The sequence below is a fragment of the Melospiza georgiana genome, chromosome 12 (assembly GCF_028018845.1).
Source record: "Melospiza georgiana isolate bMelGeo1 chromosome 12, bMelGeo1.pri, whole genome shotgun sequence".
In the NCBI taxonomy this organism is placed as follows: domain Eukaryota; kingdom Metazoa; phylum Chordata; class Aves; order Passeriformes; family Passerellidae; genus Melospiza; species Melospiza georgiana.
In genome coordinates this window covers 13,299,036-13,371,124 of record NC_080441.1, presented here as the reverse complement: position 1 = coordinate 13,371,124, position 72,089 = coordinate 13,299,036, and the positions used below count along the sequence as shown (strand labels likewise).

The following is a 72,089-nucleotide window of genomic DNA, read 5'->3' as shown; positions in this document are numbered from 1 at the left end:
TTGTATGTAATATTAATATATAGATGCTTCTCATCTCAGTCTTTGTTCTTGATTTAACATTTGCATGAAAGCCCATTGCTAACTTATTTAGCATTTTGGCCTCATAAAGAAACTGTGTTTCTTATTAAAATGCTACTACATTTTCTTTCGAGCCTGATCATTCTCTGGTTTATTGTGCTCAGCCTCCTGTGATGAGTGTGTCCTCTTCAGCACAATGTGCAACCAGTAATTTTAATGTACAAAGATCACTTCAGCTGACTTATCCTTGGAATGAAAAAAGTTTTGTTCTTGTGCCTGGGAACTTTTTAAAATGCTTATGTGCATGTCTGAATTTTTCCAGTATCACAGCATCCTGGTTTTATGTTCCATGCAACAATTTTAATTGGAGTAGACTTTATGATCAATTCTAAAATTATGATGTTAGAGGATAATAACATCGACATTATCATTTCATTATCCAGCTTAATTTCTTAAAAATAATGAGTTTGAATTTTTGTAACAAATGAGTTCTGAGGCCTCACTTCTACGAACTGAGCAGATATGTTAGTCACAATTAACAAAAGGGAAACCATTAAAGAAAGTGAAGGAGGGATACTGTGCTAAAGCTACAGTCTTCCTGATATTTCAAATCCATTTCCATCACATTACTTAGTTCCTACTTCATGGACTCAATGCCAGCTGGTGACATTCACTGTAAATCCTAAATGGTGTCCCCTGGCTTGTTCCCATATACTCATTCATTGATGGAGAAAGAGAAAAGAAAAAAGACAAGATTTTCAGCCACTTCAAATGATTCCTTGTTGGAAGCCCCCGAGAGTTCACAGGAAGTCCCTGCAGCACAGTTAGTGCCATATAATAGAAAACATGGAAATCCATGTCAGCTAACCCAACACCATTTCCACAGACAAGCTATTCTTCATCTGAAGGCTTAAAAAAATAAAATATCTTCTCATGTCTGTGTGGCTCCTTGATTCCTATCAATAAGTAAAAACACTAATTATCTAGAGTGTCTAGACACCATGTTAAAAATCTAGCACTATGAGATCAGCATATGCTGAATAAAATTATTTTAGAGTTCATGGAAGTTTGCAGACAGCTCGAGCACCCTCAGACAGAAGATGGGAAAGAGATGGAGAGAGAGAAAGAGGATGGAAATTGTATTCTTGCCCACTGTGCATAGGACAAGAACAACGGAATTAGAAAGCTATGGAGAAAGTTTAAGTTGAACATAAAAATGTTGTAATGCTAAGAATATCAAGAATGGGACTGGACTGTAAGGTTAGAGCCTTGCCATCATCTTAGGTTTTTAAGAACAGCTTAGAATGATAAATTACTCTTGACAATTCTTTTGGTGTAGTTCATTCTGCCTAAGGGGGAAGAGATGGACTCAGTTATTTCTCAAGGTCTCTAGGAGAGTTTTGTGTCCATCATCCTCTCTGTGTGATTCCACAAAACTGGTACCACAAGGAACTTGAGCTGAACTGATGCATCTCACTACCAAATCTATCTCAGTCTGCCAGGTGCAGTCCCTCCAACAGATAGATTTGGGCAGAGCAGTCCTAAAACCAAAACAGACCCCTGGATTTTGACCTGTATCAGAGAGCTGCTAGTGAATCATTACTTTTGGTGTTAAATTGATGTTTATGAAAACATGCCTCTACCTTGGACCAGGAAACCCTGTCCTCAGTAATGCCCAGCTACCAATTTGGGATCTCTGAATAATACCCAAATACCACACAGCTGACCACATTTTCTTTTCAGGCTTTTATCAGAGGTCCCTAAACCATGAGCTCCAGCGCAGCTGGTTGGAAAGCACGGGAGTGTTACAGCTCCCAGAGTGTGAGTGTCTGCTGCCCCTCAGCAAGGAGAGGAGTGGGCTCAGTCCCAGCTCCTGCCTGGGAACAGGCACAGAGGGAGCCTGGCTGGCGCTGCAAACCATCCTCCCCCCATCAGCCTGCACTGCAGACCCTGCTCCAGAAACCAGCAGAGCCCAGAGCTGGGCCACTGAGGCTTTTTTGTGCAAGGGTTATTGCACAAAACCACAAGAGCAGTAAATTAGAGACAGGAATGGAGCAAGACATCAAGGCCCCCATGGCACAATCTTAAAAGAATTTAATATTCTGAGTTATTTCACTTTCTACTGTATCCACATGCCATTTATAACACAGACAAAGCAATATCCAGAAAACAAATTAGGTGTAATTTTCATGCTAATTATGCTACATTCATCTATCCTTTTGTCGTATTTATTTTTATATTGTGTCTTTAAAATATAAAAAGAAAATAATATTAAAACACAGAAATCAAATTTTAACATTGTTTTGCCTTCTGCATTCTTCCTATTTTGCATAATAATTCCCAGGTGACATTTTATCTTGTCTTCTCACTTATATTCACAGATGACAGTTATTTATTCCCTTGGCTGAAGCCTGGGGGAATCTTTTCAATCATTGCACAACAAAACCTTGAATGAGAGGTGCAGGTGTTTTGAGCAAGGGCAGGAGGAGACATTAGAAGGTCTAATATTCTTTCACTTGTGACTGTGCAAGCCAGGAGTAATGTAAATGAAGTTAAAGAATTCACCAGTTTTACAGTGATGTATGTGCCTGGGAAGAATTGGATTGATCACCAGCATTTATACAATATCATGTCACCAGTTGATCAACCAATTCTTTCTCATTGCTGTTACATTCTTCTGAGGCAAATTAAATTGTAGATTTAATCCATCAACCAGTCCTTGGGTCAGAATAGAGTTGCAGCTATTTACAGCTATTTTAAAAACATGTTTCATAAAGGGGCCCAGGTTGAAAATGTTGTAATTTATTTATCAATGTTCTTTAATATTTCAGGAAGTTCTGATGATAATTTTTATTTATTTATATATTTCAGGGTTTATTTAATATGCCCATCATCCTCTCTTGATTATTCTACAAAACTCATATCTCTAAGGAACTTGAGCTGAACTGATGTGTCTCAAACTAAAATCCCTCCTAATCTGTCCCAAGAATGCCATGTAGTGCCCTTGTGAAATCACAACATTCAGAACCTATCTGGGAGCAGGGAAATAAAATTTTATGTCTGAGAGCTCTCATGGATCTCTTACCCAGGACTCAAAAAACTTCAGTCTCTTGAATTACTTTTCCCAAAGGATCTTTCTAGCAGTGAAGAAGAGCAGGATGAGGAGATTCCTACTCTAGCTGGAACATTATATCATCTTGGACCTCTTAGGCTATGAAATAACACAGGTAATTAATTCCCATCCAAAATGACTCTGAAAAAGTGCTGAGCTTCAGACAGACACCCAGCTTATATCCTGCTTACATCTGAGAATAATCCTTGGCTTCACCTCATAAAGGACAAACATAATGCAAGGGTTTATGTCAGTATATTTGCTGTTTATCCCTTAATCTTTTATCTCCAAAAGTGAAATCAAATTGAGAATCTACCATTTTCTCTATTTAAAGAGACTGGCTCTGCATCTGCTCTCACAACTGCAAGTTTTGCTACTGTTTTCCCAAATATGGTTCTTTAGACACATGTGCTGAAAACTCAGTCACAGAAATTAGTCTAATTAGACTAGATTAAAATTACACTCCCAAAATTATTGCCGAGCCAAAGTTTGATGCAAATTTCTATTTGGTTTTTATAAGCCCCATCTCAGCATCATGCCAATTCTCACATCTGCTCATGCTAAGAAGGCAAGACTGGTAGTGATGCCTCAGGTTTGAGCTTTTCTATTTTCCAGATTATGTGCTGCTTTAGTGTGTGGGTCTGGGCTTCATATGAGGGGATGGTGAGCTCTGTGCACAGAGCTGGGAGACAAAACAATTCCTGCTCCAGCTGGGGACCAAGGACAAATTATCCCAATCTCAGGCCCAAGAGCATAAACAACGAGGGCTGAAGAGAGGAAAACAAGAAGGATGGGAAGGATAGTGTAAAGCTGTAATTGGACAATTAACTCCAATATGCAAATGGACCAGAACTTAGAAAAATGAGAGACCCCATGACTGATTGTCCATTTTGTGACCACTTTGGTTCATTTAGGGTGTAGGCCTGGCTGGGCTCTTTTGCTGCCCAAGGTGGATCCATTGAGGCCTTTTAATAAATCCCTACTTTATTCTTTAGCTCTGTCCAGTCCCTGTTCTCCCTGTTTCACAAGGCATTGGCAGCACATCCCTCCCTTATTCAGAAATCACCTGCCTGAGACACGGCCTGACCCACAGCAGACCCAGGGCAAGCCATGATGAGGAATTCCAGGCAATGTCAAAGGCTCAGCTGAGCAAAACCAAATGAGCAGAGCCCATGACACATCCTATATTACAGCTAACCTCATGTTTCATAGCAGTTTGAAGCAGCACAGAAGACAGCTGGCAGGGACTTGCTCATCTAACCAGCCAGCTACAGACAGATGTTGTGCATGAAACAGGAGCCATGGCCATTGACACATCTCACATGCCAGACAGTGGGGCAAAGTGACTCAACCTGACACAGAGAGGAAATTGCGTATGACATGTCCTTCACTTCAATGAGTAACATGTCACTTCTGGCCCAACTTTTCATCTGAAGCATCAAATGCTATGTGACAGGACTTACATGCAATTTCTGGGGTGCTAAAAGTTTGCTTATGTACATATAAACACACTAAATATAATAAAAAGCACACGACTATGCAACAGGAAAAGAGAATTTCTGCAGTTAATTGCGTTATTGGAACCCCTGATCAGGATTTTCAATTTTTTGATTTCCTAATCTGTTTTAATAATACACCTTATAACTGCTGTCCACAAGCATTAACAATCATTCTAGAGAGGTAATTGCCAACTATTAATTCCTTCTTACAAATCATTGGTTTGCTTCCAACAGTGATGTTTCTGGCTGACTGGACTGAAACATGATTCTACATGAATGGGAACATCAGAGATAATGAGAAACTCTGTGAGAAGTGAGACTGTGAAGTGGGCAGTATATGGCTGTGACAGCACAGATTAAGAAGTCTCCCCTGTCCTTTGTCAGGTGCTTCTGAACAGCAGTGCTTTCCCAACTACCTGATTACACCTTGAGATTTCTTTTCCAAAAGCAAGACTCCAAATTTGATAGGAAATTGGTATTTTATAGTGATGACAAAATCACAGAGCTCAGAGACAGATGGAAGCTCTTTCACAATATAATTTCTCCAAGTGAAGATTAGCCATGAGCAAAGTTATAAAGATGTGAATAAAAATAGAATCCCTGTGTAACTAGAGGTATAATCATTATATATATACATATATATACACAGAAGGGTCCATCCTAACCTGTGCACAGAGCATCTTTGGAAGAGATTCACCCATGAACACTTTCAAGCCAAAACAATTCTTATTTCCTGCAAGTTTTATGCAATATTCTAACCTCACATAAATCATAAAGGATTTAAACTCAGTGGCCTTGCTTGTGTAATAGATTTCTTTATTACATTCAGACTAATAAAGTCAGTACAGAAGGAGAAATTGCCCCAGAACCTCTGCCCAAACAGCCCTGGGTCAGAATTCCAGACATTCATCCAGCAAAGTACTGGATCATGTGCTGAAATTCAGACAATTAAGATCCCACTGGTGAGTTTGGCAATCCTTCTGTAGTCTACAAAAGCTTCGTGGACTTTGCTAGACTATATGTTAATTTTTTAAAAAAAAAAAGCTCTGAAAAAGGTGTACTTCCTCCCAGCTTCTCCAATTAGAGATTAGGAGAAAACAAAATTATTTCTGTACAAAAGGATGAGCATCTTGGCCAAGAGCAAGCTGCAAATTACCCACCCACCTCCTCATTGCTCACTTATAAAGGGCCTATAATAAACAGAGAAATCTGGGATAGGAGGTCTTGTGGCAGTGTAGCACCTCAAATAGTTTGTACTCAATAATCAACGTTTTTCCTTGATGCTCTGCATTACTAGATATTCCCAAAGCATATGCAGCAGAGAGCAAAACAGATTTACAACGCTAACAGGAATTTTATTAGTGGCAACATTGGCAGTGTGCACGCAGGCAGAAAGCCAGTGGGTAACAAAATTGGGTGAGGTTTTCTGTTGAATTAGTCATGCTCCAGTGTTAATCAAGCTTTTGTTTCTGATACTTGACTTTGCAAGACCTGGTCCAGCTGCCAGCATTCAGGGCTTTAGCTCAGGTATTAGAAAACTGTGGATAGTGACTGCAATAAACCCCAGAATTGATTCTGAAGCTCTTTATAGCTCTGCCAATACATTCAGTGCCTGCACCAACTCCTGAGTTTCAGTGTTCTGTGGATTACACCCACCCCAGAGGCTGCATCCCTGCAGGGGCAGGTGTTGCCCTGGCCCCACAGCTGCTCTGCCCATGCTCCTGCTGTAAGCTCCATCTCAGAGCTGAGATGTGGCTCCAGGACTGACCACCAGCCCCGTGGGGCTGCTGGGATCTCTGCTACCGAGGATTCCCAAATTCCAAATGTGGCCACTAGCAAAACCAGCAGGAAAACTGCCAGAAAGTTCAAGACAGATGAACTGTGTGTCCTTCTCAAAACACCTGCTGTCAGGGTTAAAAAAAAAATCTTTTGAAGATTTTCTGATTCATTGGGAGCTGAAAACACAGCATTGAGATCTTATCCACATCTAATCCCATAAAATGCAAATACCCAATGAGTCAGAAATAAAACCTATTTGATATCTCTCCAGTTTTGACTTGCTCAGTGTCAATTACAAATCCCAGAATTGGGATTTGTGGATAGCCACATTATTGCCTCCATTTCCTTCAGAAATAAGGACATAATGACCATGCAGACAGGTCATTAAGTCAGACAAGTCTTCTTTACTTCCTGTCTGTTATTTATTTACAAAACAAATATTTTAAAGAATGAGATGTGGTGTCATATGGACATACACTATCCTAACTCGATCACAGCTTTTTAGACACCATCACCAATGTTTGTTTTGAAATATTTCCATGCAATGGAGGCATTAGCAGCTGCTTATGTTGATTCTCTGCTGGCTAATAATAATCATCCTGCAGACTTTATCTTTGTTTGGTCACTTCTGTGACCCATCTGCTCTGTTTAGCCCTCTGCTCTGGCAGAACCAGTGGCATTATGATTACATGGACCTGTATCACTCTGACAAATATAGCTGAAATTTACTCATGGGTTAAAAATATCACTGTGAGGGAGAGGAAACACAAACAGATATACAGATGGTCTAATTGCTTAAGTCTTTCTTCCTCCTGAAGATAAGCTTTAGAACTGGTGATATAACAGACTGATGTCAACCAGTGTGCCATGGGAATGGGTCTCAGTGCTTGAAGCATGATAATGAACTCCTCTAAAACCTTACAAGTGCAGGCAATGTTCCAGAGCACCTTCCCAAATAGGAGAGCAGTTGGTGAAATATGTTAAGAACATGTGTCCCTTGAAATTCAACTGTAGCTTTTAAAAAGAGGGAATCTAGAATAATGAAGGGAAAATACAGTAAGGAGTACAGAGCAGGAACCATTTGCCAACTGGAAACAGCACAAAGGGAGCATCAGCCTATGCCAGGCTGCCTGGGTCACTGCTTCCTGCAGTGAAATACAGCAGCTATTCACAGCTGTCATCATTTTTAAAACATATTAAGCTACCAAATAGTCTTGAGGTAATGTAGGATTATGTTCCTCTCCTGTTACAATTGGCTTTGAACAGCTGTCATATAGTTATTAAAACATCCTATAAGCAACATATCAGAAAATAACCATGGACATAAATAACTGTGCAAGTTGAGAAACTATTTTTTTCTTTCTGAATTAGCAATTAAATTAGTAACAAAAACTTTTCACCAGTGTAACAGTTCAGGCTGGGATGGAGTTAATTTTCTTCATAGCAGCTTGTAGAGTACCATGGTTTGTAATTGTGACCAAAAGAGTGTTGATAACACACCAATGTTTTGGCTATTACTGAACAGCACGGAGGCCTCTTCTGTTATTTTCACCCACAAGTTTTCTCACTTTTCCCTTTCAGTTCTCTCCACCAGGCTGAAGGAGGGGAATGAGTGAGCAGCTGTGTGGGGCTGAGCTGTCTACTGGGTGGGTTAACACACTAGACACAGTTTTTATTCCATTCATCTTGCTAAACTGAGTCAACACTGACTCATGTTTTCAGGTGTCTTAGAAATGTTTGATAATGCTGAGCAAAAAAATGAGTATATAATCAAGGAGTGCCATGAAGGAGTCCTTGAAAGAAGCTGGACTGCTTCACCTAATTCCTGCTACATTTTAAGTCAGATCCATGAGAGATTCATAAACCATGCCACAAAGTGCCTTCAGTAAATGGCAGCTGATGCTTCTGTTTTGCTTATATTAATGAAATATCTCACAATGCTAAAAAATGCATCCAGTTGTTAAAATACACAATGAAACGTCCAAGATGGGTGAAAAGGTTCCTCTACCAGTATCTGATGGGCCATCAATAAGTGCTGCTCCTTAATGGAAGGGCAGAATGGAACATCAAGAAAGCAATATATGTGTTCAGCTGGAAAAGATCAAAGACTTCAAAATCACTTTTAACAGACAGGGGTTGATGTCACACTGGGTTCCCAAATTCTACTGAATCTTATAGATATCAAAAAAAGGTAAGGACATGAGTTGTGGTTTTTCTTTTTTTTAATGTGGCTTCCCTTAGAAAGCCTCCATTGGACAAGACTTCTAAGCCATGGAAGTAGAGCAGTGGCTGGTGAGTCCCACAGCTGCTCTGTGCAGTCTGAGAGCACTTGCAGGATGAGAGGCAGAATTGAAGGTAGCTCAGGGAACAAGAAAGCCATTCAGGAACTTAAAAAGAAAGGTTTGGGCTTTGCTTTCTCATCATTGGGACATCTCCATGTTTGATCTTCCAAGGGACAGTCCAGGGACACATCAGGAACAGCAGGGAACCTGGCTCCCTCTGGGTAATTTTGGAGTTTTGTTTGGGTTTTCTTATTTTGAACTGCAATTCCTTCTTCCTTAGCCTAATTTCAGTAAGAATGGAGGCTTTCACCCAGAACAGCACCCTATAGGAATGACATTCTCCTGGATGTAGAAGCTGCCACTGCAGACACCCTTAACCTGAGGAACCCCTGAGACAGCAGCCTCCCACCAAATGAACACATTCAGACAAACAGAACAAAATAATTGTCTACACAAAGTTCAGCCTTTGAGCTCTGGTGCAGCTCTAAATAGACATGGAAGCTAAATACAGACTTTCCCCTACATCTCCCTCTCTCTCTGACACTTTCTATCCCCTGAGATCTACTCCATCTGCTATGAAGCCCTGTGGGGAACAGCCTCCACCCCCAGGCTGGAGATGAGATTCAGCTAAATTAGCACTGTGACCTCCCCAGTGGAGCAGGGCACGCAGTGTGGGGAGGGCAGTGCTAAAAGGCACAAATGCCTTTTTGTTTGGGATCCAGATCACTGGGAAATAACACAGGCTCTGTAGAGAAATGTGGCAGAAGCCAGGCTGGAATCTGGTCAGCTCTGCTAGAATTCCTCCAGATCCTTTTCAGTCCTCCAGGCACACACCCTCCCTTCACTTAGAGGATCTGTTTATTCCCAAACAATTTATCCTTTCAGTTTTCTTTGGTCCCTCCCAACAGAAACACTTCCTAAACAGCATAGAAAATTGTCAGATTGCACTTAGCTAGAGAAGAGATGGGAGTGAAACTTTGCTGGATTGTCCCCTGACAGCAGAGCCACAGCATAGACTCAGTGATTCCATGTCCCTCCTGTCAGCTACTCAGGAGCAGCTCCTGCCACAGCACCTAAAGTAGTTTCAAGCTTATCTTTGGCAGAAGCCTTTTTTACAATTTTTGCCTTCTCCTTTATTTTTACTTGCCAAAACTCCTGTGATATTGTCACCAAGGCTCTGCAGCTGTCCCCAGGGGCAGAGGCTAACACAGCCATAGTCCTTCTGTGCTGGTTGAACTACCAATTGTTCAGACTGGAGGGTTTTTTAACCCTCACTAATAACAGCCAAAAGCATTTTAAAATAAGGAAAAAACACTTGAAAGCTTGTCATTTTCTGCCAAACACTTTACACAGAAAAATAGATTTTGTTAATACCAGTTTTCCCAAGTGTCTCAATTACCTGAAAACACTGCTTAGTTTAAATGCTACAAGCAAATATAAGAGAAAAATAAACACTGCAAGCTGTCAAATCTAAAATTGAGAAATCTTATTATAACTTATGTACAGCTCACCCATTCCCTAATGCTTCAGCCTGGGGAAGGAACATCTGGACACCAGGAACACTCATGCTACGCTTTCTCATGGCTTGTAGCTGTTCCCAGCTTGCTCACAGCCCTGAGCACAGCCACAGAGGGGATTCAGGTGAGGAATGCTGGGCACGTACATAAGAGCGTGAGGAAGCAAACAAACTGGGCTGGGGTTTTACATGATCCTGTAAAAAGGGAGATCTCTACCTCCCTCTGAGCACGGGTGTCTCTCATCACACACCATCACCACAAACACTACCCACTGATTTGCACTGATTTCCCCTGGCAGTATGTTTTGCAAAGGTTCAAGCCAAGGATTCATATTGTCATCTTATCACAGAGGTTCCCTACTGTTATGTCCTTACCACAAAAGTTCCATACCTTCTTGGTGTTTCTCATGGGCACCTCCTCAGAGCACTGACTCATTCCTCTTCACAAAGCAGCCACTGACTCCAGTTCCCTTCTCACCCAGCCACCCCACTCTTTTATAGCACTCTGCTTCTCATTGGTTACAGCTGTGCCCTGTTAAAGTCAGGCCTGTTCCTAATCCTTGATAATTGGCCCAGCTGCAGCTCCTTAGGGGTGAGATTACTTTCCACACTATCTTTATTTTCTTGTATTCTGTCCCCCTACAGATTGGACCCTCTTCCCTGTCAAGCCTCAACAAAGCAATTACTGACCTTTGTGGTGACTGCACATACTCCTACAATGAATTGATGCCTCCTTCAAGAATTCTTTAGCAGGAATTCATAACAGCATGGACAAAGCTTGTCAAAGGACAGCATGTTAAGCCCTTCCATCAATTTCCTTAATTTCCTTTAGTTTTACTTCACCCAGAATGTCCAAGATATTGGGTCAGTAACCAGAGGTGAGACCTTCCACCAGCCTGGGAAAGCACTCCTCACACAGGCAGAGAACAGTTTTACAACAAAAGTCAGTCCAATACTGTAGCTGAAAGGGAAGTAGAATATGGGACCTGTGTAATAAGAATATGGGACTTTCTATGTAGCTAAAAGGAAAACCTTCTTACAGCAGCCAAATATTGCTTACTTTTTGGCTTGTATAATTCCATTTAATTAGCAAAGAGAGTAGGATTAGTGCCTTGGTATTATAAAACAGACCTTGTATTTCATTGACATATGCTTGAAACAACAGCCACAAAATCATCTGCAAGTAATTAGGCATTCTTGTGGATCTCTTGTCACAAAGCTGGCACACCTTAGAGAAGGATGAAGCTAATGATCAGCATTTTTGAGAAACAAAACCCACTGCTTTTCTGTTCAACCAAGATACTTTCATTATTCATTTTAAATGTTACAGATCGAATCAGTTCATTTCTGGATATAAATTTAATCTCATCCACAGTCTAAGCAGGTTGATTTCATCAGACTGATAAAAACAGTGGAGCTCTGGAGCCTCCTATGGGGAGGATTCCACAGCCTTTGAAGATCCAAAGTCTGTCACTTCGACACAGGTTGTTAATCTAAGCCTTCAGGCTATAGGATGAAACACCCTGGCACACTAATTTTCTGAGGTTCTGTGATGGCCTTGTTTTACTCACTCTTGCCCAGACACTGCAGTTCTGAGCAGTGGCACGAGGCCAGCCTGCTTCCCAGATCTGATGATCAAGTACCCACTCACAGTCCAAGGGGTGTCAACTGCCAAAATGCACGCCTGAATTTATTCTTTGGATTTCATAGCAATTCCACATTTTCATTTTTTCAGCAGAGCTAATTTAACCATAAAATGCCTCATTATTAGCTCTCATTGCAGCAGGTTATTAAGGAACTATGACAGTGTGGGATAGAAAAGCTCACATTCTAGGCAAGTACAGTTTGTCCAACTGCTGAAATTTGCTTTTTCTCTCCTGGTTCTGATAAATGTACATCACGTCTCATCTCTGCATGGCTTTTGGCTCTTGCTCAGAGCTTGCTGCACTACTTACATACACAGAACATGCAGTATATGCAGTGCTCTGTTCGTGCTGTTATAAAACATAAAGTAAAAACACCTACATATGTCATATGTAAAAGTAAAACTATCAATCATAAGCAAATCTCCTGTTGAATATTTATAAAGACCAAATTGGGTTTGGAAAGTGTTTTACATTAGTAATAACAGGGTCAATAACTTTGCTAAATATATATTCAGTATGAGCAAAATGCTCCTTAAGAAGGGGACCAGCAAAACCTTGTGTGGGCTGCTCAAATCCTGTGTAGAACCTAGTTTCAGGAATTAAAAGTTAGGGGGAGTGGGTGTCATAGTGAGCCTCTGCTGAGGGTGAGAGTAGCTGTAGATGTGTGTGTGCAGCACAGAGCGCTTGCTGCAGCCTGGACAGGCACATTGAGCATCCTCTCCTCCCCCTCAGTGCCCACCCATGACAATGAAGTCATGGAAACAGTGGCTCCTGTGCCAGCTGGATGAGGCAGATCAGCACAGGCTCCTCGTTCTGGCAGCCCTGTCAGATACCGGAGCTGTGATGCTGCCTCTCACCTGCCTGCACTGGCACACACACAGAGCTGCAATTCTGCCTCTGCCTGTGTCTCTTCTGCCAATGTGCTGTGTCCTTGTCCTGGACATGGGCTATTCCATGGCTCTACCCAGCCCCAGGCATGGGAACCAGCTCATTTTCAGTGCCATGATGAGACAGCAAGAAGCACAGCACTGGCCCTCAGCACCCTCACTCTGAATGAGATCACCCACTCGTGGCAGGAGCTTCTGCTCCACGATCCAGCACAGAATGAATAATACCAGAATTACAATTTCTGTACTCTGGGTACCATCTCACAGCTTTATCCTCAGAGAACACACAGAGTGCAATAATATCATGACTCTGAGTTCTCACTAATTCTTATATTGCAAAGGGGAAAAACTTCTGCTTGCCCAACTTGGATTTAAGGAAAAATACAGAACACTGGCATTTCCATTTTATGGAACCAAAGATTCTTACACATTTCAAAGCACAGTGAGGTTCAGAAGATAGATGTCTCTTATATTCTTCTAGCCAACATATGGGAGAAATGAAGAACCAAGATAAGTAATTCACTATTTCATAGTGACCATCATTATCCTTCATGCTTTTAGATGTCTGCACTGATGAGCAATTACATCTAGCTTCATGCAACTTTATGGTGGAGGAAAGAAGAATGGTGTTCATCATCCTCTTTTTCATCCTTCATGCCAAGTGCTAAGGTCATACAGAAAATTAGAACAGGCTAATTTACCCCCATTCTCTTTTTTACAACAAAACTGTCATGAATTGTACATCATTTTATGAAATGGATTAGAGAACAGGATTGCCCAAAATAACAAGGGCTGAATTTGATAACTAAATAAGCCTTTTACACTCTTTGCTTACTTTCCTGTTCAAGGATTTGGCCCACACGCTGCCTGGTCTGAATTCCATGGGATCTCTGCACATTCTGGGTTTACGTGAGAAGCTGTATGTACTGAATGAAAGCTTCATTAAACATGGGAACTTCCTGGCCTTTTCTCTGCCTTCACCCTTTCCCTTTGATAGCTGAATGTGCTGCTTTACTCACGGAAACCAAAGTGCCCTGGCAGGAGGGAGGCATAACACAGGCACGTGCCCTGAATGCGGAGAGCAGCGAGCGCAGCTCTGGCAGCACAGCTCACAGCCAGCCTGGCACCTCTGCCACCTCTGCAGGGCTCACAGGGCAGCCTCAGCTGATGGGGAAGGTGAAACAGGAAAGCTGTATGAATATGATTGCCTGGCAAAAGATTTTGAGAATATGGAAACTTTAAGCGAGATTGAAATGAAAGCAAGTTTTGAAATACCTCAGTTACTGAACAACGAAAAAACAATAGTATGGCCGGCTAAAGGTAATCCCCTTTTGATCAAACAATACCCTCTGCTTGCAGACAGGTCCCAGGGTCAGAGCAGACCCTACAGCTTGGCTGAAGGGGTCTAAAGAGTAGTTTTTAGGGTTTAAAATGTAACACAGTATGGTAATGTAGTGATTCTTATAGGCTGTATGTAAATGCTATAGGATTTGTATCTTGTTTTAGATTGGTTAGTGAGAATTAGAATATTCAACACAGAAGATTTATTGTATTGTAATGGGAACCTTGCTGTCTTATCCTCTGTTACTCTTTATCTCTTACTCTCTCATCCTCTTTACCACACTCTTGCCTTCCCTCTCTCTCCCATTCTCTTTCCCTCTCTCAGTCCTGCTCTGAGCTGTGTTTGGCAGCTCCCAGCAGGGCCCTGCACCCAGGCCCTCTGCAATAAACCCCAGGTTCCACGACCTGGCTTCAGAAATCTCTGGTCTCCATCCATCCTGACCATTCTACCCCTGTCACTCCTGCACTCAGCACACACAGCAAACACCCTGTGTCACAGTGCAAAATTACCTGCTGAGGGCAAACCTCAGAGCAGCAAGCTCCTACTCTGCTTAACTGGAATGTGAGGATATGGGTCTTGTAAAAGAAAATGCCAATAGCGTGTGCCACTGTGCCCTTTCCCTCCTCAGCCTCTTTTCCCATCTCTCAGCAGTTCATACCTGGCCAGTGAGCCCAGCAGTCCCACGTGTGCTGTGTGAGGTTCATTTCTCAGTGTGAATAAAGCACTGTGTGTACATTGAAGGGAACAAGAAGGCTGGTTTCAAAATTGAACCTGGATAAAATGACAATGTAAAATGCTGTGTTCTTTCTGGCTTAAAGTGGAGTTCTCACACATCCATTGAAGCATTCTGCTTTGGCAATTTCAAATGAAGAAATTTTGCATCACACACTGGGAATTTATGACTACTCATACACACATACCCACACACAGAGTATTTTGACCAGTAATAAAATCTTCTTATTTCTGAAAGAGCTACTGAAAGTCTCAAAGTTAAATGGGATGTTCAGGCCAGCATCAACATTCTGTTTCTTCACTCCCCCAGCACCTCTTTCATGCTGTGTTTAAAAATATTATATTTTCATGCAAGTTTTACACTAATAATAACACAGCTAAGAATATTAAAATACAACTAAAAAATACCCTTAAACCCTCATCATTTACTCTAATATCATAATACTGCTTTTTCTACATGCAATCCTTATTCTCTTGTATTTCAGGAATGGTTCCTTGATGCTGTTTAAAGTAGCTTTGTAAATTTAATGGTTCACTGTGAATTATTAAGCTTGCACGATATATAACTACTTTTTATAAATGTTTCTTGTTGGTCCTCTAATCATTTTAAAGTACAATGACAAATATAGGGTCAAACTTAATATCTCATGTCATCTCTTCATATAACAGTGCTTTTGTTTAACAGCATGAGCACCACCCGAGAGGAGTCTGCACTGCCAGTCCACCTTCAGCAGCTGAGCTGCTCTAATTGTTCTGGCATGCCAGAACATTTTGCATTAATGTTGAAATGTTTTGCTACCCATGAATTATGTTATGTTGCAACTTTTTGGCATGTCTTCTGACTTTCAGTGGGGTAAGAAGCTTTTATCACTAACACTAAGGGGTTTCAGTTGTGTTTTTCCAAGCTTGTGTTCTGGGCCATATCTACGAGGAGGGGTGCAGAATTGTAAAATTCACATTTCTCTGCAGATCAGAGGCTGCTGCACAGGAGAAAGGATTCAATCCCAGGTAGGAGGAGACTTGGAGATGCTGCTCGGATCGTGCAGGATTGTCACCAGCAGAATCAGCACAACTCCCAGCTGGTTTCACCCTGCTGAGCACTCTTGCATTGGCTGATCCTGACATGTCCAACAGATGGGAGCTTCCCATTCTCTTCCTTCTTTGCCTGCATGAATCTCCCACCACAAGGAATCGAGGTGCACCAGACCTTCTGTGCAAATTAATTAGTGGTGCTGCTGGAAACACCATGAAAAGGGAGTTAGAGAAACTTCTATTGTTGGTTTCCTTTAAAGGGCTGATAAAATGTAGCTTTTTAATGAACTTATAGAAAGACAACATGCCTTTTCACCCATTTTCCATTACTGTCAATATCTTTCTGATTTAATCCATGTTTGTGAACTCTCTCAATGTGGATTACAGGTCACCATGTTGAGCAGCAACATGCCCATGTCTGCTGAAATGCTGTAACCACATCTAGTTAGAAAACTTATCTGTAGGAGGATAGAATATAAGTAAATAAAGGTAGTATAGAAAGTAATCTTACCCCCTAAAGAGTTCCAGCTGGGTTAATTATTAAAGATTAGGAGCAGGCCTGATTTTAACAGGCCACAGCTGTAGCCAATAAGAGTGTTATAAAAGAGTGGATTGGTTGGTTGGGGAGAACTGGAGTTGGTTGCTGTGAGGAGGAGGAGTCAGTGCCTAGAGGAGCTGTCTACAAGAAACATCAAGGAGGTACAAAACTGTAGCAATCTGGAACCCATGTGATGTACTGGCAATAGAACTCTTACACTATAATGATAACACTTATCTTCCTCTTCTTTTAAATCTCTGCCTTATTTTCTTTTATTGCAAGTACTGGACACTAAGATTTTTTTCATGTAAATAAACAAAAAATTGTTTAGGTTAGTTTGAAGGAATGGATTGTGTTTTGGGTCAGTTCATTTTTCTGAAAATTACTGCTAATTTTTCTGTTAAGTCACCAAAGCAAAATGAGGTATTCACATAGTTCTAATAAGTACCTCACTGCTGGGCTAGGAGGCTTAATTAAGTAGGATTTGTGAGGTAATCTGAGAACTCCAGAAACGCTGACTAAGATTCATTTATGCCATTTCTCCTTTTCCTACATCCACCTTCATTGGTAGGACCCTGTCTCATCACTTCCCTGGCACTGAACTGTGCCATTTCCCTCTTCAGCCTCTTTTCCCATCTCTCAAACCCCCTGGCAGCAGGGGGGGAGGTTCAGAAGATCGATGTCTTTTGGTGCACTGTTCTGTACACCAAAGAACAGTGAGAACAGGCCTGCTTGGGCTTCTTATGGTCCAGCTCTGGTTATTAAGGCTGATGAAATGCAACATAGAGGTGTGACACAAAACTGATCAAATATTCCTATTAAAGAACAGATTAGGCATATCAAATTCAGGTTCTGTATCATGTCAGTAAAAGACTGATGTTTAGCTTTTCTTCCCCTGATAATTCATGGTTCAGTTTTGCTCTCCATTTAGGAGGGGTGGATATTGTACCTTTTGCACAAAATCCCAGCTTTTTTCAGCTCAGAGTGCAAGCTGGGGGTGCAGATGAAGCACTAATTTGGGGACAAAGAGGACATCCAACATCATCAGCTTCTTATCTCCCTCTTTAGGGTGGTGAACTAATTGTAAGAAAAGGAAACCCATGAATCAGTGCCTGGTAAATCTGCCCTTTGCTGTCCTGCAGAGAGCTGGCTGCAGCCATCCAGGCCTGTGACAGCTCTCGCCTGGATTATTCTCTATTTGTGCCAGGGTAAGAGGCTCAGTCACAGCAGCTTTGATGGGGATGAGAGATGGCAGACAGTTATGAGGTAGGACAAGCCAAGGGGAGCCTATTATGTCCATCCTGCAGTTTGCTCTGATTAGTCACAGCCAGCTCTACAACAGGGCTTTGATGCTGCCTGTACCAGGGTCCATGTGGGGCATTTACCAAGCACCTCCTAGAGCAAACCCCAGGAACAGATGAGAGAGAGCACACTACACCCTGAGAGCTGCTCTCCCAAGGAAGGACAGCCTAACACATAGGGTTGCGCTGTTTTAGAAAAGTCTGGATGGATTTTTGCTCTGAAAACAAATTAGGTTTGCCTCTTTTTTTTTTCTTTTTTTTGTTATTTGAACTTTTCCCAGTATGTTTGGGGGTTTTTATCGAGTTACGAGAAAACAAATTATCTTGTGCCTTCAGCAGTCAAAAAACCGACAAAAAATTTATTGCCAAAGACAAGGGAAAAATTGTTCTGTCTTGTTTGTCAGCCTCTACCCCTGATGTCGGGGGTTTTTTTATAAAACTTTCTACCCTATTAAATGCTATTTTCTCTGCAAAGTTTTGATGATAAAATGTTCATGCACTTTGTTCAATGGCAAATTTCACAGTATCTCCTACCATCTGCTTCACTGCAAAAGATTTTCCCTATGAAGACTAAATATATAAACACAGAAATGCAGATTTCATGTCAGCAAGTTCTTCTCCAGAGATTAGGAACTATTTGCATGAGCGGGAGCTGTTAGCTTGATTATATCTTAATACTGAGCCATCCCTAAATTGCTGGTTAAATAAAGCCAGACAAGACACAGATAAACTCCAGGGGTTTTTATTTATATAATGTATATAATTGAGATAACACAGAATCTGAAGGAGCTGTAAGAATACAAATCTATGTAAATAAAGAAATCAGATCTATGCAAATAACTGACCTGGGGCATGAAGAAGAATGTTCTGGTTAAATTAAATTAACTGTTTGACTTGACAGACCTTCATTTGGAGAGATTTAACATTTCCTTAAACATTCATGTATGAATCAACTTTTTTTAAACAAGATACAAATCCCAAAACCTTATTGATCTGACAATATTTTCATCCAAAACTCTTTCGAGTTGGTCTGAATTTTAATCTTTCTTTCCTTCCTCCTTAACAGACAATTTATGTGCTCTGGTATTTACTTATTTACAGGGAAACAACTTGCGGCTGGAATGAGAGGTGGAGTATCCTGAGCTCAGTGCCCCTCAGTGATGAACACACTGAGGACTGTGGTGTGCACATGAACTGAGCCAGGGCACCAGGGTGGGACAGGGAAATGTGATTCAGTCCCAGAGAGAAGCCTGGCTGACACAGACACTCAGCATTTGTAGGAAGGCAAGCCTTGTCTGACCTGACCAAGTGCAGCTGGTGTATGCTCAGCAAAAGAGAATAGTTTCAGAAACCATTCTTTTGAGACTGCTTGGGGTTGTAAAGTCTAGGATGTGTTTGCAGTACTGGAGCTCAACAATGCATTGGCAGGAGAGAAAGAAATGAAGCCTGATCTTTTTACCCATGAAACTACTCAGAAATCATGAATGCTTGATATAGTATAGGGCACTTATAACGTAAGTGCTGTATTGAACTTTGTTTCTTTGGCCAAAAATAACTTGTCAGTCTGAGACACCTTCCATATGAATAGCTGCTACTTACAGGATCTCTCCTGCTTTTCTACTTTGTCCTTATGCTGGAGTGGTGACCTTCAACAGAGCTAAACAAGTCAAATCTCTTGATGTGAGAGCATTCCAACTTTGATACATCTACACATCCCAGGAATATGAGCCTGTGGTCATGGGGAAAGTGAACAAATATATTAGTCCATCTTTTAGGAAGCCCTGAGGAATGGTTATTGTGTGAAAGAAAGTGTGCCCGCCATTTCTGATTTAACAGTTGGTTACCTGTGTTTGAAAACTTTCAAAGGTTTACTGCCATTAAAGGCTACACCAGGTTGTTTGCTTTGAACTGCTTAAAAGCAGAACTCATGGTTTGAGAACTCATTCAGGCAATTATGTGGCTTCAGTTGGTCAGGTACTAAGTAGCAGCAGTGATATCCAGCACAGGCCATGCCCAGCACTGCTCCTCTGTGGTTCTGCTCTGGTTCTGGGTTTGCACTAACTAATCACTTAGTTTGTGCTAATTGATCTCCCTCCAGGGCCATGGAGCACTGCCTTGCCCTCAGAGGGATCTCTGCTAACCTTGTCACTTTTTGTAGGAGTGCCATAATCCTTTAGAAACCTGGGGAATCGTGCTAAAACTCACTCTGAAATCTCTTCTGGGTGCTCCAGAAACAGGCTGGTCACACAGGGAGGCAGAAATACCCAGAAACATCCTTCCTCTGCCTCCCCATGACACCTCAGGGCTTGGGGGGCCAGGTCTGCATCCATCACTGCTGAAGGAGAGGTACTGAATGCAGTAATTATCTCAGCACAATCAACACTGTTCCTAACAAGAAAGGAATAAAACACTGAACAACTCATCCCCAAACCAAACTTCCACAGGCAAAGGAGAGGCTGCTCAGCAGTGTACAGGGCAGCTGGGAGAAGTTGTGGGTTTCTGTTAACAAAATCTGCCTCTGAAGAGGAGCAATGGCTGCATCACTAAAGTGCAAAATATTTCTCATTCTCTGCAGGTACTCCACAAAAAAAATGATATTCCGATGAAAGAGAGAGTGGATTAAGAAAAAGAAGATAAGGAATGAAGGAAGTAAATAATGAAATTCCCATGTTGAGCTTTTGCAGACTAAGATAAGCATCTGAGGGGTTTCAGTGATATGTATTTTCTATGGGCTGTTTTAAAAACACTAAATGCAGAGTCTTTTCTGGTTATACCAATGTTTGGAAGAAGCACAAGGCACTGTTTTAGGAATAACTGGATTTGAGAGGCTTGTGAATGTTGCTGTTTGAGACACAAAGAAACACTGATACATTTTCCTCAGATTTTATCAACTCTATTGCAGAACTGATGAACTTGCAATGGAGCAAAGGGAGATTTTTCATTTCTAGGAAAAAAAAGGCATCTTTAATTTGTAGCAGTGTTTCTCAAAAAAGCTGTAGATTTTTCTCAGGTTAAAATCCACATCCCCTTCCACAGGAATTCATCAGTGCTTCTGTGGTTTGGTGTGTGACTGTTTACCCTTATGTTCACTCTTCTGCTTTTTTTGAGGGATGTAAACCTAATAACATTCATTTACATTCACTCTGCTTTCATCTTTTTCCTATTTCCACAATGATTATTGGAATCCTATGCAACAATGGTTTTCACTTTGGTGGGAGGATCACTGAGGCCCTAAGTGAAAAATCAGATTTGGATTCCCCTCTCCTTCATTCCTGTTCTAATAATCTTGTATCCTCAGCTTTTTAACTGCTTCTCTGTGCTGCTCTGCACCAATCAAACTTCCTATAGAACTAATTTCAAAGTACATCAGGGCTGATCTCTGAACTGAACTGCTGCTGCACCACTGGATTATGCATTGCTATAATTTATACAAGCTGAACTAGCTCTGTTAGGGACTGAGGGAGGGAATAACAAACAAAAAATTCATTTCATCCTTCCAAGGAGCCTGAATCTATTTTCATTCATATTCTACATAAATGGAACCTGCTCCATTAATGAGGGGCAATCCCATACGGTGATTTATTGGAATGTGCCCATCACTAGCTCTTTCTAGGATCTCTAGATCCTAGAGAAAAGGATCAGAGGTGATGCTCATTAGCTCTTCTCAAAGTAAAATGCCTGTGGGGCCAGCACTTGTGGAGGTGTTGCCACCTGCAGCTAAGCAGACACAGGTAGCTGGGCTTCCAGGGAATGTCAGGTTTTGGCAGGGCAAAGTGCTGCAGCAGACTGAGAAACTGAATTTCAAGGTAGAAAAAAATTGATTCCTAAAAGATTGTAGTTTGTCTTACAGGAATGATTTTGTTCCTTTTTCCCAGCTTTTTACCATTCCAGTGGTGTTTCTTTTAATAATGTCTTTTTAAAAATTTTGCTGTGAGATAATAAAGGTAGCACACATTGTCCAGGGAGAAAAAGAAAAAAAAAAAAAAAAACAAAAAAAAACCAAAAAAACAACAGGTCTTGTAGGACATTTAATTCCTGAAGAATCTAAGAAAGCAAGGAAATAATTTTCTCCCATTAAAGTACATTACCAAGACTTACAAGAAGCACTCAAAATCCAGTAAATTTAAAGTCTGAGTAGGAGAAATGAGTTTTAGAGAGTACAGGTAATACCTCCCTAAACAAAATCTGCTTTTCAGCCTACATTTGAAACTTTGTTTGGCTGCCCAATTTGCCCCTGAGCTGCTGGGAGAAGAGCACACCTAATTTGTATTGTGCTGTTCCCAGAGCTGCCCTGCACACAGCAGCAGCCATGGCAAGGCTCAGAGTGGGGCTGGACCTGCTGTGCTGCCACTCATCAGCTCCAGGTGAAGCACCACAGACTCCACAGCCTGCTCCTTCATGCCTGCTTGGTTTCCACCCTGCAATGGTGCTGGTTTTCACTGTACTCTTCCTCGTGGCTTTTGCAGTCACTGTGCTGGGATGGATGACTCCTTATTTTTAGTCTGAATGTCTGCTGCTATTAAAAATGAAGGGAACGTGTACTCACAAGCGTAAAATTTCTCAGTAAATTACTCACATGTGTAAAATGTCTCAGTAAATTTGGGTGGTTATGAAAGTAACAACTTCTCAGCAGGTGCTGATGGCTGCACATCCAGCACTAGGAGCAATGTGTAGCTGTGTCTAACCCAGTCTGTGGCCCAGCCTGGTGTGCAGTGAGGAGCCCACAGCACAAAGGGCACCTGACAGGCTGGGCACAGCTGGCATTAAATGAACATGGGTTGGGTTAAATGCTGGGGGTTGCCTCAGAATTGCTCCGTGACACAGCTCCCCAGCTACAGATGCTCCTTAGCTGAGATATGCTGGAATTTGGATCCAAAGCTCCGTGGTATCAGGTGGATTCAGATTCATTTAGTTAGACACAGGAAATCTGTTGATATTGAGGAATGTGATCTGGTTTTGATTTTCTCTGAGCAGCGTGGTCTGACCTAACACCTGACCCCACTTTCAGCAAGATGTTGGCTTAGATGAGTTCCTGAGATCCCTTCCTGCCTGAAATACCTTGTGGTCCTGTGCCACTGGGGTTTGAGGGATCAAAATTACTTATGAATTCCAGTTAAATTCAGTAAATAATTCTGCCTAGAGAACGGACAAACATTTTTCAGTTTCTGTTAATACTAGATTTTAAAAATTATATATTTGAAAAAGTTAAATTGTTTCACTCCTATTTTTTTTCTAAATGGCAGTTCTCATTGCAAAACATATTCTTTCTATTTGCATGTTTTTCTCAGTGAAGTTGAGGAATTTCTTCCGGACCTTGCTTTGTTACTTTGAGTGAAGTCTTTGCACTTCACAGCAGCAACCTGAAACCAGCAGCTTTTCTCTCTCAGACTGCTGAGAGGGAATGTAAAGGAAGCCCTTGTGACATGACAGAAGCAGCGAGATATTATCTTCTGTTTAAACTCTTCAGAAGCCCTTTGAATGAAACACAGATTTCTCCTCCTAAGTTCAAAAACCAATTATTAACTACATATCAACCTTAGAATATTTTTTTCTGCCAGTCTGAGGTTAGCAGCAAACAACAAAAAAATTAGTAACAAAGCCTCACACAACCTCATTTTCCTCTAAATACAAAACCTGCTCTCTGTTCTGCTATTCCAAAGCATCTAAATTACATTGCTGAGACTTCAAATTAATTCACCCTGGCATTGAAAGTTTGGCCCCAATTGTAAGACTTTAGGAAAACTAGAAGGATTCAAGTGAAAGAATAGACAAAGACTTTATTGCAGGTTTCCTGAAGACAAAAAATACAGTTCCCAAATCAACAGAGCACTCCAGCTCTGAGCATGAGCACACTCTTGACTGGCACATACATTAAAAACAGATAAATACTGTCATTGAAGTATCTGCTTTTTTTTTAAAGCCCATAGCAGACTTGCATATTTTCCTTATAATGGAGGAAAACCTAGAAGTTGCACAGATTCTTCTTGGTGCCTTTAAGAAGTCAAAGTGTCCTAGGAATTGTCAGTGTGACTTACTCCTTATGAATTATCACTTGAACAGAAGAAGTCTGTAGATTACCTGGAAAAAGATGGGAAAATACTTCAAATAATGTCCTAAAGGTACCATGAAAGCTAGCTTTGGGTTTCTATCCTGTCGAGCTGGATGCTAATCATAGAAGCAGATGTAAATCTTTAGTAAATTCTCTGAAATCTGTTAAAACTATTTACCTTGTATAATTTAGAAACTCCATTTCTTGAAGTATACATTTCTCCTTTTTTCACCTGGGGAAGTTTTTCACCTACGTGTAGAAAGGTGCTACTTTATTTGGGAAAAAAAATCTATTTTTTATTTGAAGATTTCTTTGGCAGAGGAGAAACTCAGTTGTAGAGTTGCTCTTAGAATCCTGTGGGAAATAAAAGAACAGAATATGCTGAAGGGTGGTTGGGAGGAAGGAAAGGAAATGTCTTCAGATGTGTCACTATATTATTCTGATCTATAGAGGCCTTTCAGAGTGTAATGCAATGCAATTTATTTTAGGTGGCACAGCACCCCCACAAGGCACAATTTTGAACTGAGAGATGTCAAAATTGGGAGTGGAAGCATAAAGAGCCTAGCAGGGAGCTGCTGTTTGCTTCTGGCACATGCTTAGACAAAAATCCATTGGCTGTGAGTAATAGTGGCTCTGCAAGCAAGGTGGAGAGAAGTGTGCAATAAAAGGTGAAACAGTGCAGTGATTTCTGGTGCACTTTTCACACATCTCTGTGTGTAGTCATGTTAGGAGAAGACTGCAATTCATGTAAATAACTGTTGTAACAAATATAAGGATTAATTCTACTAAACAGAGTATTTTTGAATTCTGAAGGTGTCTGAATGCCAAAGTCTGTTTGTATTAAGAAGGGAATTAGAAAGAGGTTCTTTTCCAATAATCACCTAGCCCTTCAATGAATAATCAGAAGGAGCAATGCACACTATTTAAAATTAATAGCCTTAGCTCTCTTTCCTTGGAGGAAACTAAAACCCAACAGGAAATTCAGGATGAAAGGCAATTTGTATGCATAAAACCATGCACATAAAGGCTGGATAAACATCTGTGGCTTGGATCACCCTGAAGTCCACAATGCCCCTCCTGCCCTGGAAAAAGGAACTGCACATTTGTCACACATGGCACGGCACTCAGTCTCTGGGACCTTTTAAACTTTATATTTCTGAACACGTTGCTACTTTCTGCCTTCTAGGACAAGCTCAACAATTCATGCAGTAGAAGATATTTTGGATTTGCACATAAGCAAGCCATTTAGTGCCTGAAACATCTCTGCATTATAGGTCAATAGGAACTCTTTAGTCAGCTTTTTCCATTTTCTGTGTACAGAGGAAATTTCAAAACATGTCACTCAGCCTAAGAAACAAGCTGATGCTCAGACAAGTTATTTTTAAATTTAGGTCTTCACAAACAGAATATCTAACAGACTTCTTAATATGCCACTCATTTGCTTTACATCTACAGCACCATTTAGAAACAAGACCAGTTTTGCTGTCAGTCTTGCTACTTGTACCACTTGCTTTCTTGTACCACTACCTGCACTACTGGATGCCAGCCTGTGTGGTTAAACCAGGAGCAGCTTCAATTATAGCTTAAGCAAACTCAGGGGGTTGTGATCTAATGGATTAGAATGCTTACACTGCATCTGTTTTCATACCTACCACACATGAGCTGAGGAGCTCTGAGTTTGATTCCACACAAATAGGAAGTCCTGCATTTTTAATACAGGGGAGATGTAGGGCTTAGAGCTACATGGCAAAACAGAAAAAGCAGGTGAGTTCCAGCCCTCACTTTCCAGTAGGTACTTTACCCATAGAAATTCTCTATTATGGTCAAATAGGTCTTGGATTGCTCAAATTAATGAGTTTGTACTGTAATCATTGTGACACTGCCAATAACTACCTGAGTTGAGAGCACCTTAAATTTTTGACTCCACACACCCCAAGCTTGTTCTCATTATTCATTACAAACTTATTTCAGATCAGAGACAGAAACCTACCAGTGCCTCTGTCTACCTCTGTCCTTCTGTTCAGAAAACACAGAATTCTGCCTTAGTGAACACTAAGGGGAAAGCATTAAGGTGGTTTGCAGTTTTCATTTCCTTCATTTGTCTTTTCTGGTGAAATATCCTTCTTCTACCCAACCATTTCCACAAGTACCATACTCAGCCTCAAAGTCTCTGGATGCCTTGCTGTCTGAAAGACTTTAAGTTCTACAACAGTGAAAAGTGATAAAAAGGTTTTCTATTATCTTCCTCCTTCAGCAGTTCCTTTTTTCCCCCCACTTTCTATTCAATATAACTTAACAGACTTACTCATAACTCCTTTCCAAGTTATGGCATAAATTTAATAAATGCAGAAATCCTTTAGCTTACATTGCAAACACTCTATATCCTTTCTCTAAAATCATTTTGCCTACTCCTTCTGTCAATGGCTTGGAGCAAGGACAAACACACTCTAACTTTGCTATGCCAGCCAAGTGAGCTCCCACTCCAGGCTCTCTCTGATGCAATAAGGCAGCACATGTAGGAAGAGAAAACTGCAGGAAATGTCTGAGAAGCTGATTGCCAGAAGCCACAAAACAAAAAATAAAGGCATATATTGCCTTTTTGCAGATAAGTTTGAAAGAAGTCTGAAATAGAAAATAGAAAATCAAATAGGGAAGGAAATAGGGAATGATAGACCAAAGAAAGCAGCAGAAACCTGACAAAGAGATCTGGGAAGTCAGTATGTTAAACCTGAATTATTTGCTGAATACTTCATATTCTTACAGTATTCTAGATGTAGTCCACTATTTCTATTTCTTTGATTCTTCCAATGATTTTATTTCTTTGGCTTTTACATTCTTTCCACCAAGCAGGGCTTGTTGTTTTATCCTGAGCTCATCCTTCTCTTTTATAAGCCACAGCCCCAACCATGCACTCAGAAACCCGAGTTGGTACCTGATGCAATGAATTATTTTGGTGTTAGAGGACCCACACCCAGTCTGCTGTGTACTCCAGAGCAGTGACAGCAGCCTGAAGCCTTTGGGTGGGATCAAACACATCAACCAACACTGCCTTTAAAACAAAAGAATTCCAGCTACAGATGCAGTCTGCAAAGTGAAATCTCAAACTTTATGGCTCTCAAAACCAGCTGCAATGAAAACTTAGGATAAAAGGGAAGAGATCTTGATTATTTCTTCCAGTGTTAAAATCTAAATATAAGTAGTCTAAAAAACCCAATTTTTTTAGTGGATGTCACACTCCAACAATACAGGCTGCCTGCAACAATGCTATTAATATAACCATTCTTATTAGCACATTTTTACCACAGGAAACATGATGTTATTGTTTCTAATCTCTAACATATTGAATAATATTTTCAACAAGATAATTCCAAACACATTTCCTCTTGTAGCTATTTTATTACATTTACTACAGATAATGCTTACAAAATTATCTCACTTATTGTTATTACTGTAGCCTCTGGCTTAGGAGACAAACTCTAATAAAAAGAAAAATTCTGTTTTACATTTTTAGACCTAGCAGGGATAAAACCTTCCTGTCTTTAGCCTGTATTATCAAAGCCTACAGTGGAAAGTGACCAAAAATCCATAAATAAATCCAACTTCTAAAAAAAATCTCCAAACCTCCTAGTGTCAATCACCCCTAGCCTACCAAACAGGACAAAATACCTTCAGCAATGCTTCTAAAGAAATTATAATTAGTTTTTTTTATATGACTGAAGGCTCGTGCTGTATTTTAGGGGAAAAAAAGAAGCAATAAATTGAATAATCACTTGTTAATGACAGGCTTTCACAGTGAGATAGGAAACCCAATGTTTTTACACTATGGAGTATCTGAAACTATGGTGTGATAAGGGAAACTGGGAACTAATGTAAGTTGTTCTGTTTTATAGTACTGACCAAAAAGAAAATTTAATCCTGTTTTCTAGCTGAAAAAGCTTTCTTTTTCTTTTTCTCTTTGCACAAGAATAGCTGGTCAAGCAAGCAGTTCTAGGTGACAGCAAACAACTGCAATGCAAATGCTTTCCTGGGAAAATTGTATTTTTACTTTTCTGTGTAGTAGCTGGACAGTTAAAAATGAGTAGCTGTTATTCTTTTATTAAGACTGCCATCTGATAAGCACCCATTTACCAAGAATACAGGTTAGGAACCAAGGCTTCATGTTTTGACAGACACACTGTTGTAAATTTAATCAGTTTGGATAAGTTCCTAATGGTGATTAATTTGACATAGACCAAGTAGAGTGAAGTTTTCAGGGTGCGGAGATTTTTATTAACATAGGTATTTCCCTACAAATAGCTACTGAAGAACATCCTGATTTTCCTCCATCTACATAGATTCATAACCTGAAAACAAAAATTTTCCCCCGAACCCTAACAGCCTAAGTTCTGTTATTTTATGTGGTAAAGTTTGAGGATTTTTCTACCTTTTTTTCCTCAGTGTCTCTCTAATTTTGATCCAAATCTCTGGATTTGCCTTCCTGTCTGCAGAAAGCAAAGAAGATGTGTAGCTGTTGGGAGGGTTGAAAGGTTTGCCCAGCATGTGCTGCAGGCTCTGAGAGAGCTGGAAATGTCTCTCCCTGGTAGAAGGATCATTGATGTTTGTCTGATCACTGTTTACTTAATTTAGACTGAAAACAGTCTTAGAGAGACCTCACTTGTAGTTCCTTTTCTGTCTTCCTAATGCCCTGTGTATTTTTATCTAAATATAGACCCTCACTTTTCTCCTTGGACAATTCTTGATCGGTTCTGATGCACAATTTTGTCAACCACAGGGGCACAAACAGCCTCTCAATCCCCTTTTCCCATTAAACAGAATCTCCGAATGACTTATTAATAACTCCTTTTCATGTTGGGAAGCTGTCAAAGTTAAAATCAAAGCAACAGCTATAGCAAAACCCATCAGCAATAGCTAATTTCTACATACCCGAGCAGGGGCTGATGTTTGACAGATCTGTTTCACACACAGAACATTGTTGGGTCTACTCTGCTCCTACTCAGGTAACAAACAAAACTGTTCTTGACTTTGCTAGGAATCATTCTTAGTTGTTTGTCTTGCCGGGGTGCCTAATTAAGACAGACCTGAGGGATAATTCAGGGAGATGCTGTGCCATCGCTGCCCACGCTGCTGTCCCCAGCCCAACCACACCCGGTGGCTTTTCCTGCTGTCCTCGCCAGGACTCCTGCAGGACACGGGGAAGGGAGAATGGGCAAACAGACTCCCTGCCACTGCTCTTTCAGTGAGTATCTTGTTTTTTTCACTCCATACAGCCTCATCACCAACAAACTGTTGGCTTATACAGCTGCTTGACCACCAGTACATAATTCTTTTCATTTACAGAATCAGATTTTCATCCCTTTCAGTGATCTCTTCTCTTTGGCCTTTCATCCTCCTCTCAATTGCATCATCCAGAGTTCTTTCTGTCTTGTCTGTAAAACTCTCACTATCATTTTGGTAACTGTCATATTCCCTAATGCTTTAGCCCAGAGGCTGAGATTTATTTATTCTTTGTCCAATCAATAACAAATAGTTGAGACACTACCTGATGAGCAATATTGTCTCAATTCCTCTCCTCAAGTAACAAGAGTTGTGATATTCCTCCTCAGGCTGTTGTAAAGCACATAATGACTTTCCAGTGGGCCAAAAGCTTTGACTACCTTCATTTTCTTCCCTTTTATGAGTGACACAACTAAAGGCTTTGATAGACTTTACAGTTTACCATAGGAAGTTTCTTGTTCTTAGGAATTTTGGTACAAACACAATTTCTTATGAATTTTGGTATAAACACAATTTGTGTTTATACCACTTGGAAGCTGTTTTACATGAAAGTGCCACACTGTTTCATCAAGACAAATTACTTCAGTGAGTAGGATGCCTCTCATCATAATGTCATCTAAGAACAATTGGTGTGTTGTGATTTGGACTGATAACATTTGTCTCTTCCTGGGAAATGTTAGACAGCCATTTCAGAGACATTTTTCTTCTGTTCAGAGATGCTTTTCTCAGCAGTTGGCTAACTGTGTCTTTTATTATTTTATCCTTCCATGTTCATCAGCTACTTTTCAGCAACACCTGACATCCCTATAAATCCTGTGTGGCAGAACCTGTGTCCACACTCCAATCTTTCTCTGGTATAGTTTCCAACTCACACATCTGCTGCAATGCACTCAGCAGATGAGTTTTAACAAGGCACTGAAAGAGTCAATAAAGAAGAAAAATAGTGCCTCTTAAGCTTTATTTTAACCACAGATGTGGCATTTTAATATTTAATGAGAACTGGACATGGACATCACTTCTTGTTCCATCAAATAGCATGAATATCTGAACATGCCTGAAATGCAGAATTACTGCACCATTACAGAATCACAGAATAATTTATAGTGGAAGGCATGTCTGAAGGTCATGCAGTGCAACTCTGTTCTTAGCTGGGCAGCTGAGATGCTGCAGACTGAAGCTGGGGATGACAGGAGGAGCCTTGGCCTCACTGGAACAGTAGGAAAGCTCTGGGGCACTTTTGTTCAGCAGAGCCTGCACTGAAACAACCTTGTCACAGGACCCCAGTGTTGGTGGAGAGGGGTAGCTGGTGACTCTAGAGTGAGAAAATTACCTGTGCTTGCTTTCTGCATGTCACCAACCCAAGGTTCTGTTTTTCAGCCCAGGGGATGCCAAGCTGCCCACACTCTCAGGCAGCCAACACGAAAACAGCCCCTGCAGAGGAAAACACCTCTGCAAGAAGAGCCCTGTCTTTCCCTCGCTGAAATCTGAAGTTTTCCTTCCAAAGTTAAAATTTTCTTTCACTAGCTCCCAGGCCCAGCAATTTTTCTTATTCCAAGAAATTCAGAGAGCACTCATAAAATAAATATACCGGTCTTGTTTTCCTTCGCTGCCTGAAATCTCTTCTGAAAAATGTTACATGTACAAAAGGAAAGCTGATGCACTGAGTGAATCACACCTCTTCAAAATGCAAATCAATAATCACAACTGACATCTAAACACTGGAGTTCTGCCAAATCTTTTGTAAAGGTGTAAATTGTTAATATAAAATCTAGTACAGGACTAGATGTTTTGACAATAATATTAACAAAAGCAGATGTATAAAGTGGGGAGACAAATGAGTTCTGACAAAACTCTACTTTGGCAACTTTCCTTTTAATGTCATGATGGTCTGCTGAAAATCTCATTTGCTTTGGTTAACTGATACATTATTGAAGTGGAGCCTTTCAAAATGTAAAGAGCGCAGCACCAAAGTTTTTACTGTTGAATGAGAAAATTTAGTTGAGTTTTCACTACAACCCAAGAGAGCAAAACCTCACTCTCAACTTTCAATACATAAGATTTTCTTCGAAAGGCTGTGAAAATGAAAAAGATCTCTAAGCCAAAAGGAAGAGGACCATTAAAGTAAAATAGGTTTAGTGCAGTTAAAGGGTACATAAGGGAACTTCAGGATTTGACACATGTACTGCCAAGTGCTTGACAGTCTCCTGAGAGCCTGCAAGAAATAGACGAACACTCTAGGTCATGTTATTTAAGACAGCTCTCAAAATTAAAATACATTCACCATAATAAAAAAAAATCCTTTATAATAGTCTAAATTTACCATTAACAACAACAAAAATTAAAGGTATTATAGGCTCTTAGTGTGTCATTCGTTTCAAGCATTTCTCCTGGGTTCTGTGAGACACTGTGAGTCCCGAGGCGGTCCGGAGGCAGGATTTAGAGAGCTGGGGCGGTGTGCTGTCCCCACAGCGATGTGAATGCAGTGACAGCATCACGAACCGAGCACCGACACCGGGCACCGACACCGGACACCGGCACTGACACCGGGCACCGACACCGGACACCGGCACCGACACCGGGCACCGACACCGGCGCCGGCACCGACACCGGGCACCGACACCGGCACCGGGCACCGACACCGGGCACCGGCACCGGGCACCGGCACCGACACCGGGCACCGACACCGGCACCGGGCACCGGGCACCGACACCGACACCAGGCACCGACACCGGGCACCGGCACCGACACCGGGCACCGGCACCGACACCGGGCACCGACACCGGGCACCGACACCGGGCACCGACACCGGCACCGGGCCCGGAGAGCCCCGCACGGACGGTCCTGGGGCGCCCTCGTGTGGCCGCAGCCCGGTACTGCAGCCTCGCTCTGCTCGTATCAAGTGACGGCAACAAAAAACACCCAACCAAAACCAAACAAAACCAACTACAACAAAAAAGCATAACTACAAGACTGCTATTGAAGGGTAATTTTTCCTTTTGCTTGTTGGTTTTTTTTTTCCACACTTCATCTGTTGCCACTACATAAGATTACAGCATTGTTTTCTGTAACAACTTAGTGGGAAAATACAAATCATTTAAGTTATATATGGTTCTAATAGGAAGTTAAATATCACAGTCTGTCCAGAGAATGGCATTTTATATAGTAGTTCCATAGCAGTTCTCACCAGGGTCAATACAAATAACATTAAGGCCATATAAATGTACTGGCATATATAGCCTTTGAAATACAGACTTACTGCTCCTCGACATCCCTGGGAATTTTGCTATGGATTGGAAAGAGTCATGTGATGTTTTCAGATTAACTTCAGCTAAAAGTGCAGTATATTCAAGAGAGGTATTCATCAGCCTTCATAAATCTCTGTATCAGCTTCAGACTGAAGCCTCCTGTTCCTGCACATAGCAAAACAAATGCCTGATGGTCACCCAAAGGATTTACAATGGGTGCTAGAAAAACATGCCCATGTTCTGTGTTATAGAATCAGATAAGTAATCTAGAAATGTCACTCTATTGACTAAAACTTCTCTAGTTTAGATTGACTAGAAAATTAGACTCTCTAAGCTCGTGAGTTCCATCTTTGATATTGTTGCTGATTGGGCACACTCAACTTAGGGAAATTAGTTGAATGTATTACCAATCAAAATCACACCAGGAAAATGAAAAGTAAAAAAGAAAAATCCTAAAAACACCTTCCCCCCCGCCCCACCTCTCTTTCCTTCATGGGCTTTCATGGGCTTTGTTCCCAATACTCTACCTCCTGCCCCCAGAGATGCCAAGGAACAGGGTTTATGGTCACTTCATCAGTTCAAGTTTCTGCTGCTGGTCTGCCATCAGGAGAACTTCTTTCACTGCTCCAGCATGGTTCCCTCCTATGAGAGACAGCACTCTGAAAACTTCTCCAGTGTGAGTCCCTCACACAGGGCACAGTCCTCCAGGCACAGCTGCCTCAGAATGGGTCCCCTGTGGGGTCACAAACTCTGCTGGTAAACATGCTCCATCCAGCATCAGCTTCTCTCTCCATGGGGCCTCCCTGCCATGAGCCTGCTCCAGCACAGCCTTCCCATGGCTCACAGCCTCCTTTGGGCATCCCCCTGCTCTGGCCTGGGCTCCTCCCCGGGCTGCAGCTGGATCCCTGCTGCCAGGCCCCCCCTGTGCTGCAGGGCACAGCTGCCTCTCCATGGCAGCACCAGGGGCTGCAGGGGAACCTCTGCTCCAACACCTGGAGCGCCTCCTGCCCCTCCTTCTGCACTGCCCTGCCTGTCTGCAGGGCTGCTCCTCTCACACATTCTCACTTCTCTCTTCTCTGGCCACAACTACTCCCACTCAGGTTTTTTTTTTTTTTCCCCTCTTACCTGTGTTACCACAGAAGCATTATCATCATCCCTGATGGGCTTGGCCTTGGCACCAGGGGCAGGTCTGTTCTGGAGCTGGCTCCATTGGCTCTGTCAGACCTGGGGGAAGCTTCTGGCAGCTTCTCACCTGCCAGGCCTGTGATCCCCTTGTCACTCACTACCAACACCTGGCCATGCAAGCCCAGCACACTGATGAGTGCTGCCCTTTGACACACAGACAGGGGCTGGGCTGGCTGAAAACTCAGAGAAGACCCTTGTGGAGTCCATCCAGGTGTGCTGACCACAGCACAGCCATCTCCATCTGCATGGCTACCCAAGGCTCTGCTTACAGCCGCTGCAATGGAGGGCTGCATTGCCTCCCTCTGCACACAGTCAAGAGAATCAGGGCCATTTTCATGCCAGTAACTTTTGGATACAATTCTTAATTCTATGAAGGAAATCCATTCCAGATAGATCAAAGCACCAAAATCTTTCCTTTTCTAATCACAGCATCAATGCCTATAGTTATGACGATCATAGACTTTTAAGGTTTTAGTTCTCAGAGAAAAAAGCTCATATTCAAAGGCTGTATGTTCAATCTGTGTTATACACTCAGATGAGTATTCCAGAACATCCAGAACCCCCTGACCTGAACTGAGGGCTGTGTGACCCAGCACACACTGCACACAGGGCAGTGGTTAACCACCACAGAGGTGGTTATGGAGGTGTCCAACCACAGGAAAAAAACAGAACATTTCTCTTGTATTGCATTCTAACCAGTTGTATCCCACATCTTCTGAGGGTTTTTTTCTGTTTAAATTAATTAACTTTCAAGATATACATGATTCAGAGATATTCAAGATACATATAATTCATTTTCACTTTTATCTCATGTTATTTGGTTAGTGATTTAAAAAAATTAGCTGAGTAAACCAGCATGCAGTTTTCCATATGAATGTGAATGTTGTCTGTCAAAAAGGACTGTTGACAACACCAATATGCTTCTGCAGAGGAAATGACATGCAGGTTTAGTCTGATGATAAATGCATTTGTGGGGTTACAAGAGAAGAGGGTGGAAACTTATGAGTGGGAGCTGAAACTGAATAATTAAGCAGCAAAATGCTACATAGTACACTTTTAAATTCATTGACATGCAAAGAAAGAAAATCTGCTACTGAGAGTTGTGAACCAACGTGATATACAGCCATAGTTCTGGAAGAATGCAGAAATTACTATTAATTTTAAATGAGACCTGTTATTCCAACAAATAACATAACATAAAGCAAATAAGAAAGAGATTACCCACTAACACAATTATTTCACAGGTGAGTTGAATGACAATGTTGTTTTTGGAATAAGCAAACTGAGCTAGAGATTGATAGTTTAATAGGTAGTATTTCAAAACCACATATTTTTAGAAAATGATATCTCTGTAAACTAAAAATTTTAATAACCTCCTGAAGTTCAGATTCCAGTATTTATTTCTTTGACTCTTCTCTGTGAAACTGGGAGGCTTCTGTCCTGCAGGCACAAAGTACTCTTAAATCCCTCAGCCTTGTTTCCATATTGAGGTCAGGAAGACACAGTACACCAGAGAAACTGAAAACCACTCGTGGAAACATATAGCTACACTACAGTAGAATCTGTGGTAAAAATGACCCTTGGATGGCTCTCTACTCCCTGGCTACTATGCAGAAAACTACATATTCAGAGGCAGAGGTGAACTAATGACTTATAAAAGAAACAGTAAAGTTTCATTGAAGGTCAGTTTAAATAAAGACAGAAAATAGACTAGTTGGCTCTTCCCACTAATATATTTTTACAAGGTTAAAGATTACCAACCGTCCTCATACATGTAATGAAGGATTTTTTGGTTTAATCATTTGCAATATTCAGGTTTGTCTTTTTGAGATTGTTCTGCTCTTTTTGCCTCTCCACATGAACACTACCTCACAGAGTATTTTATTGGCATTCCCAGAGAAAGCTCACATTATCTATTCAAAGAACTGAATGAACAGGCATCACATAATCTGATTTCTTGTCCACACACACTAACATTTCAAATCCTCCCTAGTTTAGTTCAGCTTGTCTTCACAAGCTCTGGGAATACCCACTGCTCTACACCCTGATTGGGATATCTGTCACTTGTGTGTATCACTTCAGCCAAGGAGAAGCTAATAAAACTAAAATATTTTGGTTATATTTAACCTTCAGCTATTATTGATTATTCATAAAGCAATGCCTAAGAAGTTTTTCATCTTTGTATCTCTATTAACTGTAACTGCTTCTTCCAAGTGCTGATCTGGTTATTATAACATCACTATTTCAGTGAGGTTATAGAAAAGCCTTTATTGAGGATATCATGCAAATTAGCAAGAAAAGAACATCTGAGCATCTTTATCAGAGTGTAATAGTCTTCTGTCCCCTGAAACTTTTGAACTGACAAGACAACAGCCTGGATTGTTTAGTCTCATTGAAACAACTCACAATCCTATGTATCTCACATGAATTCAAAGTCCCTTTGTCTCAGTAACACATCAGAAATAAGATACATATATTGTGACTTCCAGTCTTAAATGGAAATATGGAGGTCTGAGCATCACCTGTATGGCATGCCACAGATCATCATGAAGTCAGCCAGGAGAGGCTGCCATGGGAAGTAATGCACAAGGAAAACCAGCAGATAGAAATTTGAAAAGTTGAGTTAAAATCTCTATGAGTCTTGTCAAGACTGAAGCCCAAAATAGGTAAGTAAGGAAGACTGTATAAAATTCCATTAAGAGACTCTGATAGTTAATTGGATTATCATCTATTTAAAAGATTGTTTCATCAGTAACTCTTATCTGTAGTTCTGGCCATCCCTTTAGGTAAATCTCTCCAGGTGAGGATAATACTCAGTAGTTCCTGTCACTCTCAGCCCAGTGTCTATGGGAAGAGTCTCTCACTGAGCAGGGAAGGTGCTGGGGAAGGCTCTGATGGTTGCTGCTGTTCTGAAAGGGTGGCACCAATGGCTACATTTGAAATTCTTAACTCCTTCAGTGTATGGAATCAAGGCTGGCATTTCCTGGTGAAGGTCCATGAACAGCTGGAACATCTAAGATACAAATCCTCAGAGAAAAGTATTAGTTAAACTGGTACCAATGATCAAGGGTCATATCCTGTGATATCACTGTGGAGTGTCACTCACCTGAGCTTTCTGTCCTTCAGCTTTCCTGAGATGGGAAGAGACCTTTTTCTTACATTCTCTATAAATATTTAAGAAACCATTTGAGTGAATCAATTAGTGAATAAAAGCCAAAGTTGTTTTATTTTTGCCTTTTAATTACTTGGATAGTGAAAAGAAGTATTTCAAATCACGAGGAGCACAAATCCAGCCAGCAGATCAGCCTGCAAGCACCAAGCTGTGCAGATCTGAGCAAGAAACAGAAGCACTGGGTTTCCATTCCACCCCCAGGACCAGACCTAGGACTTGGGACAGGTCAGTAGAGACTGGGAAATATGAAAGAATTCAAGGAGGTGGAGGGGTGGGGAATTTTGGTTAAATCATAAAAGCACTGCACACATCAGGGCTGGAACTAGATGATCTTTCATGGTCCCTTCCAACCCTAAACCTTCTGTGATTCTATGATTATATATCAGTGAAGTCTAATATTTCAATTAAATAACATTTTACCTTTAATAGTAAAAGACTGTAATGGAATTACTGAGATGTATTTTTATAGTGTCACCACATTTGAAATAAAGACACATTGGAAGTCTATCTAAGAACTAGTTACTTAATTTGTGAACACATTGCAGAAGGCACAGACAGGTCAGTCTGAAGATAGTTCAAAGTAAAAATCAAAGTAAAATAGGAAAACAATAAGTAATTTGAAAAGCAAGAGGAAAGGTTAGGAGTAAATGAGCAGACAAACTAGGGAGTGTGCTCTGCAGATATGTACATGCTCTCATTAAGCAGACAAGGATTAGAACATCATGGCAAGGAAAATTTAAGTTAAGCATTATGGAAGATTATACAGAACAGCAGCTTTTATCTTGGGGAGAGTAGAGAAATCATCACTGGAAGAGCTAAATTACACACCTCCATATTCTGACTGCTCAGAGATAATCTGCCTTCATGATAGCAACCTATTTGATTAAAAAGAGAATTATTATGACAAACAATGAATGGGAAAAAAAGAAAACCAACAAAACTTCATCTAATTTTCAGAGCTGGGCATCATCACTCCTGGCAACTGTTGAAATGTTGAGCTGAACCATTTACATGGTTTCCAGTTAAAACAAAATAAAAACAAAAACCCAAACATGAACAAGTCACAACAGTGAGCCATGGCATCTAAATTCCTTCATGGAGACTCTGTAAGATCTAATCTGTCTAGTGGGGTTTTATCTGTACAAAAAAACTTGTCATTGCTCCTCTATTCATGTTTTTTTCCTTCAGTTCCTCTTGGACCCTCTGCCATCCCCAAGCAGGTCAATCCTGTGACTGCTTGTCTAATGAGTGCAATGGGTGTAGAATTTCACCATGACTTGTGTAGGGAGAGCATCACACACAGTGAGAGAAATCATAACCATAGTAATATATTGTGATTTTTGAGCATAAAGGGGATTTTTTCCCTCTCTGATTCTTTGCAGTTATGTTAGAAAACATAAAGATGTTAATGTTTGTGCAGGGCTAATGTAAGGCTGAACAAGAAGCTTTTGTGCCAGTGCACTCTAAGTTGTAGATGTTCCATCATACAGGAGCTCTTTATTCAGCACCAGGCTCTACAGTCGGCTGTATGTGCAATGTCACATTGAAATGTCCATGGGAGTTTAAGTGCAGCTGAAGGATGCAGCCGATGATATTGGAGATCTTTCCCAAAATTATGGAATCCACAGTCCTAAAATAATAGTATGTGTTACACGGAGAACTTGTGTGTTGAACACAGGAACTGCTACAGGGCAAGGCATAGGAATCATCCCTTCAGCTCAGCTCCTCTGGTGCCAGCCCTTGGGAGCTGTTCAGGTCTCCAGCAGAACCAGCCCTACAGGAGCAGGAGCATTCCTAAGGCAGTCACGATTCCCAGAATCACAGAATGCCCTCAGCTGGAAGGGACTCGCAAGGATCATCAAACTCCTGGCCCTGCACAGAACAGCCCTGAGAACCCCACCCCGTGCCTGAGCATTGTACAAACACTTCTTGAGCTGTGGCAGCCTTAGGGCTGTGACCACTGCCCTGCAGAGCCCGTTCAGTGCTCGACCATGCTCTGGGTGCAGACCCTGATGCTGATACCCAGCCTGGACCTGCCCTGGTGCAGCCTCAGGCCATTCTCTCGGAGAGAGCAGTGTCTGTCTCTCAGGAGGAAGCTGCAGGCCGTGATGGGGTCTCCCCACAGTCTCCTCCAGGCTGAGCAGACTAAGTGCCCTCAGCCTTCTCACACGGCTTCCCTTCAAGGGCCTTCACCATGCTCGTGGCCTCCTTTGGACAGAAGCTTGAGCTCTTTCTTGTACTGTGGTGCCCAAAACTGCACAAAGAACTCAAGGTGTGTGCTCAATTCACATTTATTGTTAACTCCTGGCCATGGCCAAGCAGGCAGAGCCCATTCCACAGCTGAGCCTTCTCCCCCCACAGCGCAGCCCCTCAGGGACCAAGCCCCAACCCCACGGGCCCAGCCGCCATGTCCCCCTCCATCCCAGGAGCCCCCGCGCTGCTCGGACCGTCATTCCCTTCACCTCGCCCAGGGCCCCGCAAGGCCATCGCTCCCCGGGGCCGTTACTCGGCGCCCTTTCAGGCCTCAGCACCGCCCGCACCGCCCCCGCCTGGGCCGAGGCGGGCACACGGACACGGGGCCGCGGCCCCACACGGACACACACCCCCCGCCATACGGGCCTGGCTGAGGGTGCCGCGCGCCCCGACCAGCGCCGCTCAGGCCGCGCGATCTGATTGGCCGGCAGTGCCGGTCACTCAGGCGCGCGGCGCGGCACCGCGCGACCCGATTGGCCGCCAGGGCGGTCACTCCGGCGCGCGCCGGGCGGGGTGTGGCGGAGGGGGGGAGGCGGGACCTCGGCCCCGCAACTGCCGGGTTCGCGCGCGCCCCGCGCCACTGCGGCTGCGCGCGCGCGGGGCCGTTACAGAGGCGGCGGCGGCGGCGGGTGGGCGAGCGAGCGGCGCGCGCCTGCCCCGGGCCCGCTCCCGGCCCCGCCCCTCCCGCGGTCACGTGACGCGGGCCCCGAGCGCTCGCGTGCGAACCGGGCGCCCTGCGCGCGCCCCCCGCGCGCCGCCCGCCGCCGTTTCGGTTTCATTTCCGGCGGCCCCGGGCCCGGAGCGGCGGCGCCGAGCGGAGCCCCCGGCGCTGCCCCCCGCTCCCGCCCAGGGTGGCCACACCCCCGGGCTCGGCGTGAACCGAGCGCCCCCGCCCCGCACACACACACCGCTCCTCCCCCGCCTGCGCCGGCACAGAGAAAGGGAAGGGAGGCGGCGCCGGGCCCGGGTCTCCCGCACCGCGCACAACATGGAGGAGCTGGTGGTGGAGGTGCGGGGCTCCAACGGGGCCTTCTACAAGGTACCGGGTGCTCGCGGCCGGGCCGGGCCCCAGGGGAGGGAGCGGGCACGGCAACGGGAGGAGGAGGAGGCGGCGGCGGCTCCTCCTCCCCGCGCTGAGGGAGAGCGGAGGCCCCGGGGCAGGAAGGAGGAGGGAGAAGCAGGCAGGGGTGGAGGCCGCGGCGGGTCCCTCGCGGTGGCCGCGCAGAGCGAGCCGGGGGCCGCCGGCGCTGAGCGGACTCGAGGCCCGATGAGGAGCGAGAGCGGGGAGGCCTCGGGCCTTCCCCCTTTGTGGGAAGGGGCGCCCGGGGCCGCCTCGTCCCGGGCTGAGCGAGGATCAGCCCTGGGATGGGGCATTAATTGCTAAATCCTCAGCTTTTGTCGCTACTTAAGGAAAGTCTCTCTCGGCGTCCGGGTTTCCAGGAGAGCTGCACTGCATGAGCACGGCCTGCAAGGCGGGGAGGAGGGGGGCCCTCGTTAATGCACATTCCTGATGAAATGCTGTGGTGGATTCTTGCTCCTAATGCCATGCCTGGTGATACTAAAGACAGCATTGCTTGGCCAGATCTATCTGTGCTGAGTCCCTGAATACATATAGATATCAAATCTATCTCTTCTTACTGAAATTATTTAGTGGCATTGCATGTTTGTTTCCAAGTCCTTGTGCTTAATAAAGCCAACCCTGAGCCTTGAACATATGAGCGCTGAATATGTTTTATTAATACCGTCTAGTATTGTGTGGCTTTGCATGAGTTGAGTTGTATTAATCAGCGTATTAATAGGGTATAATTTGCAGTTTTACAGAAAATAAAATTCGGATATGGTTGGTTTGGGCCTAGTCTCATTGACCTGTTATCAGCATACCAGGAACAGCCATGGATCAGTTCCTGCAGGTTTCCCATGGTTTAAATGATCCTAGGACTTTAAAAATTGGGCCTAGTTATAGTGCAACATCCAATATTTATGTTAGCATTGAAGGACCGGGTAGAGTTTCACACTCACGTGTTCCTGTGCTAAGCCAGGTAGATAGCCAAATGATGTAGTTCCAACACCTCTGTGTTTTTCTAAGAAAAACAGACCTCTTAAAAGCTTATTTTTAAAATTTGTGTGCTATCCTATTCTGAAAATAAATATTTTTTTTTCAAATAAAAAAAAAAAAAAGAAGTAGTATGAGATACAAATCAGTGGTAAATAAGCATCCTGTGAGCTCACAGTGCTGTAGTCAAAGTTCTAGATCTGTATATTGCTTCCTGGAATTAAATAATCTAGCACTTCTAAAAATGTTTTGGTTTTTAAAGGTACAGTATTTGGTCAGAAAGAAGCAGAAGGAGTAAATGCATTGCACATTAGAACTTTTAATGAGGCTTTCATCAAATTATAGTAGTTACACAATGATGTGAAGGAGATGATGGTAATAATGACATGGTACTTTCTTTAGTGACAAATATTGAATAAACCTGGGAGAATTGAAAGCTTCTGAAACTTTAATTGTTTGTTTTCAGATTTGACACCATGGGGGCCCAGTACCCCTTGTGTGTAGGTGAAAGCTTAATTTGAGCATATGTTCATGGAAGCTTGGTCATGATTTAGTGCACCCAGGTTCTGACCAGACATTGCCCCAAGCAGTATGGTTATGTTTATCTTTTAACTTCTAGAAATTTTGACAGGAGTTTTTTTGTTTCCTCTTTCTCACTAACCAAGCAGCTTTGGTTAAATTGTCTAAAGGGAAAAATGGGCATATGGATTTATCTGTCTTCACCTGAATTACCTCTTGAGATGGAGCATCACATTTAAAATAAATGCAACATTTATTTTTAAAGAATTAAAAAGTGGGAGTTGTTTTACACTCTCATGCAATAATATTCAGTATAAACTAGCAATTTTCTTGTGGTTTCCCCTAATTTGAATTACTTGAATTCTAATTACAGATTTCTCTTTCATCATGATGTCTGACTATCACTCTGTTATAAAGTAATATATCTAATGTTTTTCTTGTGAATTTTATGCCCATCTTAGAGATGGCAATTCAGTTGTAAAAAATGGATGTTGACCCAGCCTAGCAAGAAGTGTGCAGTGATGTCAAGTGTGAAGTTAATTGCAGGATGATTTTATTTTTCCATTTTACAAGTTTCTTTAAGCAGCCTCCTGAGAAGTGATTTACAGCTGTAATGTTTCAAACAAACCAAAAGCAAAACAATTCTTTTATTCAATCTCATGTTTTACTGATAACAGGTGAAGATTTATTTGGCTTTGAATAATTCTGAATTAATGAGAATACGTAAATTTTTTGGAAAAATACACCTCTCCTGTTACTAAGACATGGAGGGGGGTGGAGTATGAGGCTGCTGTAGTCAGGATGGGATGAAGTGGCTCAAGTAGGCACCCAGTTGTGGCTTCAGCTTTTCATATCCTCCTTGCAGGTCTCTCTGAGGACCTGAGCATTTTTGAGTGTACCCACCAACATCATCTGGATCTTTACAGTACAAAACTGCCCACATAAGCCCTGCTGAAAGTAACAAACCAGTGTTTTCTGAGATACATCCAGAGGATTCATGTCCCACACCAAGCATAGGAGATGGTTTGAGGATGCCTTCATAGCCAGCTGTGAGATCTGAATTCAAATTTCATTCTGGTCAGGTGCACTGGAATACTGGAGTGTGTTGATGTGACTGCTGTAGTGCAGGCTGGTTCTTTCTGAATGGAATTCAAATACTGCTTAGTGCATACTCTGTACTCTGATGATTTTTTCCCTCCTTGCCTAAGATGAATGATTCCATGGAAAGCACAGTGCAGTAAGTGGGCATGATTCAGGGATAATTGACAGTCTGGTACCTAGAGATGCTTAGTCATGACTTGCTATGTGCTTGGGCCCAGAATCCTTGGAAAGAAAATGTTAGATTTCCTTACTTATTCCATGAAACCTGGTCCAACAAGCACCAGGACTGTGAATCCAGGGAGAGGAAATTGCCTTTTTGCAGCTCACAGCCAGGTAACTAGATCTTGAAGGTGTGCAGTATTAGCACATATCTTCTTATTATCTTTTCTTGTATGGGAGTAGTAAATTAGGTTTTGAAGTTCTTATTCACAGAGGACTAATAGACAGCCTTTGCCTTATCTTTTTGGGATTATCTTTAGGTGTTTCCCTCTAAAAGGGGACATGCTGGATGCCTTTCCAACATGGGATTGATTTTTCTTTTTGAGTTTGGGAGTGATTCTCTCTTGTGTCCTCTGCTAAAGATGGAAAACATCCTGTTTGAGGCAGTCAGTTTTGTGATGATGTTTGTTGTTAATATCTCTGTGTTGTCTGTAACCCAATTTTTGCCACTTCTTGCTCTGTAACCTTGTGAAAATCTTCCACTTCTTATCCCAGTAGTTTCAGCGCCTTGCTGCTGTTTGCTTGGTTTTATAGATAACTTCATTGAAGCTACAGCTGATAAAATAATTCATCTTTCTTACTACTTTATTGCTCCAGGTCTCACTATTAGCAGCTGTTCCTGTGGCCCTCTATCCATTTTTTTCTTTCACTGTTCCATCCAGACACCTCAGCCAATATCTGCAGTCTGTACATTCATGAGCTGTCTGCTCAGTCCATCTGAGGATGACCACCTGTACGCTTTTCCTTGTCTGGTGACCATTTCTGTGACTTTTTCTTCTCCCTATTCTGTTCCTTTGTATGTCCAGCCTTTCTCAGACTTGATTATACACCGAGTTCCCTTTTGACATTCTCCTTCCAACAGGTATGAAATGTTACAGAATGGTTACACTAACAGTAGATGCACGTTTGTTATCAACACAGCCTTTTTATGTTAAAAAGCATATTTTCCCTACTTTCCCTTCTTACAGTTAATTATCCTCCTTTATTAAAATGGTTGACAATGCTCACATCTGATGATGTGAGCAGACTTTAAAAAAGCAAAATTTCATGGCAGCTGAAGCCTTTATTTTTCCCTTTGAAGTGTCCATCATTCCATTTAGCATAAAAATATGCTGGTGTTTCCAATAATTCTTATTTTTTTAACAAATAATTTGTAAAATTTAAACCATATATTCAGCTATAGCCATTCTTAGAATGTGAATGTTTATGTGTTTGAGAAATGCCATGCTGTAAACTTTTTTACTTTATAATATCTGAAGCATGGAGAGAAATGAAATGGTTTATGTGACTCAGAGTCAAATTTGGTGTAGAAAATTTGATTTTTTTTCCCACATTAGAGAAGAAGAATCAACCTTTGCCATTACAAAATGTGCTTCTGTTCACAATTTTTGTGTACTCTTTCTTGGTATTTCTGCTGTTAGCAATAATGGTATGTCAGCTGCTTCAGTCTTTCACTGTCCCGTTACCTCATTTTGCTTCTGTCCAGTTTCACTTTGTTTTTAAGGCGTTTCATCTTTGTGTCCAAATTCATCAGAGCCACTGTTCTGTCCCTTCATGGGGGTGCATTTTCAGCTCATATATCTGCACCCTTATGTTTGAATTTCCATGCCTACTTACACTCCTTATCTAAAAAAGGCTGATGAATGGTTATTGTGTTTCTCCTGATACTCCTGTGAGATCGGAGCCTCTTCTCTGCCTTTACTGACATCTGGGGCTGGCTTGTCCTGTCTGTGAATTTATGGTGTTAAAGGCTTCATTTCTTTTTAGCATTGTGTGTAATTTCACAAGTATTACAAAAACAAGACTTCCAAACAGTTTGGATAAGTATTAATTTTGGTTTCCCAAAGGCATTGCTGCTGAAATATTAGTTTTTTAAGGAAAACTTAGAAATGTTTCAGACCTTTTCTGTTTGTACTTGAAAATGTACAAATTGAAATATATAGTGCTGAAGAGTCCAAATACATTTTTGTGCTACAGATCAGTTTAAATATTCATATTGGAGGAAAATTGACATGGTGCTGTGGTCCAGATGATGGTAAACTGATGTGATAAGTGTCTGACATTTTTGTGTGTCACAAGAAACTTGAAAACAAGGAGAACCCCCTTTCTCTGGATAGATAGGATTAGACACCCAAATATTAAGGACTGTATTAATAGTCACTAAAATATTTTGCATGGTGGTTTTAAGCATAAAGATCACAGAGAGTTGTGCAGACATGTTTCATATATTGCATACTTGAAATTAGTTATTTGGCAAGGCATTGTTCACTTTGTAATTAATTATAAATTTATTCCAATGAACTCTTGTAATTTTGCGAGACTATTAATTAAAAGACAAACCACAGAGTTATGACATCAGTGTTTTTGGCCAGACTGAAGGGAAAACCAGGTATTTATCTGCTTCTGTGGCTGACTCTTCTGAACCTGGTGTAAGCTAAAGAAATTCAGATTTGTGATTTTCCCTGGCAGCGTCTGCATTGATGCTACCAGTGTAAGGTCAGCAGTTTAACCAGTGTTCCTGGTTCAGGCTCCCTCTGATTTCTGGATTGTGACCAAAGCAATGTGCAAGAGCTGTTTAAGGAGAGCTCAGACAGGACACTGTAGTTCATTCCTCTTTCAGCTGTATCTCTCAACTTTTACTGTTTCCAGATAATACAGTTGCTAAACTCTTTGAAGGTCCAGGCTAGTCTTCAGCTTAACTTAGATTTATTTGTTGCACATCATGGTTTACTTATTAATGGTAGGTTTTAGCATTATTACCCTTAATGAGGTATATTGCTGTAGCCCCTAGGATGGTGCTCAAGGTGTATTGGAAGTTAGGAGCTCTCTTCCATTTCTCTCTGGATATGAGATGTAGTCTTGCTCTTTGCTGCTGTGCTTGTGATTTTTTCTGCCATTTTCTGTCACTTTTTCAGAGTGCTGATGAGGACACCTTTTGGTGTTTTCATCACCACAAAGGTGATGACTTCTTCCAAAGTACCTTTCATACAAGGAAAGGTGATTTTTTTGACATTTTATAAATATGAGAAAATTAGGTATGAACAAGTTGTTTCTCAGGGCATGAGTTGTGTTGCTCTTCCCTGTTCTCCTGAAGGCTGTTAAGTGTTCCTGGTATCATTTCTGTGGAATTTGCTTTGTAAAATAATCTCTGCTTTTACATACTTGAGTAGTACTGGTAATCCTTGTCCAGTCTGTGGCACAAAGGAGCCATGCCTACTGTCTGGTAGTGATCCTAGTGGTTTTCAGGTGTTAAAGGCATTCATTTCAGCTGCATCTGGAAGAATAAGTGGCACTTTACTACCATTGGAGACACGTGGGTGAAGCCTTTGAAGGTGATCTGTGTAATGTGAAATGAGTCAGGACTACTATTGTATTGTTCAAATGCATCTCCAGTTCTGGAATCTTCTTACAGAATACACCACAATATGAAACATGAGCTAAATATATCAATAATGATCACCTGAGAGCTCTGTTGCCTCTTCATGTAAATACCTTTTCTGTACTGCTATGAACATGATCTTGAGATGTGGCCTTAAGTCTTTTTTATACCATGGCATTGAAAAACATCAGCTGTGCTTGTAATCCCCTTTGAAGGAATATGGAATTTTGAAATTCATAATTATGCAAATACATTTGGAGACTTTTTTAAAAGTCTCCTTAGTTTGCTGGCAATAATAAAGTCTTGTTCTTAAGAGTATTGAGAGGCGAGCAAGGTGTAAAATAATTTTTTGCTGTTGTCACTGTGGCTTTTCTTCAACTTCTTTTCTTCAGCTTCACAGTGGCATTGGTTATGTTTCAGTTCTCAACCTGGATGGTTTTTTCCTTGTACTGAATGACTCTGGGTGATGACATTCACATGTATTACCACTTCATTTTAGCCAGTTCTTGGAACTCTGTATTAGCCCAGGTCAGGTGTTGCTCTTTTTTGATACTAAGATACTGCTGCAACTCAGGAAATATTTTGGAGTACTTTGTAAAGCAAAAATAGCAAAAGAATTTCTTAAAAACCACTTAGGTTCCAAATAAGAGAGACTCTTACCTTCTTGTAAGAGATAAGATCTCTTCTTGTCTTGGAATCTTGCAAGGGCAAGAATAATAAAATGGAGAAAAATAAAATGTTCATTAATTAATTCTTCCAAAGAAGTAGTAGTTGCTGCTAAATTAGTTTCAATTTACTGAGATGTTTTTAATCAATTTACTGAGATGTTTTTAATCTACTAAGGTGGATCTCCATTAGTAGAAAAAATTTTTCTATTCTTTCATGTTCATGGGCTTTTATTTACCTACCTTGCAATGGTACTATGTGTGGATTAATGTTAGTGGAATACTCAGCACTTCAGCACCTTGTTTTAGAAGTTCATAGAGGTACTTTAAAAATAAAGAATAAAACCTCCATGATCTTTTCATCCCTGGTTAACCTGTGACCTCCATTGTTTCAGGCTGAGAAAAATATTTTCATTGGTACATCCCAAAGTTCTGAGTATGCTGGTCTTGCTGTTCTGTAGATGGGGAATGGGGGAAGCATTCGGGGCTTTAAGCTAAATATTGACAAATCCAAATCAGGCAGTGGAGTGCTTAAGGCAGGAGGAGCCATCAGTGCTGAATTCTAGCTCTGTCTCTGCTTTGTGGTGGCATGGAGAGCACAGCTGCTGTCCCTCCCCCAGGAGACAAGGGAAGGGAGGCCCCAGGGCATTTATCTAAAGTTTGTGCTCTACAGACTTAGTGTGGTGAAGTAAATATGGGGAAGACACTGCTGAAATTGATATAGATGAGTTTTGCTGGTGCAATGTTCAAATGTACTTTGAGGTAAAGAAGGAAGAGACAGGACCTGGAGGTTTTGTGGGCTTTGGTGTCATTTGTTTTTTGAGGAATACTGATGTTTAATTTCTGTGCCTGTCTATACATTAAATGTGATTATAAAAACCAAACATTTAAAATTCTTGAACTATCTTGTCATTTCCTACTAACCTTTCCTGTTGCTTCTAAAAAGTAGAAATAATGTCTTCACAGCTGAGGCATTCTTTTTGTGTATCAGTGTGCTGCCAGTCATGGACCCAAGGAGGTTATCACCTTTGAGTATGAGTTGTATATAAGTCTGTTGCAAGATTAAAAAGGTTGACTTTAAAACTTACTTTCATTGTGAGAGTCATCAATATTTGTGGAAAGGGGGTGTTTTACAGGCTTAAAATTACTTTTAAAAGTGTCTATAAACAGACATAATTATACTTTGTTTCCTCCACAGGCATTTGTAAAGGATGTGCATGAAGATTCAATAACAGTTTCATTTGAAAACAAGTAAGTGTATTGCTGGTGTTGTACCTGTAAATGACAGAGTATCAACCTTGCATTTGATTGACCTAAATATGGCTTAGTGCAGAGTAGTGTATATTAGATACACTAAACTTGCTGCTGGCATGTTTTACAGTTATATTTAGTATCTACTGTTTTGTGATATTTCTGTATAAATGCTTTTAATGATTTAAATACTTTCAAGTGCAAAACCATAGTAACATGGGTTTTACTGGGAAGATAATCATGTTGTCACTGAATTTACCTGATGACAATCCATGTTTGAGTAAGTCAGCAGTTGTACTATTACTGACTCTTTCACGTGTGAATGTCTTGCCTTGGTTTTAGAAGATTGCATTATTACAAAATTTGTTGTGTAGATAATTGATGAATACCAATTTTCTGATCTAGAAACTAAAATTATCCAGTCTCCATTAAAGAAACTGAAAATGAAAACGGTATTCAGACTAGATCCTGATCAAATTTTCATTACCTGTAGTAGAACCAAAGAAATAGAAGATACAGACCTCTTTTGAAGGAAGTGTCCAAATATGTTAGGGAATGTTTTTTTATCTGTGTTTCTAATGTTGGGGTTAAAAACCATCCCTGTAAATAGAGGAAGGGCTTCTACTAGAAGATTCAAAAGATTGCAGGGGGGGGCATCAGGGTTTCATTTAAGAAGCTTAGTGGTCATTTAGATGTGAATTTTTTTCTTATTATGTATACATTGGATCACATTACCTTTAATGCATATATGCACAAAAGCTCCACTGAATTTGAAACTGTAAAATTATTGGATTAAAAATGTTTGACTTTGTTTACAAAGAAGATGAAAATATTTAGAGCATTCACTGTGATTTTTGTTTGCAGCTGGCAACCAGAGAGACAAATCCCATTCCATGATGTGAGGTTCCCACCACCTGCAGGCTATAATAAAGACATAAATGAAAGCGATGAAGTAGAGGTGTGTATGCTCCATTAACAGCTCTTGTCTTGAGAAGTGAGAGAACTTGCTGTGAGAAATGTCAGCCAAGCCACTGGAAGGTTTGCTTCCATGTTAGGTGATGTCACCTCCTTTGATTCCAAGTACTGCAGAAAGCACAGTGTCAGGCACATCTCCAAACCCAGAGTTTGACAGTAATAAACCATGCAAATTCCATGGACCACAAAAGGCCATGTACAATTCCATGTACCATGAGTTACAAATACGCTGATTTATAGACATGATCAATGTTGCATTGATTACAGATCAGTCCTTTTTAGGACATTTAATTCAGAAATATGAATGAACTGTGGTTATTAATCTGTAAGGTAATAATGTCTCTGTTACCAAAGCTTCAAGCTGAATCATAATTTGCATTATATGTGTGTGTACATGAAAACACAGAAATATATGTGTATATGTAAATACTTACGTGTATATGCAAAGAGATTGACTTTAAACAGCATATTTCTAAAACCTCCTTATTTTATAAAATTGTAACATTTATTTTCATAATTAATTTAAAGAAAGAGGACTTGCAAGATTTGCATTCTGCTTGCATGCTCTATAGACTTCTAATTTGAAAAATAAGAAAATGGCAAAACTTCTGTAATACAGGTGTGGCTGATAGCATATATGTGCTAAAGAAGTGTAGATATGTAACCTCCCTCTCACCCACTGGTAGGACTTCATCAGACCTACACACAGTTAGAAATACTATTGATTAAATATTAACAGATGTAAAAGTCTGAATTATCTCTCTTTTAACTGCATGCAAGACTGAGGCAGCTACTGCAGTAGATTGTGCACTGTATTATTTATTATTATTTGTCCATACAATCTTGCTGGTACATGCTTTCTGTGTTGTGCTCAGAGACTTTTTGTACTAAGATGTTTTGCTGGATTTTGTTCCTATGGAGTTCCTGATCATATTAGTGTCAGCTTTTGTGATGTCTTTTAAGGATATAATGTATGTATTTTGTTCAGGTTTATTCCAGGGCAAATGAAAAAGAACCCTGCTGTTGGTGGTTGGCTAAAGTGAGAATGATAAAGGGTGAGGTAGGAGTATGCATATATACATATATATATATTTTTTATATTGACTTATACTTTTTTCTTTCTTTTCTCTTTATATATTGATGTACACTATGGTTTGAACTAATCTCTATTCATTTTTTTAAGAGTTTCTTGATTAGGACAGTTGCAATTACCATTAACCTCAACCTGAGAAGTCAAATTTGACTTGTACAGTTAACAAAAGTACCTTTTCCTTAATAGTGTAATGCTCACTCATGTCATACAATATGTGGCTTGGATGATTTTATTATTTTTATATCAGTTCTACGTAATAGAATATGCAGCCTGTGATGCTACATACAACGAAATTGTCACAATTGAGCGTTTGAGATCTGTGAACCCCAATAAACCCGCAACAAAAGATACTTTTCATAAAATCAAACTGGCAGTACCTGAAGATTTAAGGCAAATGTAAGTACAAGCGTTTCTTTATAACTTGTTTCAGAATGTGGGTAACTTCTTAAGCCTGAGACAAGAAGAATAATAATGTTTTTTACCACTCTAAATTAACTTATTGCAATGTAAAAATGTAAAAAATACAAATATTCATGTGGTCATACTTCAGAAATAGAAACGATGATTTTTTGAATTGTGGTTTATTCCTGGAGGAAGAAACACTTTCTTCAAAATTTTAAGGTTTATGTGTGATACAGATTAAGATTTTCACTCTTAGCACTGTTCACTAGTCTGCACAGGTTAATCTGAATCCATTCTTGGTCAATTTTTGTTATTTCATGATGGCTCTGGGAATAGTTGAACAATAATGAAACCTCCCAGAGTATGATACCAAGCCAGCTAACTTTCTCCTAGGCCATGGACCTATTGTTGTTATATAGTTACAGCTCTAAAAGTCACAATAATACTGACTCCCCTTGTTTACCTTCAGGTCACTTTCTGCTTTCCTTAAGATGTATGTTATTGTCTCAGTGTGGGATGAGTTATAAATTCAGGTTAGACTAAAACTTCCTGAAGTTAGTGTTACAGCATGCACAAGTAGACACAGGAAACCTGGAGAAGCCAAGCACAGCATGAGATGAGCATATGGTCCTTAGAGTGCTGCAGGGGTTAAAATGAAATCACACATTTTAATGGTTCATGATGTGTTTGAAATCTTGAACTTGCTGATCATAGTGATTATCGTTTTTAATGTAGTTTTGTCTAACTTGTCATTCCACAGATTTACATACAGAAAATTTCTGAAATATTTCTAATCCTACTCATGAGAAAGCAAATGAAAAAAAATTAGTAAAATAAATTATAACAGAATAGAATAAAATAACACCTGCTTTGAAAGGGACAGCTTGCAAATCTTTATTTACATTCTTTGTATTTAGGAATTAATCTTTTTGGCTGTTAACCATAAATGCAGTGGTTACTATTTTTAACTTTGTTACATTTTTATTCCTAGGTGTGCCAAAGAATCTGCACATAAGGACTTCAAAAAGGCAGTTGGAGCTTTTTCTGTAACATATGATTCTGAAAACCACCAGCTTATTATTTTGGTAAGTACAAATGTTTTACTGGAGCATTGGCAGTGGTTTGTTTCACGAGTCTGTGTGTAAAGCACTGTTGTGTTTATTACCCATGCAGTCAATCAACGACGTGACCACGAAGCGAGCCAACATGCTCATTGATATGCACTTTCGGAGTCTGCGCACCAAGCTATCCCTGATACTGAGAAATGAAGAAGCCAGCAAACAGCTGGAGGTATGTTGGTTGTCTTCCCTGAAGTAATTTGAGTGAAACAGATAATAAAAAAATCCCTGATGTGTTTCTTAGCTGGCGGGACTTGCATTGAGGTGAAAGTATTGATGTATTGATAATAATCTGGGTGGTAAAAAAGGCAGGTGGAAGTGTCATCCAACAAAGATCTTTACAGTTACAAGGCCTGTTCTTTCAAAGACTCATTTTATCAGCAGGATTTTGTGGGGGATTGAATACAGCTATGTAGATACACATACATGTGTATTTCTTTCATATTTTGAAGCATAAAATAGCCATCATTGCACAAATAATGCCACATATTTGGTAGCTTTAAAAATAGATGGGAGTGAATATGTTATGATCCTGATAGGACTAGAACTGGATCTAGCAAAATAATACAGTGAAAATGAGATGAAGGGGGTGAAAACTGATGCTGGTAGAATGTATGAAGGGATAGGTTTGTCTATAGATAAAATGTTAGGAAATAATCTTACAGCAGATACAGCTTCTGATACTCCTGTGACTGGTGAGTGGGTGTTGACTGGCAAGAAGCTTGAGTCATCCTTGTCCATGGGTAAAAGAAAAAAAAAAAAGAAAAGAAAAAGAGTAGGCAAGGAAATAAGGGTTTTTTATAAACCAGGATTAACGTTTCTTCATGGTTTTTCTCCTATCTACAAATTAGAAAAAATAGCAATATTTATGAAAACTTTTTAGATTCACTGTCAAGAATCAGAGGTACCACTTAAACTCCTGAAACTCAGTTTGACACAGGTGTATACCAACAGTGTTTCTGCAGAGCCAGGTTTCATTCCCCCTTCCCAGGGGTTCCATCTGTTTGAAGTGGGATGTCATGTTCAGCCCTTGTGTGTCCAGTGGGCATACTCACTGTTACAAGAACTTCTCACTTCTGTTCTTCCCTCTTATGTATCTTGATTTCTGTGTTTGAGAGCTGAAATCTAGGTTTGTTTGGGTTTTCATTTTTCTCAAGATGAGGGATGGACCAGTTTCTCCTCACTGGTGTTCACTGAGCACCCCATTGTAGCTCTTCAGTAATCATTCTTCTTTATCCTCCAGAACTGACAGTTGTGTGGGCAGTTTACCTCTTGAAGTGCAAAGTATTATTTTGGAGGTGGGAAGAACAACAGCCTCTTTAGAGCTAATTCTCTTTACATGCCCCCACAAATGCATGCACTAACAACTGTTGTCATTGATTCCTTTCCCAAACTAATCTTGGATTCTTCTTGTCATTGTAGCACTGAGTCTTTTTGCTGCTGTGAAAGTCTCAAACTTGATTTGGTTCTCACTGGAAAACCATTGTTGAACTTCAGTTTCTACCTAAGTACTTAAATAAAGGTTGTGAGATAAATATATACAGTTAAAATTTGTGTGACAGAAGTTGTCTGCTATTTTTCATTTTGGCATTTGTGTTTCTTGGAGTTAGAGTAAATATAAAATCAGTTTCATCCAAAGTTGAAAGCAAGAGCTTCAGATAATAAAAATCATACTCATGATTATTGTTGAGACACTGACATACCAACAGACTGCACATGTCCATCTGCAGAAAAAATATTTAGTGAACACTTTAGGCTTTACTGCATTACTAATAGCAGCTCACTGTTTTCATCAAGTAAACCTTTTTATGTGTCTCATAGTCACTGAACTTTCAAAGTCTGCCCCTTCTTTTCTTCCAGCAGTTTTACCTATTTTGTTTCCTGAGTCATTATCGCTAGACCAGCTTCTTGTGTTCAGTGGAGTTTTTTTCTTCCTATTTGTTGCACCTTCTTTTTTGCATATTATCTTCTTGACTTGCATGGCTCTACTTCTCAAACATGGCTTTTAGAGCATCAAGTGGGTCTCATTTTGCTGACATTAAACTGCTAAATTGAAGTGTGCTTATGTATGTCTTGACAGTAGTTACAGCTTCAATTGCAATTCAGAAACATGGACAGGATTATATCTCTTGGCTTTTATCTTGTTTCTTCCTTGCAAAACACTCCTTCCTTAATAGATTATCACAGTTGGAAATTCTCTGTCTTCCCACAATGCATTAAACAATTGTTGCTTTCCTGTGTTCTGTTATGCTCACGCTTGTGGGTGCTCAGTATGACCCTTCTGGGGTAGATGTGTGATTCCTGGCTGAAATTCTGAACAGATTTGTTCTCTGAAGTCAAACACTTTTTGTGTTGTCATGCATAGGCACAGATTCTTCATTTTTTTAAAGTGCAGTAGGTATCCACAGCTGCTCTGTTTTATATATAATTGTGTCAGTCATTGAGTTATTACAGTTTCACCCACCTGTTGAAATTGGTGCAGTTTTTTTCTTGGAGATAGTAAGGTTTGCTTTAACAATCACCACAGTTACTGTTTCACTACCTTATGAGTGCTGTCTTCCCTAGTAACACCTGATAGCTGTAGCTATTAAAGGGTAATTCAGAATGGAGGTGTCAACACAGCTAGAGGCCAGCCTTATGGTAACATTTAAAACATTTCTGAAGGAGACTCCTTGGTGGTTTTGAAGCTAAAATAAGAGCAGTAAAGGGATTGAGTAAATAAAAAGTAGGCTAAGCACCTGATTGAATAATAGGCTTGAAATTTATGTTGATTTCTCTCTCCAGTGTGCTGGAGAGACAATCAAAGGGAGCTGACATGAGATTCTTCTTCAGAGTTCTAGGCAACTTGCATCCCGGTTCCATGAACAGTTTGTAGTACGTGAGGACCTAATGGGTTTGGCCATTGGCACTCATGGTGCTAATATTCAGCAAGCCAGAAAAGTCCCTGGAGTGACTGCCATTGATCTTGATGAAGATACTTGTACATTCCATATTTATGGAGAGGTGAGTTCCCTTCTCTATCGTTTCCAAAAATACCTGAGGGAAACAAGCAAACAAAAACCTTGGGGAAATGTATCTTGTTTCTTACACTTCTTTCTATTGTAGGATCAAGATGCTGTGAAAAAGGCAAGAAGTTACCTTGAATTTGCTGAAGATGTCATACAAGTCCCAAGGAATTTAGTAGGTAAGTCATTTCTGGAGGCTGCCTGTGTGGAAGTAAGGAAAAATGCCTTCTGAGAACTGCACTGAACTGGAAGCAATGTGCTGATGCTCAAGTACAAGGTAGAATAATTTCTGGATTGAGCTGGAGAATTATTTACTTCCCCCAAACAAGTCCAGACAGTAGTTCAGCTATAGAAGAGATGAATCTGCAGTCTCCTATTTTCCAAGTATATTTTGAATAATTTCTTTGACTTATATTTGTCTTTTTTTCCCCTGTCCTTTTAGAGATGTTTATAAGCAGCACTGTGAGATGAACTAGGTATCAGTGATGAAGAAAATTTAAAATAGTTCCATTGCCAAACAATTAAAAATGTCTTAAAAACACATGCAGCCCTTGTATATGTGGAGAAGTATTTTAATAACCTTTTGATGCTACAAAGCAAAATAAAAATACATTATTTCATTCAGTAGATTAGAAAAGAGCAGAGAAGGCATTTTATGGTAAAACATAGCCCTGAAAGCAAATGCTTTAATAGGTTGTCAGGGAGTGTATGAAAGCTGGTGTTGAAGCAGTATGAAATTCTGCAGCAGGACAAGTCCTAAGGAATGTGGCAGCTCAGCTCTGGAATTGATTAAAAACAGTTTTCCCTTCTTTATTCCCCCCTGTTTTTACTGGTGATAAGTGAAAATGATAAGCTGCCATCATTATTTTAATGTGAGGTCTTAAAGTCTGTTTCTCTTTAGAACTTAGCAATTATATTTTTTTGGCAGGTTTTCATTTCTACTCTTCTTGACAAGGATCCTTTAGAATATAACTTTGGCTGAACCCTATATTATGTCTGAAATAAGCTATGTTGAATAATTTGGCATTTAAAATTCCTAGTAATTTCCTTTAAAAATGCAGAAGGCTTTTTTAGATAGATATATATATATATATACTGATACTTTTTCATCTAAAGAAAATGCAAACAAACCACCTTTTTCTATTTAATTCTATTTTTAAAAATTCAAACTGAAAAAAATCCAAACAAAGAAGAAACCCACCCAAGATGTTATTTATTTTTTAAAGTCTGTATGGACATTTTTATTTGAAAATATTTGTGTGTGTTGCCAAATCCTCACAAAAGCTTGGATTGGAGTAACTGATGTAAGTTGTGGAGGTTTTGAGTGATTTATTTTTTAAATCATTACCAAGGCTTTTTTAAATTTATTAGTAAGGTGCTGTTCCATTTGCCAGTAATATATAATGAAATAAAGTATTCAGATAAAGTACTCAGAAACAGTTTTTGACAATCAAAACAGCTTTTGTCATTGAGGAGGAACTTACTGGGTATATTTTGTCATGTTTTCTGCAAATATTCATGTCAGAAAAGTTGAAACACAAAAATGAAACTTTATTTAGCTTTGAATGATAGGAGCAATAGGAGTCTCTTGTAACTAAAAGTGGTATTTAAATTCTTCTTTATGGATTAATTGTATCAGTCAAACAGTAGCTGTTACGCACTTGGGGTTTTTACCTCTAATTTAGTGATGTGCCAATGAAAAACGATCATGTCTTAAGACATGTTCAACAGTTTGTTAAATAAAAATACTTTTTTTGTTTCATCCAGAAAACATGTTTGACATCACTCTTTAAAGCTTTTCTTGAAAGCTGTGATTGAAGGATGTGTCTTCCCTCATCACAGCCCAAGCAGCTTCGTTTTCCTGCCGGTTTGCAGCATGTTCTTTTGCTGAGATGGGAGAGAGCTAAATTTTCATTTTCCTCGTCTCACAGTAGAATGTCTGCTTCAGAAGATACATGTCTGCATTACTGGCATTGGAGTATAATTTATTTCCATTTTTATCCTGGACTTTTTAGTGAATTATAAACTACTGGCAAAAATGTCTGAAAACCTCAGTTTTAGAGAATTTTACATCTGCCTCAGACCGTATCTTTGGTAGTGTTTGATCAACTAAGATTTTGTAAATGAACTAAGTTTTGCTTACACAAGGAGTAGTTCCAGCAGATGTTAAGGCACTGAAAAATGATTTTTGTTTGTTTTGATTGGCTATTTTAAATGCAAACAGAAATATTTGTAATTTTTGAAGTTATTTTAAACCTACCAAAGCAAAGCCAAATAAGCATTCAAGGTATCAAGTATTTCTGTAATCAATATGTTTTATAAGTTACCACCACAAGCTTATGTGAACATTTTAGTTTGTGGCTTATTAGCTAAATCTTTGTTGTAGAGGATCAAGTTCTTGCACTGGCACTTAAATAGTCTTGTCTAATTAGAGTATAGCAATACTCTCAGGTTGAATGTTCTGTATGTTCTTTCTGTAGGAAAAGTAATAGGAAAAAATGGAAAACTGATTCAGGAGATAGTGGACAAATCTGGCGTTGTAAGAGTGAGAATTGAGGCTGAAAATGATAAAAATATTCCACAAGAAGAGGTATGTTTTCAGTTAATTTCATTTTTCTTTTTGTTAATTGGTTATATTCTACCCAATTATCAAGTAATTTCTTCCTTGTATCTTTGTATTGGTAAGATAAGTGATTAATGTGTTTTCTCATGGATTCTATCTTTTTCTATTAATGCTGAGGAATAAAAATTTGGAGTATAATTTTTTATATAAATTTGGCTTCTCTGTTTTAGAAAAAAGCTTTGTGAAATTTATTGGTGGTGCACCTTCTTAGAGATTTCATGTGGTTCCTGTTGGAAGCAATGACATTTCCCAGCATGTGCTATAAATCCATATATAAGAAACTTACTGATTTCATTCATTAATCTTCTTTGAGTTTGATTTCTTAGCTTTTTACCTGGTTTAATTTTTCATTGCAATTTTTTCTGTTGAAATGAAAAACTTGTGCCTTATGTTAAATCTCTGCTTTTAAAAAATACTACCTAGGTTCACAAGAGCCTGTAAATTATAACCTAAAGAAAAAACAAGCATGAACACTTTGAAAGCCCAGGTTTGCACAGGAGGGCTGGCAGCCTTGCAAAGGGCCTGAATGAAGTCTCAAACATTGTCATTTGAGGCACTTCTGTGTGGGGCTGCATTGAGGGCAAGGTTGTGGTATGCAAAAAATCTTACAGCATGAAGGTCTTGACATCTCAATGCAAAAAGACTCCCTGCAGTTCCAGGTGTGAAATGTGCTTAAAGAAAACTGAACTGCCTTTCATTTACCTCAGAATCCAAATATGTACCAGCTAAGAACCTTTGCACTTTGGATAAGCTATGAAATGTGGTTTCTTATATTCTTGCTTGAGTAGTTATTTCCTCTGCTGTTTTATTGCTGTAGGACTTAGTGGAAATCCACAATCCAATTTCCATCTTTCTATACAGAGTGGCTAGGCAACTAACTAAGGGCTTTTTTTACTATTCTACTAGTTTTACATCTGTCTGAAAAGGTAAATGGTCAATATTTAGACTTAAAGGTTTCACTGGTCGGTCGTATTTAATTTCTAAAGAAAAATTCCTGCAGCATAAAATGGAATTAGTTTAATAAGCAAGAGGGTGCTGCTATTGCTGCAGGCTAGAGAATCACAGAAGGGTTAAAGAGCCAGGACTCATGGCTGCAGAGAGTATGTCTGGCTTTTTTATTTTTTTAATTCTGACTTGAAAAAGCTGATTTGCTTACATTTTTCTGTCCAAAATGCAGCTTTGAAGTATTATCTTGAAAGGTCTTTTTTACCTCTCAAGTTCTGCATTCATACTTCTGTTTTACCTGTAATGACATTACTAACACTGGCATTGCTTGCACTGCTTCATGTGTTAGTTGTGTCACCTCAGAAACCTGAGATCAGACTTGAACAGGTAAGAGTTGGTACTTGTAAATTGAATGCAGCTTTATTTCAACTATAAAATCCAAATAATCTTTCCATATGTAAATTTGGATATTGCAGCCCTTCTTCTTGTAATAGAACAGTAGTTCAATTAAATTTTAATACAGCACTTGGTTCTTTTTATGTGACTGAAATGTTAGAATACTGCCCATTAGTTTGAAGTGCAGTTTTATACATCCCATTATTTTATAACAGGCTATCTTCAGGCTTTTCATATTTTAAATTGAGATAGGTACTGTTTGTTACAGTAATGTATATTACTTTTATTTCTGTATTTAGTATGCACGTGCAGGCTGCTCAGTTTCCCCCACTGCAGCCAAGTTGAACATAGGTACTTTTGCTTTGAAGACAAAAATAAGGTTCAATAAATAAGCACTTTGCTGCTTTTGTATGGCTGAAATTGCTTGACATGGTTACCAGCTCATATTCTTAATAGCTGGCATTGTTATACCTTGAATGCACTGCCAGAAGCAACAGAAGCAGTTTCCTTAAATGCCCTCTTAAATCATTTGTCTTGTCATCATTTAATAATTGATACTGTGAGCTAGTTAGTACCAGTTTAGTAGAAATTTCACTGCTCTTTATCAGGTTGTATAAAATATTTATGAAACTTAAAATACCCCAGATAATAAAACATTTCAGTCAACAATGCCTGTGGCTAAAGAATTTTTAATGCTTATGAAAGTCAGTGTTAATGTTGAGGTTCCTTAGGACTAGAGGACTGTGTATATATTATTTTTCCTGGTTACTTAATGTAGATGTGTAAGGTCTACTGTAAGGGGTTTGCCTGTAAAAGAAAGGGATGGGGGAAGAAAACCAAACACAGCCCTAAAAGGGGAGACAAATTATAGACTGGCCACTCCTGGGCAATCTCAGCATAGTGTGCTTTTATTTTTAAGACATTAGTGTCTTACATGATTTCACTTCTGCAGCCAACCTTCCTTTGGAATGCAGTTCTGTAAAGGGTGTGTGTACAGTGAAAATTAAAGGCTTCTGTAGAGGTAATGAGATAGCAGAACAATCTTTGAGATAATCAGCAGGTGTGCCAGGCTCTGCTCTGCAGTGGCATGGGCTTCAGCAGCTGAGTGTTGGACATGCTCAGCTTCACCTCTGCAGTCCACAGTGAAGCTTTTCCTGCCCAGGTGCTGCAGCTGCTGGAACAGTCAGGTTCACTTCTTGGACCTGGGTGGGCTGCACTCACACCTCTGAAATGCTGCAGGGACCTGGCTGAGTGTCAGAAGTTTTGGTGTAGAAATTGTCCTTCTATTGCTAAGGTTGACTTTGTTTTCCACGCTCAGTGGAACCTTTTAGACAGTTTTTGTTTCCACCTGCTTTGACTACCTAAGTTAATCTTTAGGTATTTTGTCTCTCAGTGTCATAATTTCAGACTTTAGAATTTCCAGATTTATATTTTCCATGTGTTTGTTGAATCACTTCACATGCTTGAAAGGTAGAAGAACTGTAAGTTAGAAATCATCACCTGAAGTACTAACTCTTCCTTGAATATTTTTTGGCGTTTTTTTTACAACTGTACAGATCTTCAAGAAGGATCAGGTTTTGTTTTGTGACAGAATGTTAATTTGATTTATTTTTTTAAAAGATCAAAGGTAGACCAAAAGGAGCTGTTGTGAGAGAATGGATGCAGTCAGCAAAGGTGGTATTAGCTTGAAGGGGGAAAACATAATGTTCTAAATTGACTCTTTTTCACTTGTTCAGAAAAATAAATATTGACATTGTGATGCAAATGATGTAAATCTGCCTATTGAAAAAAACTCTTTGCATAAAGGGAATTAGAGTACATGGTGTAGTCAATATCAGAATTAAAATAGACTGTTGTCTCACTTTTTCATTTTTGCTTATTCATGGTGTAAGAATTGTTTTCAGGTTTTACAGTCGTTTGAATTCATTACCTAATTCAGGATTCAATACCTTATCAATAACCAAAGCCTATTGTTTCTGTGTTTTAGGGCATGGTACCATTTGTGTTTGTAGGAACCAAGGATAGCATCACTAATGCAACTGTTCTTCTGGATTATCATCTTAATTATTTAAAGGTGAGGATAATGATGCTGCTTTACCACTGATTTTTTTTCTATCAATACTTAGGGTGGTAACAGTGTGATGATGATAAACTGTTCAGATCCTGAGACTGTTGAACAATTAGTATTATAAAAGGTTTTCTGTCTGAAAATGAAATGTTTTTAAAAGAATAATTTATCTGAAGAATGGGATGACAATATCTTTCAGGATGCACATTACAGAAGAGTAAGAAAATTAAAAAATCTGTCAAAATGTGCTGCCAGCTTTATATATGAGAGAGTAGTCAGTCCTTCATGCAGCTGCAGAGCAAACAGCCTTCCATGCAGAATCTTGTACAGAGTGGACATTTGTTTTAATGCAAAAATGCTAAACTACTTTTTCTGTAATGAATTGACATTTCATACCTGAGTATGTTTTGTAGGCAACTCAGCTTTATATGTTGTGTTTGCTTCTTGGCTCCATAACTTCCTTAGTAGTCTGTGATGAGTGGTCTGTTGTATAGGGAGCAAAAAATATCCCATATTGTTGCTTAGAGTTACTTTTGCCTGTGGTGGTTGTGGCCAGGTGCCCAATGGCAGGGCCAGGTGTAACAGGAGGGACAGCTTTGAGTTCATTTAATTAAATAAACTCTTGCATCTGTTTTGAAGCCTTCAGATCATTCATGGTTTATGTCCAGTCAGTGCAGTAGCCATCAGTGAATGTTTTAGAATGCTAAAATTTCTATACATTGTTAAACTTTTCAATGCAGGTAATCAAAGATGTCAGGAGAAGAAACAACTTTTGTTTTCTTATCAACTCAGTCACTTTTACCTTTTAACTCTGCTTTTGTCAGTGTTTTGGAGCAGAGGTACAGCAGCTCTGCAGGTGTCACAAGACAGAGGCAGAGAAGAACCAGATGAAAACTAATACTAAAAATCAAGTTCATTTCTTGGATGCTTGCTATGCTTTGAAAAGATATTTCTGGTTTAAACTTCTTTGGCTGCCTAAAGTGCATACTTGCACGTGAGTCAGTACTTGAATGTGCACTGACATGGTAGTGGGAAGTGTTTAATAGCTCAGCAGTTTTGTTTTAAATTGATGAGTTCATCATGAGCTATGGTCACTTTGTCTTAGTGCTCTTAAACCTTCCTGAACCAAAGGTCACAAGTAAGTGTTCATCAGTCTGTGATAACTACTGGATAGATTCTTCCCATCCCATTAAACATAAACACAGAAAATGTTGTTATCTTAGTGGCCTGTTGCCTTATGATTCAGAATAATGTCCTCCAGTTCACTGACAAGTGGGACAGACCTGTTCCTCTAAGATTTTCATGTTTTTATGCCTCCAGGCAAAGATTATTAAGGAAACTTTTTGTAAAAGATGCAGTACATTTGATGCTGATGCACTATTATGTGTCAGCTCAGAGTCATGGTTTTCTTGGTCTGTAAAAAGAAGAAAGCAGACTTGGCTGGAATGACTGTAGTGAATTTTCAGGATCTTGAGAGGACTGACTTAGACCAGGATTCACAGCCTCAGACTGCAGGAAGGTGGACTTTGGCCTGTTCAGGGATCTGCTTGGAAGAATCCCATAGGATACATTCCTGGTAGGAAAACAGGTTTGGAAGAGCAGCTCTTAAAGCATCACCTCTGAGCTCAAGAATAGTCCATCTTGATATGCAGGTGTTCACACAAAAGTAACAGTAGGGTTGCAGGGATCAGCAAGAAAACCTGTGACTAAATTAATATAGGAAAACCAAGGATACCAGGAGTAAAGTCAGGACAGGTGAATCAGATGGACACAATTTGTGTGGGCAGGGATGAGTTTGGAAAGCTGAAGTCCGTCAGGAGTTGAATATGGCAAGGGGTGTGAAGGGGAACAGGAGGAGCTGCTGCAGAGATATTGGCAGCAAAAGGAATACCAAAGAAAATACAGGCCTGCTGCTGGATGGAGATGGGAACTTGCTCACAAACAGGAAGGATGAGATGCTGAATGTCATTTTCAGTTTTGGGGTTTTTTTTATTTATAAGTTTCATCCTAAGGAACATTAGCCCCTAATACCAATGGGAGAGTCAGGAGCAAGAAGTCTTACTTAGTGTTCCTAAAGGAAGGTTGAGTTAGGGAATATCTTAAGGGGGAGAGAAGAGCCATACACCAAATAACTGATGGAGTGCATTCCTGAGTACCAGAGCATCTTAGCAAAGTCCTGGCTGGGCTAGGTGACCTGCAGAGAATGCAGTGTCAGAATGAAACTTCTACCAATAGATTCCTCCCTAATTAAAGAAAAAGGAGATTGCCACTCTGATGTGAGCTAGATAATATCTGAAACTAGCAAAGGTACTTCATGAGTATGTGTTGCTGTATCTCTTTTACCCAGTTGTATATGGGAAGGGTGCTGTGTGCTGATGCTTCTGTGTCTGAGTTACAGCACTTTTCTCTCTATGCTTTTATGCTTCCTCATACTGTTCATTATCATTGTGTAGGGTTTAACAGCAGAGTGCCTTTTAAGGAACAATACTGTTACATCAGAACTGTTTAATAACTGTTGTTATGTGCAGCAGTGTAAAGAGCTTGTGTTCTGATCTGAATGCTTTTTCGTGTTCTGATCTGAATGCTTTTTCTTGATACAAACCTAAACTTGTCAACTGTGCCACTGTAAGAATTGTGTTGGTAGCACATGAATTTGAACATTTGAAAGCCTTTCTGTTAGACAAGTTATTCTCAAAGCTGATTTACTGTTTGAGTATTAATCAGTTGTAATATTTCAGTGGTTTTTCTCTCGGAGACCCGTGTGTGTGCACATGCAGATGGTTACATAGTGGTGGTCCATGACTTGCTGGTTGTGTTTGCACAGGAGGTGGACCAGCTGCGTTTGGAACGATTGCAGATTGATGAGCAACTGCGCCAGATCGGAGCCACTTCGCGGCCCCCCTCGAACCGCCCGGACAAGGACAAAGGGTACATGACGGACGACGGGCCCGGCCTCGGCCGCGGCAGCCGCCCCTACCGGAACCGCGGCCACAGCCGGCGTGGGCCAGGCTATGCTTCAGGTAGGTGCCTCCAGGGACACCTGCACTGCTCAGGGAGGCCTCCTGCTTTTGTGACTGCTTGGAAAAGACTGGACTTAGAGCTGTTTACAATGCAGTTACTATTGAGTGTTAATATTTGAAGATGATACAGAGCCTTATGCTGTAGGAAAGTACTTCCAAGTGTACTGCTTTCCTGTAATCTACACTGATTTCCATGCAGTTCCTGCTTCTTACAGCATGCTTCTGTCTCCTACATTATGGAGCATAACTAGTTATTCCCTAACTCTTTAGGGCAAGGATTGTTGTTTTATCTATATTTTGAACAATTCCTGACCATTAAGACTCAGTTTTAATTTAAGCCTGTGTGAGTCTATCCTAATATAAATATTTATAGGTGAAAATACTGTGTAGCTCAATTTACAGGAAAGCTATTTTCTTCATAATAAATTGAACTTTTATGTTTTAATGGAAGACCATACTCACCAAAATAATGTGTTACACTTTGAAACCTTGGATAATTCATTAATGAATAGTTTTCCAGATCGTGCTTCTTCAGAGCAATCTATTACTTCATTATCCATAATGTAGGTCAGCTGGTGTTTGTCCTGACTGAAAGGCCTGTAGTGTGAACTTTGTAAGAAAATCATAGCTTACGTTCTGCATATACAAAATTAATGTTTTTGTGATGTTTACTATTTTTAGAAGATGTGAACTCACTTCGCTAATAATATGGGTTATGGGGGGAAAAATGGGGAAAGGACCAGCTTTTGTCAATAAAGGTGATCTGTTAATTGGAAAAATTGCAATGGCCATTTATTTGAATTGATACATTTCTAGCATTTTGACTTTGTTCTCTTCTTTTGTAGTCTGTTTACAGGCTGTTTCATGATGGAATTTTTTTCTTTTCATAGATGAATTGCAGTGGTGAGAGGAGACAGGACAGGTTACATTCACAACTTTCAGTTGTAGAAATACAAAGGAGTCTAGTCTATTACACTTATGTCTTATTAGACGTCTATTTACATTTTTTAGTATGTTCAGTAATCTATTGATATACTGATAACACCAATTTTAAGCATGTGACACAATTATTTAGCCTTAAACACACAACTAATTTTTATTAGTCTGTCTTGAATTTTGAAGAAGTAATATATATTGTGTACCTTTCTGTATTATGTATGTTATGGAGGCAAAAACATCCCAAAATTGTCCATTAACAAAAAAGAAAGAAAGAATTTAAATATATACATTTTGCATTCTACTATAGTAATTCCATGCTAAGCTACACTGGCGTGTTTGGATTTTTTTCATCCTCTTGATAGGAACTAATTCTGAAGCATCAAATGCTTCTGAAACAGAGTCTGATCACAGAGACGAGCTGAGCGATTGGTCGGCGGCCCCGGCGGAGGAGGAGCGGGACAATTACCTGCGCCGGGGGGACGGGCGGAGGCGCGGCGGCGGCGCCCGAGGCCAGGGCGGGCGGGGCCGCGGAGGATTCAAAGGTAAAGCAGAGACTCCCTTTGGAAGCGGCTGTCAGTGAGCGAATCCTAAAGCAAACTCCCTTCTGCCGGCTGCTCCTTTCCTCATCCTCCAACTCCCCATCTGCTGCCCTCTCCTGACTTTGTCAGTCTTTTAAATGGAGTGTTTTGTTTCAGATGTGTCGAGCATTGAGCAGAGTGGTATAATTCTTTATTTTTGGGGGGGGTTTCGCTATATTTGTTTTCCTAAAATGCCTCTTGGCTCAAGTTTGTCTATCACACATGGACATCAAGGAATCAAATTCTAGTTTGTCTGTAGGTACAGAAAAATCTTTTAAAATCTGTTTTACTCATTCAGCTGTCCATATTCACATCTTCTTATATTTTAATTTCTTGGAACACGATAACATTGTAATTTAGGTGTTCAATGGAAAGGACCAGGAAAAAGTAACATGGGAGAACTTTAAAAAGCTAAATATATATATACAAGAACATATGATGTTCCATTATATTTATTGGTTAAAATACTTTATTCTGCAGCTCTGCTTATTTCTTGATTTTTATTTTTTTTTCAAAATATGGGTGCTGCATAATAAAGACAGTAATGTATAATTTAGGAAGCTTATAAGCCATTAAAAAATGTGAAGGTATTAAGCACTGCTGATTGTGTACCTCTGTTCTGTGGTTAATCATTTTGAGAAGTGTTCTTTTTCCAGTCACTAGTCAGTGTTTTTTAAACTGTGGTGATTTAAAACACTGAGGTTTTGTCTGCATCATCACCTGAGAACATTTTCTTTAGTGATTCCTGGCCCATAGTTTAAGAGCTGTTAAATATTAGTAATAATACTTGTTCGTGAGCCAGAAAATTCTGAATTGCCTCCTGTGCTTGTGTAAAATTTAAGTGGCAGAAGATGATGTCTGTGTTGAACAACTTGGTGGATGAATTCTCCTTCCAGGCAATGACGAACAGTCGCGAACAGACAACCGTCAGCGCAACTCAAGAGAGGCGAAAGGGAGGACAGCGGATGGGTCTCTTGAGGTAACCCTGCTCATGTGGGAAATCTGTACTCTTAAAATTGCATTGTGTCCTATAGTAACAGTAGAGTCTTCTGTTGTGCATTGTGAGTGATACTGTAGCCTTGTGATTCCATATTCTTTGACTCCCTAATCACATCTACAAAAGTTGTGTTACAAAACTATGCAGATGCTCAGGACTCTAAATATATCAAGCTGTGTAAAGATGCAATTTTGTAATGCTGTTGAGCTCTGTCTGATGAAAAACTGATGACAAGTCCCAAGGATGTACTAACCAGCTTGATTTCAGTCTCTGTTCTTACTAGTGCTTTGGTTTTAGCTTTTATTTCTTGCTGTGTTGTGTGTTTTTGTCTATTTTCTATGTACCTGAGGGATGAAAATCCTTAACATATATAAAGAGTGTGTGTTGTAGCCAGAATCCTCAGAGTAAGAAAGATTAAACTTCAGAAACAACCTTCACTACTAAATGAAACATTTGTAATTGAAGGCTATTCAGTCTAGAAAGTAAGTTTCATATTCACATCAAGAAACTTTTCAAGTAACAGGTTTGAAATATCTTGTAACCTTTAAATATTTTTAAGCTTTTTATAAAGATATTTCCACATTTTTTCAAATGCTTTGTTTCATAAAGTTATCAAGCTGATACCTTATGTATATATGTTAAGTTTCCCCACATGGAAACTGTCCTTGCTGTAAGTGGTAGCTTGCAAACCTTCCACCATCTCTTACTGCATAGGATGAGTTAAGTTGGGAGGAAGAAACACAGAGCAGCTGCAAGCTGCTGCCTCTGTGTGATGGTACCAGGAGTCAGGGTTCCAAAGGGACATCAGGGTGACTCTTGGCTTGGTTTTTGGAAAACCTGGTTAAGAAAGGGACAAAACTGACTAAGTGACCAGTGCTTAGTTTTTGAAATGGGAGTGCTGAACTTAAAGGTGAAGTAATTGAATAGGCATATGAAATGCAAGTAATTGACTTTGCAAAACAAAAAATAAATAATGGCCGTGTGAGTTTTATAATTAATTAGTAATTACCTTACAAAGTTTGAAGTAGGCAGTGAGAAAATGTGGTGCTGAAAAAAAATACATAAGGCACTTAAATCATGGGGGCTTTTATCTATTGCCCCAAGATTTGGATGCAGTAACATGTTACAAGAAAATAAGGACTTGCATGTTGTTCAGATTTGGCTGAGCAAGTTGCAAAAATCATGTTACATGTAAAGGAATAAGCATTTGCCTCCTTTGCAAGCATAAAAATACGCTTTCAACATGTTCTCTTGAAATTTTTTATGACCACTTAAAAAGACTGCAGAAGTTTTTTGGGTGTATTAAATTGATCTTTTTTTTTCAGATTCAAAAAGGTCTGAGCAGAATCTGAGATTCAGAGATGCTGCTATGAAATGACTGTGTCATTTGGGGGCTTTTTGCATATAAAGTGTAGGAAGTCAAATTACTAGAAGTTGAAATAATGTTTCAGGGATCCATCGGATATTAATTCAACTCTTTTGTGCACAAACAAACTGGAATTTTTTCTCTTAGCTCCAAATGCTAGGTAGATGGCAGAGGATTTTTTGGCTCACAGGTATGTGGCATTTTTTGAACAGAAAAGAATTTTCACCCTCCCCTGCAGCTGGATACATTTAACAAAGCCATGAGGGGCTGGCACTATTTGCTGCTCCGAGAGCGCCCAGGGGTGGAGGAAAGGAGGAGAATGCTTTGTATAACTGTGAATTGTTCCAGATCAGAACTGACTGCAATAATGAAAGGAGTGTCCACACTCAAACCTTACAGAATACCTCGAGCGAAGGCAGCCGGCTGCGCACGGGCAAGGAGCGGAACCCCAAGAAGGAGAAGACGGACAGCGCGGACGCTCAGCAGCCGCTGGTCAACGGAGTCCCCTAAACTGCATAACTCTGAAGTCACACTTCCTATACTGTTTCAGTAATTCCTATTCCATGTTAGAGAAACTTGTTAGGCCAAAGACAAAATAGTAGGCAAGATGGCGCAGGGCATGAAATGAACATATGTTCTCTGTTAGCCTTTTTTAACATCAACAGTATGCAGTTGTTTTCAGAATAAGAAGTTATTCAAATATTTGCATAAAAATACCTGAACTTCTGAAAATCGCTTCCAAGTACATATTGCAGTTCAAAAGATGAAAGATTCTTTTTTGTTTGTTTTAAAAATACTGAGCTGTGCATTGGTAAACTTTCTGTTCAGTTGTACCATTTTAACACATCGGGTCAAATTCACTGCTCAATTTCAATTTTCAGAATAAATAGTGTTTGCAGTAATCAAATTGGCTTCTGTTTTCAATCTAACTTACCAGTTCTTCATGAAATGCTATGTCGTTTTATGTCCTGTGTCAGTTCACATTCTGGTCCACCTTTTTCAATATTTTGGTGGACCCTGAAATCTGTGTGATGTAACAATTGTCATTTTCATTAGCAAAAAAGTTGTATGATCTGTGCCTTTTTTATATCTTGGCAGGTAGGAATATTATATTTGGATGCAGAAATCAGGGAAGATGAGTTGGTAACACTAAATGTAAAATATATGTAGCAATCCTTGTCAGACGTTAGTACTTTATAGACAAGTGCATGCTTTCCATAATTTTTTCCTTACATAAACATTCAGTTAGGCAGTTATAAGAATAGGAAATTTATTTTGCACTGAAGATTTGGCAAATAGTGTTATTGAAAAAGGGGTGTAATTTTTTTCTTTGTAGGCAGTACAGAAGCTTTTTTTTTAAAAAAGAAAAACTAAAAAAAAAAAATCTTTCCATTGTGGAAAACTAAAAAACTCATTGTTACTGAGGGAACAAGTGTAACATGTTCACAAGCTAGTAATGGGTGCCTGCTGTTTGGCCAGATGACCAGCCTAAAGCATTGATGGTTTTCATCCTCCCAAACTTTTTGAATTGCTTATTTTAATTTGGGGGCTATTTCAGGAGAGGTAAGAAGAAAGTCACCACATTATGCCCTGGCAACTACAGATACAGTAGTTGAAATATTGAAGGTAAAATAAAAGTTCTTCATATTTTGAGCTGCAGGGTCCTAATTACCAGCCAATATGAAGGTGTCACAGAATTTGATGCAAAGTACAGCTGTACACCAGGGAAGGGTGGGAAGTGGTGGGAGGAGCTGTGCTTTCTTTCATTTCTGATCACACGTTAAACTTACTGGGCACAACTGCATAGAGACCTTCATTTTAGTCCATTTTTGTTCAGATTACTCCAGAAGGAGAGCCACTGTTTATGTACAGAATTGTACAAACTTGACCTTGCCTCTGATGTATTTTGTGAGTTTTGTTTCTTTGCTTTCTTCATTCTTTTTTTTCCTTGCATACAGGTGAGCATACTAAAACTGGCAACGAACTGCACATGATTTAACAAATATAAAAATGTCTTAAAAAGTATTGCCAAACATTAATGTTGATTTCTAGTTATTTATTTTGGGAATGTATAGTATTTGAAAACAGAAATTGGTACCTTGCACACATCATCTGTAAGCTGTTTGGTTTAAAATACTGTAGATAATTAACCAAGGTAGACTGACCTTGTAATGTAACTGCTCTTGGGCAATATTCTCTGTACATATTAGCTACAACAGATTGGATTTTATGTTGACATTTGTTTGGTTATAGTGCAATATATTTTGTATGCAAGCAGTTTCAATAAAGTTTGATCTTCCTCTGCTAACTGATGTTGATGCAATCCTTATGAATGATTGCTTTAAAAAATCTCAACTGACAAAAAGTAGGAAGTATTTCTTTGTTTAGACTTTAACTGTAGCCATTGTTTATTTACACATTTTAGAAAAATCTCAGATACTACCAGATTTCAAAAATATAGCACAAAATGCTCAAGAAGACACAGTCTCCTCATGGAATGGTACAGTACCTGTTGAGTGGTCACACTTCATGCACTCATTTCTCACATTCAGTGGTTGAGTTCACTAAGGTGCTAACCCAGGTAAATGTGAAATTCTTAAACCACAGTCTGACTAATTGGCTGCATTCCATTTCCACATGGGTTTTGGGGTTATGACCTTTTTCAGTATTTGTGTACTTCACATACATCCCTTTCAGTTCATATTCCAGTGATTTTAAATGTTATTAAATTTCAACAAATTAACCTGTGAATCTAAATGTACACATTTATTTTGAAAAGTCATGTTGTTACAAAACTTGAAAGTGCAACAACTGTCTGATGCTTGAGTTCAGGTCCGTCCTATTGGTAACTACTATAAAGTACGGTCTAATGAATGAAAATTATTTTTAAAATAAAGTTCTTTGAAAGAGTGAGAGGTATTTGTGAATCATGCCACAGTCTGAATTCAGGAAGGTTGAGCTCAAAGCTTATGAATTAAGAAATGCTTAAAAAAATAGAAAGTTTGTGTTTCTGGTGTTTACCGAATGCGTTTTTGTTACTGATGGGTGGGGAGTTAAGATATTCACAGTTGTTATTAAAACTTTGTCAAGGAAAAAATCTCTTTATTCAGCTTTTTTTTAAGCAGATAAAAATCTTTATATGAGCACTCATGAATTCAAGAAGATAGGTTTAGTTTCATAAATACAGGAGTTCTTTGGATCAGTTGCTGAGGAGCTTTTTCAGCCCTTCTTTGTCCCTAATATCAAATATTGTGTACCATGTTCAGGAAGGACATTGAGTGCTGTGAGTATGGGACTGAGTGTAGACCTTGCTTCTTCCTACAAGCACTTACTGTGAAAGGCAGCTTATTTTCCTGTACTGCCGTATGTTTCCCTGCAAAACCCTTCAATATTGAATATTAAAAGGAAAAATTTTAGTTTCCAGTGAATATTCCTCAGTCATTTCAGGACATCTGCTGTACAGTTTGCTAAGTTCTCTGCTAATCTGCAAGAGAAGATGGGTATCAAATATTTTTATCCTGTGTATTGTTAAAGGTTTTTTCTATTTCCAAAAGCAGCAAGACTTGCAGTGGAATACCTGTGTTAAGGGGTGGGAGAGATGTGTTGCTGGTTCTGGTAGCTACTTAAAAGAATCTTTTAAAAAGTGACAAGGCTGAGCTTGTTTTTTCCACAGTAGTGTGTACTAAGCTTATTCATCATTCACTTGAACTTAACAGATTTTTATCCTAAAAGATGCCAGTCAAAGAGTCTTTTCCAGACATTCACACCCATGAAAATTGGGGTGACTAGGGGTGTTTGCACAGTTAAGATATTAAGGCAGCTTAATATATGTTAGGAAAAGTGAGGTTAGACCTCCTGAGCTTAGTGTTCTGAGTAGATTCCACTTGGATCACAAGGTTCTCCTTGCCAGAGGTTCATTAGACTTAAGCACCATGTGAGTTTCACATATTTTTATGCTGTGATTTACAGAAACAGCTCTTTACTCTGGCAGGGGGAGTCTTTAGAGGACTGTGGATCTTTTGCCTGCATGGGAGATGAATCTGGTTTTCAACAAACAATTTTTTAAAATGCATCACACATCTGTCACTTGTGCTTTCATAGTTACAAAGGTCATTCATCTGAAATAGTTTGATAGAAATAATTGCTGTTAAACCCAGATGAGTCAGTTTACCATAATTATTCTTTTTTTACATTGTTTAAAAATTACTTTACAATAGACTTTAAAGCAGTATTTTTGTGTGCTTTGAGTACTGTATAGAATTGGATTATAAGAAAGAACAACCATCATAGGTAATTTTGTGTATTGACTGAAAATTTGCTAGGAGAAAATGTTTACTTACAGTTTTGCACTGCATTTAGGAAACTGGTTTCCAATAAAATCAGTCAATTTAAAGCAAAAAATGATCACATGGATGTAGTCTGTAAATGCAAAGAACTTGAGTGTTGAAGAGAGGTTAGGACAAACATTAAGATGTGGTTTGGGGTCTGGATGTGCTTTTTTGCCTGGTGCACTCA

At 40.0% G+C, this 72,089-nt stretch overlaps 1 protein-coding gene across 2 annotated transcripts; it reads left to right on the top strand.

Annotated features, from left to right (window-relative positions):
- The first annotated feature begins 39,681 nt into the window (after positions 1–39,681).
- Positions 39,682–69,882, top strand: FMR1 (fragile X messenger ribonucleoprotein 1). Of its 2 annotated transcripts, none has more exons than XM_058032592.1 (15): positions 39,682–39,901; positions 47,997–48,049; positions 48,914–49,007; positions 50,013–50,084; positions 50,365–50,513; positions 51,511–51,604; positions 51,693–51,809; positions 54,470–54,640; positions 54,743–54,821; positions 57,123–57,232; positions 60,594–60,680; positions 63,499–63,694; positions 65,032–65,175; positions 66,108–66,190; positions 67,974–69,882. In XM_058032592.1, the coding sequence occupies exons 1-15, from the start codon at positions 39,851–39,853 to the stop codon at positions 68,082–68,084; spliced, it is 1,611 nt and encodes a 536-aa protein (XP_057888575.1). In that variant the 5' UTR covers positions 39,682–39,850; the 3' UTR covers positions 68,085–69,882. The 2 variants fall into 2 exon arrangements, with proteins under 2 accessions (XP_057888575.1, XP_057888574.1); XM_058032591.1 differs by having other exon boundaries at positions 39,683–39,901; positions 64,996–65,175.
- The last annotated feature ends 2,207 nt before the right edge of the window (positions 69,883–72,089 follow it).

Coding starts and splice junctions, on each gene's coding strand:
- FMR1 (XM_058032591.1), top strand. CDS start 39,851: ATGGAGGAGCTGGTGGTGGAGGTGCGGGGCTCCAACGGGGCCTTCTAC. Junction 51,605..51,692: donor ACCACCAGCTTATTATTTTG/GTAAGTACAAAT, acceptor TTACCCATGCAG/TCAATCAACGACGTGACCAC. Junction 63,695..64,995: donor TGGGCCAGGCTATGCTTCAG/GTAGGTGCCTCC, acceptor TCCTCTTGATAG/GAACTAATTCTGAAGCATCA.